The sequence below is a fragment of the Pteropus medius genome, unplaced genomic scaffold (assembly GCF_902729225.1).
Source record: "Pteropus medius unplaced genomic scaffold, Ma_sr-lr_union100, whole genome shotgun sequence".
Classification (NCBI taxonomy): Eukaryota; Metazoa; Chordata; class Mammalia; order Chiroptera; family Pteropodidae; genus Pteropus; species Pteropus medius.
In genome coordinates this window covers 15,043,096-15,107,663 of record NW_024351729.1, presented here as the reverse complement: position 1 = coordinate 15,107,663, position 64,568 = coordinate 15,043,096, and the positions used below count along the sequence as shown (strand labels likewise).

The 64,568-nt window shown below is 38.1% G+C and overlaps 3 protein-coding genes and 1 pseudogene across 6 annotated transcripts; all 4 read left to right on the top strand.

The window, feature by feature from the left end:
- The first annotated feature begins 5,093 nt into the window (after positions 1-5,093).
- IDH1 (isocitrate dehydrogenase (NADP(+)) 1) lies at positions 5,094-22,775 on the top strand. 4 transcript variants are annotated; one of them, XM_039844598.1, is made up of 10 exons: positions 5,094-5,273; positions 6,273-6,335; positions 9,297-9,434; positions 12,721-13,012; positions 14,740-14,845; positions 16,092-16,269; positions 17,200-17,351; positions 19,641-19,781; positions 20,337-20,499; positions 21,826-22,775. In XM_039844598.1, exons 3-10 carry the CDS (start codon positions 9,313-9,315, stop codon positions 21,914-21,916), a joined length of 1,245 nt encoding a protein of 414 aa, XP_039700532.1. In that variant the 5' UTR covers positions 5,094-5,273; positions 6,273-6,335; positions 9,297-9,312; the 3' UTR covers positions 21,917-22,775. The 4 variants fall into 4 exon arrangements, with proteins under 4 accessions (XP_039700532.1, XP_039700533.1, XP_039700534.1 ...); XM_039844599.1 differs by lacking the exon at positions 5,094-5,273 and adding an exon at positions 5,798-5,915 and having other exon boundaries at positions 21,826-22,107; XM_039844600.1 differs by lacking the exon at positions 5,094-5,273 and adding an exon at positions 6,016-6,175 and having other exon boundaries at positions 21,826-22,107.
- Positions 22,776-36,205: 13,430 nt separating this feature from the next.
- On the top strand, positions 36,206-48,702 carry CUNH2orf80 (chromosome unknown C2orf80 homolog). Its single transcript, XM_039844917.1, has 7 exons — positions 36,206-36,246; positions 37,911-37,992; positions 39,677-39,759; positions 41,065-41,152; positions 41,550-41,621; positions 48,167-48,254; positions 48,548-48,702. Exons 1-7 carry the CDS (start codon positions 36,206-36,208, stop codon positions 48,700-48,702), a joined length of 609 nt encoding a protein of 202 aa, XP_039700851.1.
- Positions 48,703-50,499: 1,797 nt separating this feature from the next.
- LOC120587857 (uncharacterized) lies at positions 50,500-50,618 on the top strand (annotated as a pseudogene).
- Positions 50,619-53,422: 2,804 nt separating this feature from the next.
- LOC120587422 (gamma-crystallin A) lies at positions 53,423-55,589 on the top strand. The gene is made up of 3 exons (XM_039844152.1): positions 53,423-53,772; positions 53,876-54,118; positions 55,317-55,589. The coding sequence occupies exons 1-3, from the start codon at positions 53,764-53,766 to the stop codon at positions 55,587-55,589; spliced, it is 525 nt and encodes a 174-aa protein (XP_039700086.1). The 5' UTR covers positions 53,423-53,763.
- The last annotated feature ends 8,979 nt before the right edge of the window (positions 55,590-64,568 follow it).

Here is a 64,568-nt window from a genome sequence, read left to right as displayed (position 1 = left end):
AAAAGCCGAGGTTATTTATTGGGTGTGACCCCTAACAACCTAACCACTACCACCACCACATTTATTTGCATCTACATGTACCCTGGTCTACCTTCTGCCCTCAACTCTGGGAGAAAGGGGTCTTGTCTTCCCCAGCTCAATCCATCCAGCCCCCAATCTGCTTTCTCCTATCTCACCTGGGAGATTGCACCATATCCTCAACCTCTCCTTTTCCAATGACTTTTTCTCTTCAGCCCATAAACATACTCAAGTCTCTGCTCAAAAAAAGAAAAAGAAAAAAAAAGTAAAAAGAGTCCGCCTTTGTAATTAGACTGTCAAATATTAATATTTCATAAACCTACAATGAAGTATAAATTAGATACAGAGATCATATGAACAGGATATAGCCCAGTCAAGCCCCTAATGTATATAGAAATTTCGTATGTGGTGTGGATATAAAAAGATAAACTGAGGCATATTAAAAATTTTAAGAGTTTATTTGATCAAATATCCATTTGAATAGGGTAGCTCCAAACTGAAAGTGGTTAGGAGAACTCCCGGTGAGGAGCTAGGGAAAAGACTTTTATAGAGAAGAGCCAGAAGCAAAGCAAGGAAATTATTTGGCTATATATAATATATTGGCTATAGCTTAAGCAGATGCCTTATTTGGGAAAGCATAGGTGGCTGTTTGTGATGACTTGTTCTTAGGTTTTCCATTCATAACCTTGAAGCATTACAGGCTCAGGTTTTTATTTGCTTAAATAGACTGCTAGAGTATTAGAACCACATCAGTCTAATGGCTTACTGGTTTAACTTAACAATTGTTTAACTTAACAATGGTAAAACAAAACAGGCATTTGATAAACATTTTTTGAGTGACTGATTTGATGAGCAATGTGTTAAGTAGATACCAGGGATAAAACTATGAACAAGACATAGTCCATGTGTAATATCTATATTAGCTTACAGTTTAATTTCTGTATAAAAAAGATGGAAAACTGGCTACCATTTGGGGGGAGAAATCAGTTTAGATTCTCACTTCACGTAAGACATCAAAATCAATTCCTAATAAATTCATTGAATTTTGTGTAAATCTCCTCAAAAACTTTCCTCAGAGCACATATTTATGATTCTTGCTGAGTCAATTATTATTATAATGGTACTATGCTTATATTCCTCTATATGTATTGCAGTTGTGCTGAAAATAAATAAGGATTTTTCCTTCTTTTTTTTATATTAGTGTTGTTAAATTAAAATTAATTTATCTTTTAACGGTATCATTAGAGATGCATAACTTATTTTTACAATATGTTATAGTTAATTCCTGCCACAACTAATTTCGATGGTCAAGTTGTCCCTGATTTACTGAGAGCCCCTTCAAGCTGACCCCTCATCAATTTCACTTGCCTCCATCACTTATTTGAGCACTTTCTTACTTTCTGACCTAATAAAATAGTCCAGGCTCGACTTGAACTACCCTTGCATCAGGCCTAGAATCTCTCAGTTCCCAAAAGGAATCCTGGTTCCCTTTAGTAAGAAAAGCAAAGATGTTTTTAAAAATCAGGGAATTCAGTTTCGGCTAGGAAGTAATGAAACTGGCACTCTCTTACACTTCCTGTGAAAACATAAATAGGCATATCCCTCCTAGAAAATGATTTAATGGATCTAATAATCACTTTAAAAGTGTTTGCAGTCCTTGATCCAACAATTTCAATTCTAGCAATCTAGCCTAAGAAACTGACTTGATTATAAAATAAAGTATATCTAAATATGTTTGTCACAGTTATTTAAAACAATAAAAAATAAATAAATAAAAAGGAAACAAATTTCTAACTGACACAAACCACATGAAAGTAATACAGTCAAATGATGGATGAATTATGCAGTCATCAAAAATTATGTTTATTAAAACTTTATAAAGCATTCTTTACTTCACAGACAACTTTCTTTAAAAAGTTTTCTTATCTCCAAATTTACCCAGCTCCCATTCACACTTCAATTTCCTACAGTATGGCTTCTATCAGAATCATTCTAATTTCTCTGTGGTACTCCCTCCTTTTTGGAAACTTTCTCTTCGTTTGTTCACATCAGGCTTTGCTAATCCTTCTACTATCCCCAGGGAATTCTTCTCATTCTCTTTTGGGGGTTCCTTTTTGTCCACCTGGCTCATAATTTTATTAAGTATTACACAGAGTTCTTGTTGAGATGAACTTTACATCTTACTCTACATAGTAGTACACCCCTTAATGAGGTTATTCACATTTCAAGCAATAATTTAATTTCAACCAAACATCATTTGTTACATTTAATTAATGTTGCTAATGGTAATGTATTATTTTACAGGTTTTTTTTGTAGTCATTTTGTCTATATTTTATTTTATAGTTGTATAAGAGCTATCAGCATAAGGAGCACCTACCTAGTTTTATGGGTATGTACATAGTAATATTATAATACAATTCTAGGGATCTATAAAAATATATTTTCATTGAAAGAGTAATTTCTACATTATTGACTGAGGAAAAACTGTTTTAGATGCTGAGAATCCCATAAATGTTACCTTTCTTCCCACATTGGCTTAGAGCCAAATTGTCAGCCCATCTCCAGCAGTGTTTAAAATCTGATGGAATATTTTGTGATTAACCCATTTCCCACTTCGGAAAAAAAAAACGTGCAGCTCACTGCCAGCGTTAATTTAATTTTACATAAACACGCTCTTTGAGGCTGAAGCGAATCTGACTGGTTTTCAATGTGAAAATAAAACATAAAAACTATTCTTGGAGTTATTTCTAAACAGAACCAATCTCTAATCCTAATGTAACAGAGATTATACATAGATTAGATTCATGAATCTTCAGCTAACCACTGTTCGAAAACAACGTTAACATCACACATAGGAATGCTACATTTTCTAGCATTCGACATATTCAGCGATTGAGAATTACTATATTTTGTAAATGGAAATACCACTACTAAAAACAGAATGCTATAAATAGAATGATGTCATTTGTTTCCAGTGACTCGAGCGATGCTAAAACAATAATAAAAATGAGATATTTCATGTAAAACTTTGGGGATAAGTTTAGGACAGTAATCTGCGAGTTATCTCCGGGTAGACTCTGCAGCTGCAAGTGCTGAGGGCAAGTATTTTTGGGATAAATTCACTTTGGTTCTGCATAATTTCCTATATTTATTCTCTCTTTTCTTCATTTTCCTCATCAGTATTCAATATTTTTATTGTGTTATATTGTATGTATCTGGAAGGCTGCCCTAAATCCTTTCTGGAACAAGAATGAAAGTAAATTCTTTTAGTAGTGGGCAAAAAGTAATAAAAAATATGAATGCAAAATAATATGGAGTAATTGTACAATCTTGGGTGACTTTGAGTCTCAAATTTGACATGAAATACAAATTCATACACCTCTATAATCATTTCTACAGGAATATATGGAGATGACAGGTACTTTCTGTTAATCTACTTCAAAAACCAGCAAGACCAATGCTATCTTTTTCTCTTAGGAAAAATACCAGTGCCCTCTAGTGTCAAAGATGCACCTTGCACAGTGCCCTTCATATCAGTTTATCTTCAAAGAGTAATTGTAATAACACAAAGCTAGGGATAATTTTTAAAAATAAATTTGGGAACATTGAATCCTGGGCAGCAATATATAAGCATGCTATAATCCTACAAATCACTGTCTAAACTAGTCCTCCTCCCCGCCCCATGTTTTCAAGATTAAGGAAAACACAAAAAATAACTCCCTGCAGGGGACAGAACTTTTTTAATCCGTTGTTTTCTCAGGCTTCTCACGTTTAGTCCAGTTTCTCTGGAACCCAGATAATATTCTCCTCATTATTTTTATCTTTTAATGCAATGCCGATTGGGTTTATTCATAGTATGTAAATGTAATTAGAATTGTGGCAGTCCCCGCTTATAAGGGGAAGAGGCCTTTTTCAAGACCCCCCACTGGATGTCTCAAATCATAGATAATACCATAACTGTTTTTCCTTATTCATACCTATTTATGATAAAGTTTAATTAATAAATTAGACACAGTAAGAGATTAATAACAATCAAATATAACAATTATAACAATATACTGTAACAAAAGTTATGTCAATAACTTTGGGGCCATTATTAAGTATTTTACTTAAGTAAAATGACTTATTTGAACACAAGCACCAGGATGCTGCAATATCAGATAATTGATCTGATAACTAAGCTGGCAAGCTCCTAAGTGACTCAGGGGTGGGTAGCTATTAGAATACAGCATGTATATGCTGGAGAAAGAGATGAATCATAAAACAGTTGGGACAGAGCAAGACCTCTGGTAATTTCATCACGCTGTTCAGAATAGTGCACAATTTAAAGCTTATGAACTGTGTTTTTCCGGACTTTTCCTTACAATGTTTTTGGACTACGGTTGACCACAGGTAACTGAAACCACAGAAAGCAAAACTGCTTGTAAGGGGTTACTACTGTATAGGTACAGACTCTAAAGACCTAATCATTGGTGATGGTGGAAATTATTTACTATGGCATGCCTGCTTATGTAACTGTTCAATCCTTTGTATTCCAGCTGGGTGAAGCCCCCAAAAGCGACCCTGAAGCTAGTCTCTTGGAACACTCTTCCTTCTTCAAAAGGTGGTTCCAAACTACTGCACTATCCCTGAAGCTAGTCTCTTGGAACACTCTTCCTTCTTCAAAAGGTGGTTCCAAACTATCTGGGAGCGTCTAGGAGACCGGTTCAGGCGCTTTGTTTCCCCATTTGCCTTTACTGTGGACCTGGAAACTCACTCCACTTGGCCCTAGCTTGTTACAAAGCCCGGGGTGCCTTTGGGTCTCGAAATACGAGCCCCAGCGCGCCGTGCTCCCCAGCCTGCAGGTGGCATCCGCGTCCTTCCACCACGGAAAGCCGTAGCCGAGTTGAGGGGGCGCTGCCGCCCCTTTCCCAGCCCAGAGCGCAGGAAAAGCTGGACGGTGCATTTCCCGGATAGGTTCTGAAACACGCTGGTTGACCCTTTTCCCCGCCCACCTCAGAAGGGTCGGCGCGCGGTGATTGGCCGCGTCGTGGGGGCGGGGCTCCAGGAGGTGGGCTGAGGGGGCCGGGCCGGGAGCGGACAAAAGCCGGGAAAAGGAAAACCCTGCCCTGCGAGTGTGGGTCAATGCGTTTTTGCGGAGGAGGTGTTGGACTGCTAGGGCTCCGCTGAGATTGTCAGTTTGCGCGCTTTTGAGTTTAAGCGTGTGTGGCTGTGGCGAACCCCCAGCGCGTCGCCAGCGTACCTTCCTCTGCAGGTAACCGCAGGCTGTGAGGGCGGCCCCGGCCCTTGACTTCGGAGGAGGTTCTGAGTCTACCAGTGGCCGGAATAAGAAAAAGGAAGAAAGCTCATATTTTGAGTGTGGAGGGAGGAACTTACAGGGGAGTTCTGGTCGCAAGGAAGGGGGAAAACCAGATTTTGCACGTGAGATAGGGAAATGGGGAGGAAGAGAGTGCTAATGCCTGGGTGTGTAGAAAGCTTGCTCTTGGTTACGGGAGGGTGAAAGTGGGCGGTAGAAAGTTGCATACAGTGACAAATGGAAACCCAGGTCTGCACACAGAAAGAAAAATCGAGCGGTGGGAAGTTGCAAGAGCGCTTGGAAGACTTAAGTCTTGGGTTTAGAGGCAAGAAAACGTGCGGCCATGGGGAGCTGACTGCAAAGAAAAGTGGAAGCCGGAGACTTGGGCGTGTGCTGCGAACTCAGGCTGCAGAGTGGATGCGTCAGCCTAGGGGGCGAGAAGGGGGTGGGGCTCCAGCTCCGTCTGAGGGGTGTTTGGTAGACCACCCGGTTGCAGTCAGGACCGAGTTGGGAGGTGCAGGAGACAACGCTGCCGCCGCCTGGCTCTCGAATAATGGGGGAGGCGTTCCCTAGCCGACTCCTGGTCCCTGGGGTTTAAAGGTACGGCGCCGGAGAGGGAAGGGGAAGGCGTGGAGACCAGCAAGAAGGAACCGAGCCAGCTGCAGTTGCAGCCACAAGGACGTATACAGGCCAAGAGCCTGCTGGTCACAGCGTCACCTAAGGACGTGCAAATCCCAAGACCAGCTAACGGATGACGAACCCAGCTCGCGCCCACCGACGCACCTCCAGTGCGTTACCGGTGCCCTGTAACCTTTAGTCAGAAGATGCCTGTGGACCTAAAACTGCCCTTCGCCCTTTGGGTGCACTCTGCACTATATTTTAAACCAGATAAACGGGCTGTCTCAATCCTGAGGGAGAGGTTTGTTGTCTTTCTAATCCTTGTTGTTGTTCTTTTAGGAGATAAACTGCACTCAGCTGAGTGCAAGATTAAGAGGAATTGATTAGAAGTTGACTCTAAAGGTAAGAATTGGCAGTTTCTCCCTTTCTGTATTTTCTTTGATTTGACAGTACTGCGTTTAATTGGTCTAGGAAATCTTAGAGTTCGGCGGAAGCACTGCAAAGGAGTGAGTCAGAAATATTTCCAACAATAAATTGCAACTACTTCCTTGTTTCTCTCAGTTCAGTGTCTTCTCTGCAAGAGGCAGTTTTTGCCCAGAAATTATCATAGTTCATGAAAGTAGCTGTTAAAAAATGGCTAAAAATTTGGAGTTGATGAAAATAATATTAAACAGGATGAGCAGCTCTTTTTTCTTAAACTACTTTGTATTAGTCCAGGTTTATTTTCTAGAAATGCACAAGTGTGTCAGGAATTCATCTGCTTTCAGACTAAATGAAGTGGCCTGTTGGAAAAGTCCTTCCTTCTGAAGTTGGGGTTTAGGTGGAGATAGAAAATCGGGAGGGAGGGGTCGGGGAGAGCAAGCGTAAAGAAGTGAATCCAATGGGACCTAAAGCCCATCCCATGAAATTCAAATCTAAAAGAAATAAAATAATGTCCTTCATTGTAGTAAGCCAGAATCTACAATAAAGCTTTCATTGTTTAAAGAGTGGTAAATTTCTAGCTAAGTAATGTGAGGGAAAACTGAAATGTTTCAGTTATGCATTATGAGATATAAAAAAGATTACTACACAAAACATTTACTTCAACTGAGAAGGAAATAGTTAACTAAAAAATACTCTCTCAATATTGAAATTTCAAGTATGATATATGACCTTCTATTAATTGTGTTTGCCATCAGGGAAAAATAACCAAGCCATAACTCTTACGTAATACTATATAGGAAATGGAAATGTAGTATTAAGACCAAGATAAATGTGCTGCCTTTTTAAAATTTTGTTTTGTTTTAAGTACAAGGACAGATGTGACAATGGGATCAGCATGACTGATTATATGCTTTAAACTGTATCATAAATTATACTTGAAATTACAAACAGGAAGTAATTGACTCATCCACACCAGTTCCTTTCTTTTATTCTAGCTGAGTTCTAGATGGTTCCTCAGTAATGACCTTGAGAACCTCCTAAATAAACAAGATTATAGAATTGCAAATTTGGGAAGTGAAAATGAGCCTGGGGTAAGAAATATATCCTGACTTCACAAAGAACTGAGGCTTACAGTCTACTGCTCTGTTACATTTTTTATTTGAAGGCCAAATTACTTTAACTAGGTCAGTTCTGATTTTTCCTGTCCTCCGCTTTAACTTAAGGGGATAAAAGCAATTTGCAGTTGTGTTGCTGGGGGGAAAATTTGTGTTTCCATTAGAGCATCATGAAAGAAAGCCTTGGCTTCCTCTGCCTATCAGGGGACAAGCATAGGACATGAACTTTCTTTAAGCCTCCTAGTTTTGCTTCTTCCAAAGGGTGCACCCCCACCCTTGCTGGTAATCAGATGGATTTGTATTTGCTACCCTCACACTGCCTTCCTCAAAATGACATCTCTTCTTGAACAGTTCTGCGTCCCTACGCTACGCACTAGCAGCTTATCTTTTTGCCATTGAACAGCCAGAACAGCGCAGGAGCTGGGATACCAAGGAAGAGGACTGGGACTTGCTTGGATCCTGAGCAGTGGCCCTTCTATATACAGATTTCTCTCATTAAGAAATCACTTTTGTATTTAGCTCAGCATCCCCTCTATCCATTATTGTCTCTGGAAATCATAGTTCCACCAGGAATTCATCTTTCACTTTTCGACTTTAAGTTCTTTAAACATGGGTTATAAGAACTTGCAGAATATCCTCAAGGGTAGTTATTGTAACCAAAACGGCCTCTTAAAAGAGGGGAGATATTAGCACTCATCATTCTGCTCATCTTGAGGGCCCAGTAAACTGAGGAGTTGGGTAGAAGTGTTCAAATATGCATGATATTGTGGAAATAATCTTATTTTATAAGACAAACTAACAGGCAAAACTAATGATTACATTATTAAGGGCATGTTACAGGGTCAGGCTCCCCACACTCTAGCCAGGTGGCCTTGGGTGTTGCAGGAAGTGACACCCAACGGAGGAATTCAGACACTCAGACAACTTTGTTAAAGGAAGGAGAATTTATTAGGCCGGCAGAGCGCGTGGGGTAACAACTCCATGCAAGAGCTCACTCTAGTTAGATTTATTACCGTTTATATACTTCTGCAGTGTCCATGCAAGGGGTACGTGGTTCCTTTGTCTGAGGTTTCACATGTGCCTCCTTACACAGGTTGGGGAGGGGGAGCTTCAGGTGGGGGGCTGAATTTCCAGACCACTGGTCTTACAGGTCGTTTGTTTGTAGAACCCGTGACCTTGGCATTATCAGCACCATTATAGGATTCTTGAACAGAGAGAGATGGGACACCTAGGCTATAAGCAGGGAGCAGCACTTATTGATGCTGGCACCTGCTCAGCGGATTCCTATCCAAAGGCTGAGCTCCAATTGTAATATAACAAGCAGTTTTACACAGTCATGTTATTCCTACATAGCTACAGAGATAAGGAAGAACATTATTTGGTTGGCAAGCTATGAATCAACGGATGTCAGCTGGGGAGTCTTTGAGGAGAGGGGAGGTAGCTATGGGGAAACATTTTAGCTGGAGAGCACTGGGCAGAATGGGGGAGAGAGCAGTTTTGACTGGCTGAGTCGGTCATTTCTGCAGGCCCTTTTCTTTGTATTTTTTCAGATTCCTCCTTTCCTCTCTCATAGGAAGTGAAATAGGAAAATAATTTTCATTTTTCAGGGTTGTTATGAGAGAGGGCTGACTAAAACCACACATGAAGCATGTAACACAATGCTTTTTAGAGAGAATATGTTCATTTCTAATGATAAATATCATTGTTAGCTTTTTATGCAGTCATGCTATTATGAATTGCTCTTTTAGTAGTCACCAAATCGTATTTTGTTTTTATACTAATGAAGTCAATGATAGATATCTTATCTCTTTTTTTATTTCTAAAGGTTTATTGCAGTCAAAATGTCTCAAAAAATCCGTGGTGGTTCTGTGGTAGAGATGCAAGGAGATGAAATGACACGAATCATTTGGGAGTTGATTAAAGAAAAACTCATTTTTCCATATGTGGAATTGGACCTGCACAGGTAAATGAATTATAGTCATGTGCAGCTTAACAACAGGGATACATTCTGAGAAGTGTGTAATTAAGTGATTTTTGCCATTGTGCAAACATCACAGAGTGTACCTACACAATCCTGAATGGTATAGCTTACTATATACCTAGACTATGGTATATAGCCTCTTGCTCTATAGAGGAAGAAAAATAATTTTTCCCCTACCCTTCTGGGTTCTTGGCTGAGACGTCCCTGTAATAAAAGAAGGACTAACAGGAGAAAAAAAAAAAAAGTTTAAGAATAAATATATCTCCTGTATACATTAGAGTGACCCAGGAAAACTGAGTAACTCCCCAAAATGGCTGAAGCCATTACCTTAAATATTTTGTTGAAGACAAAGGATGTTGGGAGTGGGAGAGGTCAGCGATGGCAGTTACCAGGAAAAGCATTAATCAAAGTAACCAAATGTAAGGTGGTGATGCAGATTTAAATCATGGTTTTCTGCATGTTAGAATTTCTAGAGATAAGGTTATTCCCCTCTTTCTGGTGGGGGGTCGGGGAGAAACCCTTACAAATTGAGGTTTTCCTCACAAATGTCTTTTACAATAGGTAAATGTCTTTTACAATAGGTAACTGCTACTTGGTTTACAGAGCTTTTCCGCATCTGCCATTTCTTAAAATTAACCAGCCTAAAATAATCCTTATGCCAAAGAGACATATTTTGGGTGACAAATTCTGTTCCCCTACAGCTCCTAGGCTACAAACCTGTACTGAATATCACAGGCAGTTATAACACAATGGTAGTATTTGTATAATGGGTAGCACTACAACAGCTTAGCAGTCATTAGGTGATAGGAGTTTTTCAGCTCCATTATAATCTTATAGGACCCCTGTTGTATATGTGGCACACAACTACACCTCATAACAAACTCAGAAAGTGTAATCCAAGTGATTTCAGGATATGACTAGCTTTTTTATACATAGATACAGCTATACCTTGTGAATAAAACTCTTGGGATAGAGTGCCTAAATACATGCAAATGCATCTTCTAATTTAATTTTAACAAGGCTAGAAAAGCTGGACTTATTGTTCAGAAGGCAAGAAGTATGATGGAAGCAAAATGGTTCTCAGGTATCGCCAAACCTGTTTCCTGTGAAAGTTTTATTAGTAAGAAGTTAGTGGCCAAGATTAGCACAAGGTATTATCTGTGGAAGGGAAAATAATAGAGGTACATCCTCTATTAAACAGCAAAGTAAATGTAGTTGACACAATTTTGTCCTTTCAAGCCCTATTTTTTATCCCTCTACTTAAATGGACCTTTCCTCCTTTTTATTGCTTGCCTTTTGCCTTTTTCATACAATTTTAGCATAGAAAGAACCTTTGGAGTTATTTTATACAACCCTCATCTTTCAGAAGAAGTTCATTTGTGCCCTGTATTTAAATGTATAGAGACAAATATGGAAATCTCTGTGGAATTCTCTCATTTTTTTCCCTGTGTTTTTCGTAAACTTGCTCATGGTTTTTGAACATTTGAACTAGGTAGAGACAGAATTTTTACAAGGGTGAAGTGGCTGAAGGCTGACATGGTAAAGTTTTGAATATATTCTAGCCAAACTACTGGCAACTCTAAGTGTTTATCTTGACCCAGAATTCTTCATCAGACTCTGTCCTGAGGACCTGTTATATTTGCTTGGGTATAGACATTTAATTTACGTGGTGTCATTAGATACTCTTTTAAGTTATTCTAAGCCTAAGCTGTTGATAATGTCTATATTGCAACCATGAGAAGGAACTAGGAAATGAAGCATAGGAAACATCAAGTGGGTTAAAGAAGCATTTTATAAGGACTCTCCTGTTTCAACTTTACATGGCAACAGGTACATTTACAGAATTCTTGCCAGTAGAATTGCTGCAAAGATGCTTTGAGCCTCTTTAGCCTAGAACATGAGGAGTTTTAAAGGACAGTCCTTAGGCCTAGAAGGAAAAGAGTTAATGGCTACAGACCAAAGAATTTTTGGAAACTCAAACAAGTTTTAAATTGTTCTAAAATCATTACATGACTGGTTCCTTTTGAGGCGAGTGGAGCAATTTGTTTGTTTAGTTTTCTGCAGGCTGGACCAAGGTCCAGGCTATTTATTCATTCTTTTCTCTTAGAAATGTGAAGAAGAGAAGCAAAAAATTCGCTAATTTGCTAATAGATTCTTCTGATGAAAAATAGTTCCTGTGACTCTGAAAACTGCTGACCACATTCCTTTTTTAAGAAAGGAGTAGACTTTATAGATTTTCAGCATTTCTTATAGTCAGGTAAATTACCTAAGGTGAAGGCAGTCTGGAATTCTTTTCATTTGGAAATACATCAAGATTGCTACCTTTACCTTTGCATCATGAGTTGGTATATGTAAGGAAAGTTCTAAAATGAGAAATCCAGAGGGTTCATGGTCCAGCAAGTTTTGAAAGTTGAAAAAGCTGAAAAACTTTTTTAAAAATTTAGAAAACAAAATAAATTGTCACATTTCTGTTTTGTTTTTCCAATTTTCAACAAACTATTTTGTACTTCAGATAAAGCTTTATAATCATTGTCTGTGCTCCGTGAATAACCAACATTCTTTTCAGCTCTGAATAACTTGCAGTCTGAGTGTTGGTGTGTATTAAGCTATAACTCTGGAGCATGTAAAACTGTTGCTTGATTCCATAATTTATTCAGTAAACTGCAGGTTTGTTTCCAGAACAGAGAACTTACTCACAAATTTGGGAAAGGTTCATCATATGAGTAACAGGCATTAATGAAGGTGTCATTAGCATTTTTGCCACTGACTGTCACATTGATAACTTCTACTACTTTAATTCAAAAATACAAAAATAATTTTTTAAATCCTCTGAGCCCTTTATTTTTAGATCCCAGTATTTACTAAGGAAAAAAATACGGTTGTGCTTAGGCTTGCATTTTTATGCTAATCGTATGGAAGGAAGTCTGAAAAAGGATTGGTTGCTCTAGTGCTATTATCACCTCTATATGATGAAAGCGGGCAAAGTTGCAGAATGCATTGGTATCCATTCAGTTTCCTTCTAGACAGCTTCCTGCTGCAGCACAAGGAGCTATGGCCCAGAGGTCCAGCCTCTCAGTGCTTATTTTAGTTGGCAGCCATCTTCCGGGGTGCACTAATGTTGAAACTTGTCAGATTTAGGTGTATTTAGAGCCTTCACTCCCTGCAGGGCCAGCTCTGCATGCCAGCACCATACAGAGATAGAACAGAAGCACCCTCAATCACCTATCAGTTTGCATGGAAAGTCCCACTTATGAGTTTTCCCTCTCAGCTATGATTTAGGCATAGAGAATCGTGATGCCACCAATGACCAGGTCACCAAGGATGCTGCAGAAGCTATAAAGAAGTACAATGTTGGTGTCAAGTGTGCTACCATCACCCCCGATGAGAAGAGGGTTGAGGAGTTCAAGCTGAAACAAATGTGGAAGTCACCAAATGGCACCATTCGAAATATTCTGGGTGGCACTGTCTTCAGGGAAGCTATTATCTGCAAAAATATCCCCCGGCTTGTGAGTGGATGGGTAAAACCCATCATCATAGGTCGTCATGCTTATGGGGATCAAGTAAGTCACGTTAGCATAATTTGATTTTCCATTCTTCTTTCATGGCCTTTGGATACCCAAAAGTTCTGATTTATATGTGTTTTATTCTTTTAGCGTCTACTCCCGTTAAACAAAGCACAAAACTGAGAAGGGTATATATGTATGTCTGTATGTTTACACATGTTTAGGTAGAAATACATAAAGAAAAACTTAGAGGTAGGCACCCATCTCAACACGAATGATTTTTTTCAGACATGTTTTTTCTGCCTTTATCTTTTAATTAGGTGTTAAACCATGTGATATGGACATTTTTGTATAGATAATTTCCTGTGATTCAACCAGAGCAGTTCTCAACCCTGGCTCTGGCTATGAAAGGATCCTTTTGAAGGTTTTTTTGGTGTTTGTTTTATTTCGCTTTTTAAAATAATTTCTGTTGTTTTGTATTAATTCCAATGCTTAAGACCCACCCTACACCAGTGAATCTGAATTCCATGGGATTCAAGCATTCAAAGCTGCCCAGGTGATTCTAATACGTAGACAGGGTTGAAAAACACCAAAGATTATATTAAACGTCATTTCATACATAAAAGGAAAAACTGACTCAGTTGTTGAAAGCAGTCTTTTAACATTTCTTTCCTGCTTAGAAAAGAAAGTATAGTTTCTGTACTTATGTACAAGTAGGCCAGTTGCCAAATTAAACAGAAAAGCTGACAACTAAACAAAATTAAAATTCCATGTTGAGACTGAGGTTTCAGACTTTCATACAAGGCATCGTATGTCTTAAAAGAGCCTTAAAAACAAGGATCCCTAATTCTGAAATCCAGAGGCTTTGATGTGGCTGTCCTTAAAAACACTCTTGCCAGGGCAGACCACCCTGTGTTCCAAGGACAAGGTTGCTGAGTCAGTCCTTGAGGGACAGTCTCCCTTTGTTCTATCCTGTAGCTCGTACTGTCCCTTCTTCCTGGCCTTCACAGATGCCTCCCAGAAGCCCAGAAGAAGAGATGTAGGTGGGAGTGCTACAGACTCGCTAATCCTAGGAACACCACTCTGAGTTCTTATGAGTTCAGTGATATCATTTTTGTCCTTTTTCCTTTTTTATTGGTATCAGTCACTTGGAAGAATGGTCATTCTATTTATTAAAGTCCAGACTGAAAATTCCAAACCTCAGGTTGAGTCCTGATTATTTAAATGTGCATAGGCCTGTACAAAGCATTAATGGTACTTTGGTGTTTTGGTTTCTCCATGTTGAGAAATGGGAATAAATTACCACCCATAGTAAAGGATTTTATATGTCAGAAGTATTCTGCATAGAATAGATATTGAATCTCTACTCTCTGACAGCTCTTTACGAGCTGTCATTAGTATTCTACGCAAACTAACAAATAGGTATAGCTGGCACCTTCTGGTTCCTTGACTCTGAAAGCATGTCTTTGTTAGGTCGGAAGCTTCATAAGGGAAAATACTTTGTTAATTCTCTCTCTTCTCCATATCACTGCTCAGAAAACTGCCCTGTGCTTGGTAGGCACCCAATAAAAACTGATATTTAATGTGCATTATCAGTAACTAGCTTCGGGGACTCTCTGGACCTTTTCGTCCCCATCTTCAAAATAAAAGAAGGTTGAGCTATACTGCCCGGTTTGTCTAGGTGTCTTCCAACTCTATATTCTATGATTTATTTTCTTTCCTTATAATTTGTGTTAGAACAATTTTTTTTTTCCTTTATACCTTCCTCTCCCTTCTCCACATAGTACAGAGCAACTGATTTTGTTGTTCCTGGTCCTGGAAAAGTAGAGATAACCTACACACCAAGCGATGGATCCCAAAAAAAGACGTACCTGGTTCATAACTTTGAAGGTATGTAATTAAAGTTTATCACGATCATTTATTTACAGATCATTTAGACAACATTATTTCTGGTTGTTTAAAGTTAGTTGTGTGGCTGCCCAAGAGTACAACCTGAATTTACAATATTTCTACAGAACCCAAAATGTAACATAAAAAAGAATTGGCTTCCATGTGGCACGGATAAAGGCAAAAAATGGATTAGCCTTTTAATTGGAAATGCATACAAGCAAAAACAAGTAGACAATTAGGCATTTCTCTTAAAACACGAAAGGAATGTTGGCAGGAATCTGTTGTGCATGAATTATATATAAATTGAACATTAAAAGTTTCAAAATCTCCTATCATGTAATCTACCTTTGCTCTGATAGAGTTTGTACTTGAAAATGGTTGTGTTATATATTTACTGAAATTTTCTTCTTGCCTGTCTCTTTATTCTGTGGAAGTGGAACATTTTTTTTTTTTCCTTGCCCACGGTCTTGCTGCTTCAAAGGTCCGTTATGGAAAATTCCACCCAAAAGTTGTTGACAAAATAGAGGACCCTCTTTCTTCACTATCAAAGTTTTTGAAAGCACTCACACAAACAAAAACTCAAAAGTTACCTAGCTTGTGTTTTCCTTGCCTCCTCTAAATAATATGATTTTAATGGACCCTAATACCGCTTGTTTCGGCACCTTTCACATTCTGAGCTCAAGTTGACCCTGGACACTGGCATGGATTTAAATTCTATCTTTCAATATTAAGGGAGTTCAACTAATAAGAGTAGTGAAACACCAATGATTACATGTAGCATCATGATTTCTACCAATGACAGTATGAACTTTCAGTATCCTCTGGGGACTTACGAGAATTTTCATCCTCTAGCTGAGGATTGAGTGCACACTTAAAATTTTAAAATACATGTTTGAAATTTTAAAAGTATGAAAAGACAGTTTCAAAATTATTCACCCTTTCTTGAGCATATTTCTGGTTCATATCAGTAGTTTTTGGGATTTCAGTATTTTCATGTTTTTCTCATTCTATTGCCCTTTCAGAACAAGTTAGAATGTCCTCATTTAGAACTGACTCTGCCTCAGGAACTCATGGAATATTCAACTTGGAAGCCTGGCTGAGACTTTTTGAAGCACAGGGCTCAGACAGGGGAGCTGGGAATTGAGTGTTTTGATATCGGATGTCTTTAGACTTGTTACAACTATTCTCCATTTACTTTTCTCCTTTTTTCTCTCATCTGTGTGGTCCCACCCGTCCCCAACCACAGAGGGTGGTGGTGTTGCCATGGGGATGTACAATCAAGATAAGTCAATCGAAGAATTTGCACACAGTTCTTTCCAGATGGCTCTGTCTAAGAGTTGGCCTTTATATCTGAGCACCAAGAATACTATTCTGAAGAAATATGATGGACGTTTTAAAGACATCTTTCAGAAGATATATGACAAGTAACTACAATTCCTTTTTTCCTTTTTCTTTTTTCTCTAGTAAGTTGGCATTCATAGTTAGAATTTTTATCTTTATCCCTTTGATTCTAGGACAAATTGAATGAAAGCCATCATTTTCCCTTAAAGACAAGGGCAAAACTTAGATTTAACAGAAGTGAAACAATCACTCTAAATTGCTTTTCAAAGGTAAATGTGTTCTCAAATAAGAGTACCACATTTATTTTTTTCAGAGACAGATTGTCTAATGTTTGAATAAAGGTACCCTGTTAGTGATAGAAAGTTCTAATTTTTCAAGTGTTTGAGTTTCTTAGTTGGGCCTATTTCTATTCTTTCTGAAGCCTGTTGTTATCATTTAAAAGTCTGCTTTGGTGTAGTCACTTGAACTGAAGTCTATATTTATAACAACTTTAGATTCAGCGATATGTGAGCATGTGTTAAATTTTAAGATGGCATAACTCCCTTTTGAGGTGCAAGTGTTCTGTCCAGGACACACATTTTGGATATCTTTCATGAGGTGTTTTAATTCCTCTTCCCACTGCCCATCTATACCAAGCCCAGAAGCTATCCTAGTTTCCTAACTGATATTAAGCAGTAGAACAGTCTTTTTTCCCCCATAATACATGCTTAAAGTAAGGTGAATCTCAGGAATCTGATCATTAGCATATTGAAAATTATAAAAGTATTACTCAGGATACTACTATCTTACTTAATTCTCACATCTTTCCAGAGTGGGTGAAATCACCCTTTAGATGGGGAAATTGGGGCTTCACAGCTAGAAAATGATTGGGCAAGGTTTTGAGGCCATGTCTGTCAGATTCTCAAGTTTGTGCTGCTTCTGCTAAAAAGTGCTGCATCCAGCCTCACTCCTCCAGCCCCCGTTAGAAAACCAATGTCTTCCTTTTTATCATTCTTTTCTCTCTCGGTTCTTAGACAGTACAAATCCCAATTTGAAGCCCAGAAGATCTGGTATGAGCATAGGCTCATCGATGACATGGTGGCCCAAGCTATGAAATCAGAGGGAGGTTTTATTTGGGCCTGCAAAAACTATGATGGTGATGTGCAGTCAGACTCCGTGGCCCAAGGTAAGCGCTGGAGGACCTAGTAGAGGTGGAGCCTGGCCTGTGGCGGGTTGGTCATGCCACAGTAGTTCTCTGGTTTAGAGAGGGGGATTCTGTAGCCTTTTGTTTGTAGAATCATGAAATGTTAATGCTGCAAGGCATTCTGGTCCATCTTCTTAGCTGACAGATGAGGAGATTAAGCTCAGACTGGGAAAGTGACTATACTCAAGTCAGCAGGTTGAGACTCTTGGCTCCAGCCTTAGCTATGTTAACATAGCTTATCTCTCAACCTTTTTTCCCACTTGAAGTTTCAGTACCTCCAGCAGTAGCCCAACTGCCTGATCTGAAAATCATTCCCTTTCCCTGCCTTTATTTTCCCTGTGCTGAGAATGTGAAAATGAGGTCACTCGGGCAAGGAAGGGGTAAAGTGAGGGGCCAACAGGGTTCTCTGTTAGAGCTCATTCATCTGGCAACACAGTCTACTCATGCCTTTCTGCCATCACTGAAGGCTGTTCTGGGCTATGTAAAACACATATGTTCATGGCTTACCTTTAAGCACAAGGGAATTGAACATAAAAGCCCAGGGCCGTTCACAGAATCAAAAACCAGGGGCTTTGTGTCTGGAGTAATCAACAGAACTCTTCTTTCTCTGATTTCCTCAGCACCGAATTGTCCTTCAATTCCAGTTACCCATGGCAGCTATGTCAACTTGAAATTCCCGTAATGAATGTTTGTGTTAACTTTAATTATGTTTGCTTTCCCCCAGAAAGTCCTTTTTCTTTCTTTTACGGAAAGTTAAGCATCTCCTATCAGCTTCAAAATCAGTAGATTAACCCTTCCATGTCATAAATAAGTTACACAACTGTTTTAACCTTCTTCCTGTGTCTATAAATCCTCACAGTGAATGCAGTAGAGGAAGGAGTGTTGCTTTGTGATGGCTCCATGGTGGATTAGGGAAAGTCCTTGTAATCAGAGTCCTTGGAAATGGACCCAAATCATTCCATTGTTTCTAAATGTCCTCTTGGCAACAAGAAGAGAGTATTTGATGAGTTATTTCTAATGTAAATGTCGAGTTATGGTGGTAACTTCAAGATAGGAGTTCTGTAGTGTAGGATCCAATAAGACACTGATAAGATACCTGGAACCAAGGTTGTCTGGACAGTGCCAGTTGACAAATATGACCTTAAGGCAGCTTAAACAGATTAAAAGGCAGCAGAGCTGTCCTTAGATTTTTCCTTTGTAGCAGCATGAACACCAAACATTTCATTTATGTCTTCTATTTTGACAGTGGTACCACCTGGTGTCTCCTAACATTAACAGATAGACAAAGTCACTATGGAGACAGTCCACACTCCTCTAGTCAGTAACTATCTCTAGAGTTTGCTAAAGCCTCAGACCGACACAATACTGTGAAAGGAGCTAATAACCCCACACAGAAATTTCTAACTGTACTCAAAGATGAGTTTAAAATGTTTATTTATTTACTCTCAGACCAAAAAAGTAGTAGCCTGTTATAAATTTGCATGAACTCCACAGGTACTATTGGGAGGTAGCAAAAATGAAGAAAAGGGTTCTTTGATTTCAGTTGTAAAAGAGTGAATAAAAGAAAAGTCAATTGTATGGACTTAAAAGTTGTATTAGGGTTCTCTGAATAGGAAACCAAAGAAAAGAATTGGTTTGGTGGGGACGTTACAGAGAGGAAGGGCAAGTGAGGCGTTCTTGGATCCATCCCATCCTGTCTCCAACCTGCCTTTTCTTAGAGTCCTAGAGAGCAGCTTGATGGCAAGAGACAACTCATTCATTTTTATTTTTCCAAAACAGTAAAGCATCTGTACATAAGAGCAACAGTAATATATTGAACTTTGTTCTGTGGCAAATACTATTCAAAGAAATATGAATATACTTCACATATTTATTCATGAATATATATGTATTGATCTAATACAACAACCCAATTAAGTAGATGTTTTTATTAGTCCCATTTTATAGGTGAGAAAACTGAGTCACAGTAGCTAGGAAGTCACAGAACTAGGGTGGATGCAGGCAGTCGCACCCTGAACCCTCCGGCATGGAGAGAGTGACTCTCACATCTATCTATGAATGAGGGGAAAATGCGGCCTTTCCAGACTCTCTGGCTCTGAATATGGATTAAGGCCTGCTTTCTGAATGGCAGGAGGATTATCGATAACTGCATGTGCTCATGGTTATTTTGTTTACCAAGACCTGTGAAGATTAAGTCATTTGCTCTCATCTCTGAGAGACCCAGTGCTCTTCATGCAATTGAAGCCAATACTCATGTTCTGCCACTTATAGGTTATGGCTCTCTTGGCATGATGACCAGCGTGCTGATTTGTCCAGATGGCAAGACAGTAGAAGCAGAGGCTGCCCATGGGACTGTAACACGCCACTACCGCATGTACCAGAAGGGACAAGAGACATCCACCAATCCTATTGGTAAGATAATGTTTACCGTTGCTTTGATTTTCATCCAAAGAGCGATCTCCAAAGGAACTCAGATATGTTCCTTTGGCCACCTGATTCTTTGAGTGTAAAATCATCACCAAATAGCTGCTTTGTTTTACTCTTAAGAACTGTTTTAACATGTTTCTTAAAATATTCATAATATATGCTTTTCCATTTGGCAAGAGAATACATATTACAGAGGAGAATGTTTTCAACAAGCATTTTCCTTTTCCTCTGGTATAGTGAAATGTCACATATGGCTGAGAATCTAAAGGCACACGGATAGATCCTTCTAACCAGATTTCAAGGACAGCACATTAAAAAGAGATTGCAGCCTGTAAGGAGGAGGAAAAACTAATATAGACAAGGGGAAAAGTTTTTATTTGGTAAAATATTTCCAACTCTCCTAAAATTTAGAGTGCATGTGGATAGCATCTAATGAAGTCAGTCACCTAAATAAAAAAAGCTATTCTAGTTTTGGGAACTGTGAAACATTTGGGAATATCTCTAGTCAGTATGACTGAAGTGTGTTTTTTTCTCTTTCAGCCTCCATTTTTGCATGGACCAGAGGGTTAGCCCATAGAGCTAAGCTTGATAATAATAAGGAGCTTGGCTTTTTTGCAAAGGCTTTGGAGGAAGTCTGTATTGAGACCATCGAGGCTGGCTTCATGACCAAGGATTTGGCTGCTTGTATTAAAGGTTTACCCAAGTAAGTATAAGATACCGTGAACTCTGAGGTCAAATTATCACTTGTCCTCACTGGGCTCTAAACATCAGTGCTTTTTGGAATTACCTGAAGTATTATTTTTCATGTAGTTCAGAGCTCAGCAGACATGATCTATAAATTGTCAGGTAATAAACATTTCAGGCTTTGAAACTAGGCAACTATTGAACTTTGCCCCTGTGGCATGAAAGCAATCATAGATGATCCAGAAGCTAATGGGTATGGCAGCATTTCAATCAAACTATGTGCAGAACTAGGCTGCAGCCTGGGTTGGGTCCACGGGCAACGCTGCCCTGTGCTGACCCCTGATCTAGCTGACAGTCATTGGGTGACAAAGTTCCATTTAATTTAACAAGAAATTTATGTATAAATAGAAACAAAGGGATCCCTGAGGGTATTTTATTTCCACTCCCCCATTTTCTTCAATTTACAGATAAGAAAAACAGCAGAAGTATTAGAAACCCAGTTGGTCATAGTCCCTTCCTTAAGTATCTGTAACCGGAAGTCAGATATTCGAGAGCCCATGAATTTGCCCAGGATTTTTCTGAAAACATGATACCCTGTATCCCAGCTGAATTAGCTGCTAATTAGAGACTCTGCCCTCATGATCAGAGTTGGTTACTCTGACTCGTCTCCAAAAACACCACTAAAGTTTAACACCAATCCCATGTCCTAATTGTGTGTCGTCAGAAATCTCAGTTAGGGTCTGTATACTCCAACAGTGGGGATATACTCAATCACCACATCTTCCTTATCTTAAATTTCCAGCAAGAATTACAGCATTTGAAATGTTTTTATCAGTATGGTACATTGCACCCTATTTGAATTCTGTTATCAGTAGGATTATGTTAGCCAGGCCCTTGTCCTTTGTTTGTTTGTTTATTTGTTGTTAAGAAAGACACTGATAGAAATAAGATCATTAAAACTTTTTTAAAGGACATGTGACAATTTGGGGGGATATGGATTAAAGCATGGCCGAACCCTGAGTAGGTTTTGTTATTTTTTTAAGAAGTGGGATGCTTTTAGTCTCTAGGCATTAGTCTAAACTGAAGCTTTATGATAGTTTCATCCTCAAGGCTGATGACAACCTGAATGTGAGTGTGGTTGAGCTTCCACTGCAGGTCACCTGGGTCAGGCCCTTGAACCTTGAACATAGTCTGCAGCCATAAATTTGTAGCTTGTTACCATAATCAGTTTTCTACTAGAAATAAATAGAATGCCACTTTAACTAGCATTTCTAAGACTTCCTCTGCCTGCTACCAGATCAGAGACAAACTAAATTGCCTCCTTTTCTTTTTCTTCCTCTGTCAGTGTGAAACGTTCAGACTACTTGAATACATTTGAGTTCATGGACAAACTCGGAGAAAACTTGAAGATAAAACTAGCTCAGGCTAAACTTTAAGGTCATTCCTTGACTTGGGAGGACACGTGTTTTTTGGTAATTAGGTCCACTGGTTTACATTTTTCTGTATAACACTCAAGAGTATGGGCAAAATCAATTTTGTAATTTGTTTAGAAGTCAGAGTTTATCTTTTCTATAAGATTACAGCCTTTTTCTTATACATACAATTATGCCACCTTCATGAATGTGGCTGGGAACTTTTTAAAATTTTATTTTCTATTAGTAGCTTAGGAATTACTTTAGTGCTGATTTGTACTCACTGTCACTTTTTCTCATGTTCCAGTATAAATGACCAAACTGAAGAGTGCTCGAAAGGGTAAACTATAGCCATGGTATTAGTCCCTAAAATTGTATAAAGTAGAAATTCGCTGCCTTCCCCACTTTTCCATGGCCTGGAGCTCTGGGTGGTTTTCCATGGCCTGGAGCTCTGGGCTGTAACAGGTGTCCCATCCTGTGAGGTAGAGCTGTACCTTAAAAGTTGCCCATGAGTTGGAATGAAGAGCATGGTTATAACTAAGACACAGCAGTCATTTATGTAAAGAGCTCTGATTGAACGTTTCGAAAAGGCTAAAGATTTTTGAAGCCACTAAGAGTGTTTGGAATCTAGAATAAATACTACTCGGGGGTTTGTCCTCTGCGTTTGTCTCCTCCTCCTGGCCCTGTGTGGCTTAAGTATTATACTGCCCTGAACAGCATATTTCATCTAAGTGCAATAATACAAGCTGCACCTTTTTTGTACTTCTGCTGGCCTGTTGGGTTTTTTTTTATATAAATGTGACTTTTCAGAAATTTGTTTTAAACACTATACTAGTCTGTTCTTCATCTAAACTATTAATTAAAGTTAAGTGCTAATGACTAATCTGAGTTTTTATTTATCAAGTGTACTTTAGTTGCCATAGGAATTTGATTTTGAAAAGTCTCTGCCCTCAAGGAGTTTACTGTGGGAAAAATGGATAAGTAAACAGAAAGATGTGGATTCTACAGTGAAAAGGAAAGAAGGTTACAGAACAATAGGGGTAACTATAGAATATTAGGGAATCAAATCTATGCACATGCTAAGGAGTTTAGATATTATCATCTAAGTTAATGGGGGGAGAATGAAGGCTTAAGAAGGGAGGGACGTGATTATATTTTCATTAAAAAAATAGTACTCCGGTCAGTTTTTATGAAGAATGAATAGTAGTGGAGGGAGGGAGGGAAGGAGGTGGGAGTTTGGGGCACAACAGAAGAAGGAAGACCAGTTATGAGGCTATTGTAGTATTTCAGGTGGGAAATGATGAAGATCTGAACTGAACTCACAATGGCACTGAGAATGGAGAGAATGGGGTAGATCCTGAGAGCAGACAGTTAAATGGATGTGGGGGGTGGGGGGACGTTTGGTGGGTCCCAGGAGATGTGGGGACCGAGAAAAAGAACAAGTCAGAGGTTTACCAAGTGTCCAACTGCACACCTAGAGAAAGGCTCGTCCATGTCATAGCATTGTCAGTGTATTATGGGGAAGAAGTTGAGGCACTGGGAGGAGCTCCGACCACGCTTACACAATACATCAGTGGCCATTGTGGCCTAGAGCCAGGGCTGAGCTAGGCTTCTTCCTACTATACCTGTACATCTTCAGGTTTGGATGAAAGAAGAAAGCATGGAACAAAACAATGGCATTGGATTGGATGATCTTCAGTGTTCCCTTTAGCACTCACAAATATCCTGGAATTGATCAGATGAGTTTTTGTGGCAGCAAAGCCCTACCCTAATATCAGGTTCAGCATTTGGCCAAGAATCAGTTAATGTTCTAAAATAATCATAAATGAACAGATGTTGACCAATGGGTCCAGAGACTAATGGTTTATTTTTTAACAGCACCAGGATCGGAATTGTTGACCCAGAAAATGACTGCTGCTTAAAGACAATAGGATCCAGGGGCAGAGAAGCCAAGAGGTCTAGACTTTGAAATTCTCTAAATTGCGAATACTTTTTCTTAAGTGGAATTTTTAACCAAAAATATTTAAAATTTAATCTTAGCAATTAGAATCACAGCTCTCCTGTTTTCTTGCCTGATACAAAAAAATAACAGTCCTAAAATGTTCCTGACAAGTGATTTCTCATCCTCCATTTGAGTATTTATTTAACAAAAATTTCCCCCAAATTAAGGGTCTCATCTCTTCCTATTAAGGAGATTAGAAACTAATATAAAAATATTAAGGAAGACTGAATATTTATATAAATACCACAAAAAATTTGTGTTTGTATCACCTCTACTATTAGAGGTTCTATTTCATAGTCCCTAATTTTAATATTAGAGAGAATGTAGCATCCAAATTGTTAATTCTTCTGGAACAAGAAATTTGAACAATTCTGAATTTGGATGTTATCTCAGACTGAAAGAAGTAAATTTCGCTAATATTGTAGCATTGTTTGTAACTTTTCATTTTAATATTTTTAACTTTTGCACCATTTGTTACAGCATTTTCTCTCTGCCTTTCTCCATAGACACACACAGGCTTTTCCCCCCCACCCCCGAATTTCAGAGTAATTTAAAGACATTGTACCTGAAAATTATATAATCGTATTAACCAATGTTACCCCAATAAACTTAATAAAAAATAAAAAAATAAAAATAAAAAATAAATAAAGACATTGTGTCCCTTGACCCCTAAATAATCCAGTGTACATTTCCTAAGAACAATCACATTCTCTTACATAAACAATACGATTATCGAAATGAGGAAATTTAACTGATATGATACAATATAGTCCCTATTCAAATTATAACTGCCTCAATCATCATTACAGCTCCAAGATCCAATCTAGGATCATACATTGCATTTAGTTGTCATATCTCTTAAGTCTCCTTTTGTCTGAAACAGTTCATAAGCTTTTCTATGTCTTTCTTGACCTTGACATTTTTGAAGCATTACAGGCTAGTTATTTTGTAGAAAGTTCAATTTGAGTTTGTCTGATGTTTCCTGGCTATTAGATTGAAGTTTTGCATTTTTTGCTTTTTAGCAGAGATACTACTGAAGTGATACAGCCTCCTCAGTGTCTAATAGTTGGGGAAAGTAGAAAGGACGTGAGATGATAGGTTGTCCCAATATTGGTGAAGTTAACTTTGCTAATGTGGTTAAGGTGGTAGTTGCCTTGCTACTCCACTGTGAATTTACTATTTTCTCCTTTGTAAACATAAGTAACATGTAGGGGGAGATGCTGTGTAAGTATACTGCTCATCATCAAAACCACCCATAGTTTTAGCACCCATTGTTGATTTTATACCTTTCATACCTTCTATAGTTACTTACATTATAAATATATTACATAATTAAATTCTGTAAAGAACAACTTTCCCATCTCCCTGTTTATTGATTCATATCAGTATGGATTCATGGATTTTTGCTATACTCAATGGGTTGTACTCTAACACTATCATGTATTTCGATGTTCAATCTGCCTCATATTTAGTCAGTGGGATTCCATTAAGCTGGGTCCTGTCATCGTTCTAGCATGAGGTTTTTGCAAGCAGTTAATTGGGTAAAGAAAGATAATGTCTTGTATATTAGGCTACCAAGTATCAAGTCTTACTTTCCTTAACCAAGGCTTCCTCTGAGGAGGGCCTTTACATTCAGTTTTGTTTTTTCCTACCAATAGAATGTGTCGGTCCTTGCCTTCCTTTCCTGATCAGACCCCGCAGTGGCTCAGCAGAAAGTATTAGAAGAGCGCCATTTTTGAGATGGATCTCCAGAGACTGGAGACTTATTTAACAATTTAGTGCCGGCATTAAAGGACAGATGAAAGTTAGAAGCAAATGAAGGTACTAGGGTGCTAGGGTCACTAGTTACTGATCCTGTGGAGAGACGAGTATATTTACTTTTAGTTTTGTGGGGTTTACTGGATCCATTTTATTTTACAATAAAAGGTTAAAAATATTTTTAAAAAACCCGTGTCAAATTCCTTGGACCACATTCTTTTGGATCAAATCCAAAGACTTTCCGATGCTGGCTCACCTTCTTTTTTGGTTTGCCTTGATAGAGTGACACAACTCCAGTCACATTGTCTTTAACATTTTCAAATATAAGCTAGAAAGTGAGTCTCTAAAGTGTCCTGCCCTGTAATTTCACCTGGATTGTACATTAAGAATTATAAGTAGATATGCTCGAGGATCTTTAGTTGGCTTTCAGACCTTCCTTCTCTCACTTGCTGAATCCATGACACTTTCTTATTAGGAGTATTTGGGTTTAAAGCTTTCATTTGATTTCTGCATGGGAATTATCCTCTTCCTGATTTTCTTTGCTTTATTCTGCCTTGTGCATTATATGTTCAGAGACTAAGTTTCAACACATTTTCTAACTAAATCACATTTTCCCATTTTCAAGTTACTAATTTAACTGATTTTTTTTTCTAGTTGAAGAGCTTTTTAGGCATTTCTTGAAAGATTTTGGTACTGCAAATTTCCCAAGTCAGTTCTGAAATGTTTAAACTACATGATAGAAACCGAAAGCTGAACTTTGACTCTGAGTTTTTATTCTAATATTCTAGAACTATTCTCACTTATTTAAAATTTCCATATTTTCTGGTTATAGTTAATCCACTTGCTAGAATTACTCAATGAGTTTATTTTTCGTTCAATCATGTTTCTATTTTTTTATAGTTTGAGATTACCTGCATGTTGGTTCCTGCAAATTAATTACCACACCTTGTACCATTCCATGAAGACTTATAACTAAGATCTTAGCCAAAGTTTTTTAATCTGGTTTTCCCATCTGGATCAAATTCTTTATACGAGAGGTTCTTTATATCTTTGAACACAATTTACAAATAGATCTGAGTATGTCTTCTAATCCTGACACTTTGGGGATATCAGTGTCCTATAAGACCCACAACTTTATATGGCGGTACTTCTCTTACAAGTCACGCTACACCAGGTACTCAAATTGTACCAGTGCTAAAAGCCAGATGGCTTGAGTTTTGAATCATTGGGTTTGTAACAGTGTTTAAGTAAAATTCTTTACTATTATAATGGGAATGCCTTTCAGAATTTATTTGAAGTTGACTTGGGTCTCATTTTCCGTGAATACAATCTTCAAATGTCCTACAGCTATGGCAAGATAAGCAACATCTTTATTTATACAATGAGTGCCTTAATCCTTGTCCTTTTGCACAGTTGGGACTAACTCACCTGATTCAGTGATACACATTCCATTTCCTCAAACAATTACTGGAAAAGTATCAGGCCCAATGTGACTGCTTCTCAAACTCCCAGCTAAGCACAGGAAGAGATTTAGGATGCATCAAAGGATGAAATTTTTCTACTTACATATTTATTCCTAGTTCAATTCTCCATTTTGGGAAGTGATTTGAGCATACACCTTTCTTTTTCTCCAGCAATGGACTCCCTAGAGATTTTGTATACAGAAGTGGTATTCACATTTCATCATTTATATTGTACAGGAAGCATTAACCCATTTGGATTCTCAGCTATGTTTGAAGTGCTTTCAAAGTTTCCCCTAAGAAACAAAGATGTGTGTTATACCTTCTCAGAGTCAAGAAGGCATAAGCTTTACACTTGAAATAGTTTGCAGATGGTTATTTTAATTATATAAAGTGTCAGTCACCTTTGAGGTATAACCATTATTTTGCCTATAATTAATGTAGTGGGAATTAAGTCAATGGGTTTATCTTTTTGGTAGCTAATACTATACCATGTGTCTTCTTTCATATAAACTTCATTGAGTTCAAAGCCACAGATTAAAAACTATAAAGCCACTGCTAGAGCTGTGAGGTAATCTGATCTTACAGTGGTTGTTACCATACCCCACTAAGAAGAATCTGTCAAAAGCCAATAATGAGAAAATCTTGAAAGCAGCAAGAAAGAAGCTACTTATCATGTACAAGGAATTCTCAATAAAATTAGCTGCTGATTTCTCATCAGAAACCATGGAGTCAATAAAGCAAAGGGATGATCTATTCAAACTGGTGGGGAGAGAAATAGCCAGACACACTGAAGAATAGTTGAATTCACATGTAAGAATGGCCTATGACTGGAACAATGTTTGAGGGTAGTGAGACCACCTTTGACTTCCCGTTCTTACTACTAGGATCTGTTCAACCTAAAAACATGTCAATAGATGTGTCCTAAGAAAACATCCAGCATCTTATTGGTATCACTCAAACATTTTTCCCTAATTACTACATAAAAAGTTTAGATTTCTACCAACCTCTAAAAAGCTTAACAACTATTAATTTTTATTTATTGCATATATATTTATATCATACTTTAGGTCTATAATAAACATTAGTATGCATGATATATAGCTTGGTGCTCTATTATCTATTTTGTTTAATCTTATCAACTTGGTTTTTAGGGTTAACATACAATATTCAGTAAATCTTCTATATTGGTAGAAGCTATTTTACATGTCTTTGACTTTACAGTATTAATGAGAATAAAATGACTTGCCCAGGGTCAACTAATAAGTAATAATTGGAAACCCCCAATTGGATATTCAAATGCAGATTCCTGGGTACCACCTGTGTATCAGATTCTGAAGGCTGAGCTCCAGGAATCTCCAGGTAATTCTTATGAATATTAACGTTTGTGAACTATGGAAGGGGGTTAGGAAAAAGCCACCAGACGTAGTAAATTTACACATAGTTTTGATTGGCTAATAACAACCATTTTAAAAAGAGGATGATGGTTAATTGCAAATATTCACTAATGGGTTCAATTTAAGGTGTATTATTTACTTCACACTTCTTGCTGGCACCAGCAATTTTCACTCGTAGGAGGCTTTCTCTGAGGTCCACTATTTAACTTGTATTTTTTAACTTCCTTCCACTTATGAACAGATAGATTCTCTCAAACAGTTAAACTGGGCTTGTTGTTGCTGTCATTCCTTTAAGAACTCCCGGGAGTGGGGTCAGGAAAGTTGCAGAGTCAGCTGCGGCCCTTTGCAAACCAGGGTCATTTGTAAGGCAAGAGTTCTTGATTCTCTAACTGCTAGGATATTTGTCCTAGTTTTCAGGCAGCTCTATGATATCTTCCCCAGAATCTCCTGGATAAAATGCATATTTGCATATTTGCATTCAAAACCACTTTGGATGTGAAAACCTTAATGATTAAGGCCATTAATCACAGATGCGTCAGGAAATAGGCTATCATAATATTGTCACAGCTGCAGCAGGAAGACAGTGAGCTCGGGTTAATATTTAATGTTGTTTTGTGATAATTCAGATAAACAGAGTTCAAACTGCTTATGTAGAAATTGTTCCATCGTGTGTGTGTGTGTGTGTGTGTGTGTGTGCACACGCGTTTCTCTAGACCTCTGCTTTCCCCGGCATTCCTACCCCTACCCCCATCCCACACATCAGTTTTCTCTGTTTCTTTCTGTCTAGGGTTGACTGGGCTGAGTGGCCTTAGTGAATCCAGATTCCAAAGCAACCTCCAAAAAGACATGCAGATCAAGGCAAGGACTGGAACTTAAAGATTAATGATTTGTAATTTTTCAAAGTCTGAAGTTCTAAGTATTTTTCCAATGCTGCCTGGGGGCTTCTATTGCAGCAGCCAGGCAGCTGCGGACAGCATCTTTGGGTGAAACGGCCCCTCCTTGGTTTCTGACCAGCACTAACTAGTCCTTAAGGAAAAATGAGACTCCTCGGAGATGGTCTCCTTATCCTAGGCTCCTCCTAATTAATTCTCCTCCCCTTCTGCTGATTCTTCCTTCCAAAAGCAGTTTGCTGGCCCGACCCATAGGGACACTGACAGTAACTAGGAGTCAGGTAGGAAGTAAAGGATAATTTTTAAAAATAAATATATGGTGACAGAAGGAGGTTTGACTTTGGGTGGTCAATACAATGCAATATACAGATGACATATTGTTGAATCGCACTCCTGAAACCTATATAATTTTATTGCCAATGTTACCCCCAAATTTATTTTTTTAAAAAAAAAATGCCTATTTAACCCTCCCTCAAAAATAAAATAGTGTAGTGAACAAGAGACTCGAACAATGATTTGATTTAGCACACTCTGTGCTCAAACAAAAAATAAAGAGAAGTAAGGCCTTTTATAATGCTGTATATTACGCAACAGACTTTAAAAATAACTCAAGTGTTGTTCAAGCAACAGATATTTTCCATTAAAGGATGTTCTTTGACTGCAAGGAGCAGATTAGCACTCACAAATACTTTTCATTCAGGCTTTTATCCATATAAAAGAAGTTACTCCCCGTAGGGTTGTGGGGGAGGGGACAACTTAATAAAACCATCAATTATATTTAGAATGTACATTTATTCCACAGACAAACCAGAGGACACAGGTCATCTAAGGAAGTGCTCAAGATAGAAGCCACACTATTGCCAAGTTCTAGTGCTCACACTGTCTCTGAAGCTAAGAAGGAGAGAGTCATTTAGTGTCATTTTGGAATTGACCCAGAGCTAAATGGGCTATTCCATATTTTGTTTTTTCCTTTGGTTATAGTTTAGATACACAATAATAATAACATAGCTAACATTTATTAACCTCATACAAGCACTTCCCTAGATTCTTTACTTGATTGCTTGTTTCATGCTTGCAATAACCTTGTGGTGCTGGTGCTTTTTTTTTTTCCCCATAAATAAATAAAGTGGAGCACAGGTACTCAGACCACAATGATGGTGTTCTGGTTATCTGTTGTTGCATAATGCATTATTTTAACATTTAATGGCTTCAAACAACAATTATTTATTTTTTCCTCTCATAGTTCAAGACATTTACTGGGCTTAGCTAGGCAGTTCTGACAGTGATTCTTACTTGGGGTCTCCCATTCAGTTGTAGTCAGATGATGGCTGTGGCTAGAGTCTTTGTGAATATTTCCTCACTCATGTGTCTCTGTTGTCTGGGACCCCAGGTGGCACTGTCACCCTGAACACCACACTTGACCTTTTCATGGGGCCTGAACTTCTCCATTGCATCACAGCTGGGCTCCAAAAGCAAGCATCCCAAGAGGGCAGGTAAAAGCTGTATCACCTTTAAAAAGTTTTTAAAATTATAGACTAACAGGAAATTGCTAATATAGTACTAGAGTCCCATGAATCTGTCACTCAGTTTCTCCCAATGGTGAGAACTTCTATAACCATCTCCAATTTCATACCAGAAATTGACATTTGCACGTCTTATCAGATTTTACAGGCACTCCTTTGTGTGTATGCATATTCTGTGCATATAATCACCATCACAATCATCATACAAAAACTGTTTCATGAAGGGACACCCGTGTGCTGTCTCTTTATAGTTGAAGTCACCCTCCCCACCCTATGCCCGTCCCCATGGCAACAACTCACCTGTTCTCCTCCATCATTTTATCATTTCAAGAATGCTATATAAATGGAATCATACAATTTGTAACCTTTTGAGATTGTTTTTCCCGCCACCCCCCCCACTATGCCTAATGCCCTTTAGATCCATCCAGCTATGCAAGTATCGTTCCCTTTACTGCTGAGCAATAGTCCATGTATACCTTTTAAGATCTAGTCTTGGGAATCACACGGTTTCACTTCTACAATAATTACAAGACTGTCCAGATTTAAGGGGAAAAACACCCAACCTCCCTACCTTAATGAGAGTAGTGTCAGTATCCCTTTATAAGAAAAGTGTAAGGGACAGGAAAATTGTTGTGGCCACCTGGGTAAATATACCTGCCAAAGATGGCAAGTAGCAAAGGTGGGCTGCAAATCCAGGTAGTTTGAGACTAGAGCCCATACTTTTAGAGTGACAACTTGTGTATTCTGGACAACACAATGAGAATTAAATCATTACAAACTTAATCAAGGAACAGGTCTGCAAATATATTTTAAAGATGCAACATTAATTTTATTTAAAGAATTTAGAGACAAATAGGAAAGGCTTGACAAAGTTAGAATTCTGCATGCTCATTGGGAAAAAATGACTGTAAGAAATGTTTAGGTAAGCAGCCTGGAAGTAAAAACGTTTAGGTAAGCAGCTGGAGTGGAGGGGTAGGGATGGGGAAGCAGGAGTGATAGGGAGGCAGGGGCAAATAAATCTAGCAAGGTCAAGGCTAAAGTTCTTCAGGGATTGCCCTTGGGCAAGGAGCATCTCTTGAGCAGGAAACTGTGGAAAACATGATAGACAAGGCATCACCAACATGGTGCCAGTAAAGTAAAAAACAACCTTTAGTTTATTCTAATATTTTATTTATAATTAAAAATAAATTATAAACGGCCTCACTAGAGAAAAGACCAAATTGTCTTTCCAATCTCTCTAATAGAAAATATTGTAAAGCTTTGTCTCATTAAGAAGTAATCAAAGAATATGTAAGAAAAAAAGAATATAGGGTATGTCAGTTAATAATAAAAATAATATTGCGATTTTTTCCCTATATTTTTAATATTTGTGATATTTCTTAGCTCTCTAAAATTTATAACTTGTGGTGATTAATGGTTCTAAAAAAACATTAAATTTTGTATTCACAATTTTGCATTCTTTTTCTTAAATTGTATGAAATTCAAATTGTATCAACTTCAGGCTCACAAAACTTGGAAACTTCTGGGTACAATATAAATTCAATGTGGAATGAACAACTCATCTATAAAAATCCAAATTAGAGCTTTACTGTCCCTCATAGAACCCCTGAGATACCAGGTAACCAAGAGACTTGGTTGGTGGGGAGGAGTGGAAATGAAGATTAAGTGGTATTGATAACAGACACCCAGGCCTAGATGCACGGGAATAACATACCTCTGTCCAGGAGCATGGGGGAGACTCACTCACAGGCCATGGTTAGGAGTCTAGATCTCGTTCTAAGAGCAACCGGAAAACAACAGCAAGCTTTAAGCAAGAGAGCACGTGTTTACAATGAGGAGGCAAGTTGTGAGAGGGCTGGTGAAGGCTTGCACCAAGGTGATGGCTCTTCAGCATTTCCACTGCCCCATGTCTATAGCCATCAAATAGAATCGCTCTATGTGCTTGGGGGCCCCCTAAGTGTGTAAGGAGCCAGAGGTTCACCGGCTTCCTCAGAAATCCTTGCTCAGCCAGTTGACTCCTGGGTCTGCAACCAAGCACTATAAAAAAAAAAACAAAAAACCCTGTGGGAGGTGGACTTCTCACAGCCTCTCAGCTTTCTGATTAATCATTTAGATGGGAAACAAAGCCTACTCAGATGAAAAATAAATAAATAAAAAATAAATAAATAAATAAATAAATAAATAAATAAATAAGTGAACTCCAAGTAAGGATCACAATTCTGTCCCAAATATTTGACTTTCTTTATCTCTGGTTATGGGGGTGTATTTAAAAAACATAAATCCTTTTCATTCAGTCACTGTTCCCTAGCAACCACAAAAAAGCATCTGTTTTCCTGGTGTCTGTGAGCACCAGCCTAAGCGGATGCTCAAGCACGCATCCAGAAGCGTGGAGAGAACAAAAGCACTGGAATCGGTCTCCGGTTGGTGAGAGATTCTAAAAGGGGAATTTGTTAAGAGCTGGGCACCTAATAGAACATAGTATGAGAGACCCGTATCGTCAATGTAGGGGTGCGGAGGGGGGACCTGCAGGAAGGGTGCAGATATTATTTATGGCATGGTATTCCTATAGAATATGGGGGCTGTCCCTTTTGGGGTGGGAGAGTTGGCTTCTATGAAACAGCTAATGCCTGAGATACCTGACATCTTTCCAGTAGCTCTTTTGTGGGTATTTCCAGCCTGAGTCTTGTTTTCATTAAAGCTCTATGGACAGAAAAGAAGGGTGACTGGCTGACCTTAAACCTAAACTGAATAGAGTCTCTGCAAATGGCCCTCTTTCAACCAGGCATAGCTACTCAATGCATGTCAGTCACTGAACTCTACAGAAGAAAGGACCTCTCCAACCATTTAGTGTTTGTTTTACAAAGGAGTACGAAAACACAGAGAGGCAAATTCACTTGTCCAAGGTGACACAGTTAGTTGGTAGCTTCCCAGGGTCTCTGAACCTCCAGTCTAGTGGTTTTGGGATGGGAGGTGCTCATGTTTTAAAGATTTAAACCTTTGCATATTATGTCACATTGAATGGCAGTGGGGAGGGAAGGTGGGTCTAAGAGGAGGCTGTCGCAGCAACCAAGAGATGCAAATCTTATAATTTCTAAATCCGAAATTCAAAGGGCTGCCTCAGAACTACAAAACAAGAATGGCTTAAAACAAATGCTAAGTTTTTTGCTTTTTAAAAAGGTATCAAAGCTAAACAAGCAACCCCCACCCCCACCCCAAATACACACAATTGAGGTAGGACAAATGTTCTACCAACAAATGTTTTTCCAACTTATTGAATTAGAAGAATGATCTACATGCTAGCCTTTGTGGAGTTGTAGAATGTTAGGGTGAAATGCGCTCTCGATCACGTTAATCAGGCTCATCATTTTTTAGATGATATCTGAGACTGGCATGCAGAATGGCCAAGAGGTTGGCTGGCAGCACCAGTTAGTGGTGTAGTGAACACCATATCCTGGGATCTGGCCTCCTTGGGTCTAGTGCTGTTCCTTCTCTAAGCCAGTGGTTCCCAACTGGTCTGTTCCTGTTGGAAAACGGGCCGCACAGCAGAAGGTGAGCAGCGGGCTAGCAAGCAAAGCTTCATCTGTATTTGCAGCCACTTCCCAGCGCTCAGATCATCAGGCATTACATTCTCATAGGAGTACCCGTCCCTGGCGTCAGGAGGCTACCTCTCTGGCATGTAGTTTCCACTGCAATTTGCTCTCCTGTAGAGAGCACATTACTGTATTTACAGTTAATCCATTTCCAGTGGAATGCTCCCACTTTCTTCTCTCTTTTCACCTTTTCCACATCCCATCCAAAGCAGATATAGCCACAGCAAGAATCATCCAAAATAATTAAGTCGGTCTGGTGAGGAATTCGTTTAAATCATTGGCATCCTGTCTCTTGTCTGTTTGTTGTTAGAGAGCTGAATCAAATGAAGCTTAATGTTTATATGCTATCATTTTCAAAAAAAAAAAAGTTTCTCAAGTTTTCTCCAATCACTTTTAAAGAAGTGATTTAAAAACATATGTATAATTTCAAACGTACAGAATGTAATATAATAAACATCTATGACTCTATAATCCCAGAGTCAAAAAATATTAACATTTTTCTTATATTTGTGTATGAGTCAGGGTTCTCCAGAGAAACAGAACCAATAGGATGTGTATATACACATATAGAGAGATTTAGTTGAAGGAACTGGCTCACATGATTGTGGGAGCTTGGGTAGTCCAAAATCTGATGAAGTAGGCTGGCAGGCTGGTGAGTCAGGGAAGAGTTGCAATCCCAAGTCAGTTTGCTGGTGGAATTCCTTCTTGCTTGAGAGAGTTCAGTCTTTGTTCTTTTAAGGTCTTCAACTGATCGGATGAGGTGTACCCACATAATGGAGAGTAATCTGCTTTACTCAAGTCACTGATTTAAATGTTAATATCCATAAAACACTTTCACAAAAACATACAGAATAATGTTTGACCAAACATCTGGAGACAGTGGCCTAGCCAAGTCGATACATAAAATTAACCATCACACTTTGCTTTAAATCTTTTTTAAGAAATAAAACATTGTAGATATAGTTCATATCTCATTTATGCCTCTCCCTGGGCACCCCATTCAATTGTGATTTTTTTTTTTTTTTTTGGTACTTCAAAGAAAAGTCACTTTTTTGTGACTTCAGAACTATTTTGATGCTGTCGCCTGAATTCCAATTTCTGGATCAATGCCGGGGTGAGAATTGAAGTCATGGCCTCACATTTGCCATCATCACATGTTCTTTCAAAGATTTCCTGGCCATAGAAATTTGTACATAGTTTCTATAGAAAACTTCATTACAAAGCCATTGCACCAGGGTAGATTCACTGGGAGTCACTATGTTGAATGTACACAGACTTAAACATATTCAGATCCCAGGCCATCCATGTTTGGGTGGTTCTGCCCAAATATTCCTATCCACTATTATATAAGCCATGTCTGTTTTACTTGCTAGTTTATCGCAAGAATAAATAAATGGTGAAAAACCTTGGAAGAAATAAGAAGTATCAGATAAACTCAAGGTACAGTATGCTGGCCTCCAAGCAGCTTTCTGACCTGGAATCTGCTGGATAAGAGACCTGAGCCCTGTACATGCTCAGATCCCTTCCAGGGCCTAGGACTCCATGACTGGTATTTGGAGTGATAGCATCCCTTACTCAAATTCTCTCTGATTTGCTGCTGTAGCTTACAGGCTCAGAGAGGCTGGGTCTTCACATAGGATATCAGGTACAGCGTAAGCTGCAGATACCTGCTCAGCTGGATAAACCTTTAATCATGGAAAGAAGGCTCCTAAAGAAGGAAATGAAAAAGCTCCTGTAAGTACGAATGAGAATAACTTTCATTTCTTTCACTCAGTATTTTGTGGATTTCATGTGTGATAGATGGTTTGGATATTGACAGGAAGTTGAAAATCTAAGGACGATTCTATTCCTCCTTTTTTGTTATAAAAAAACAAAACAAAACAAGATGATCTGACCTCTGTCTCCAGCCACAGAAGTCTCACATGTGGTGCAAAGCCAAATGCTGAATCTCTTGGGAGGGTGTTTCTACCAGCAGCATGCACGTCTGAAGCATGCCCATTCTAGAGCCTAAGATCTGGGCCCATTGCCTGTCAGACTGTGCTGGGCAGGATGTGCCTTTGAAAGGGCCCTGCTAATAGAGGATATAGGAGAGATTTCTGAAAAATATACCTAAGGATCCAGGATTTAAATTGCAGCCTCTGCCTCTTTTATTGTCAGTCTTATCGTCTCAATAATTCATCTTCTTTTTCTTGCCATCTGAATTTTTTTTAAAAAAATAAAGTAAATATTAAGTTTTCCCTTGGAAAAATTTTATTCTCTTGTGCTAGATTTTCTTCTACTTGATACTTTGTTAAGAGGTTGGTGAAAATTAGAGACCGTATAAAAAGAAAGAAAAAAAGGTTATATTCTATTTCATATGTATTACAGTCACAACAATAATACCTTTGTCATCAAAGACCTTAGCATAGTCCCCATCAAATGTCCTTTCTCAGCCTACTAGGTTAATTACCCTTTAACAAGTCCTTAAGAGATGCTGGAATAAACTGTGTATGAAGTCATACATGTTTACATGTACGTGTTTGGAGGCCGACATAATAAAGAACAAACCATAATCAAGTATGTCAATTCCTCCACATAGAGCTGCAGTTTCAAAACTGATATAATTATATAGCCAAAGAATACATTTAGGTTACTTTAAATAAAAGACCTTGGAATTACAAAGAAAAAAACTTGAGAATTTTGTCCATTAAAGCTTAATGACTCAGAAGAGCTTTTAGGAGCCAGAAACAAAATTATCCCCCACACTTGCCCAAAGTGTGCGTATCCTGCATCCATCCAGTCCCTCTTCTTGACTTTCCCAGAATAGCGACCTTTCTATTCTCCTCCCAGGGCCTTTATTTTACCCTCGCCTTATTAAAAATCATTGTTCTGAAAGGATCTGACGGAGATACACTAAAGTGGAATTACTAACATATTTTTAGGCATAACTCCTCCTAAGGATATTTGCATTCTAATGGGTAAAAGCCTTCAGGCAAAAGAATATGTCTGTATGGAATAGCATCTATCCAGAATTTATCAACTTTGGACATTTTGCCTTAATTTAACACGGGCAACAAGGAGATCTTTATTTTAAACAGTGGGTCTCAGTCCTGTCAGTTTTATAAAACCTTTTCTGCATGTGGGGATTTATCATACTCCCTGTTTTCCTATACATTCTGCACTGACCATGTGAGTTTAATTTTTAGATACATGTGATTTAAGTTAATCATGGTTAGATATTTGAAGCCTGCAGCACTGTAGAATTCCCATTTAAATCAAAATGAAATATGATCTCAGCTGCCAGAACCACCCGTGACTGCTCTTGTATTTGGTAGAGGAGGGAGGGGCTGGGCAGGACCCCTCTTCTGCAGACTCCGATATCGTTCCCAATGGTTCAATCCTGCTCTCTTGCTTTCAAGGGGAGATTATATTGGCATCAGACTTCGGGAAAATGAATTTGACCCGAAAGGAAGAAGGCAACTCACCTTTCTAGATGATATGGTAAAGAAAGGCATGCGGGCGTGAGTCACATTTGAGTTATATGTGTACGAAGGGGACAGAACAAGGATCTAATGTATATAATAAACGAGGCTAATCTTGATCCCCCAGAATGTCATCTCTGTCATCTTCTCATCCGAGCATTTTCCATATGGTCTTTCCAACTCATTAAACAGAAAGCAAAATGAGTGCAAGGGTAAATATTACATAGAAGATGTTAAAAAAATTCTGGTCAGAATTAGCTATCATGTAGTTCTCAAATATAATACTTTTTTTCCTTTTTTAATAATTTTCATTAATGGACAAAGCCAAAGAACTGAATAATCCTAAAATTCTTTGTATTTTAAGATTCAGTATTGCTCATACTGAAACTGAGGTTCATGTTATATAATAAAAGTTAACTTTGCATAAATTAAGGAAGAAAGTGTGTAAAGATCTAACTCAAAAGAAATTAGTAAACCTTCAGCTTTTTTATGATACCTGTTTACTATTCTTGCACTAATAAGGAAAAAAAGATCTCTCCCTCTCCCTCCCCCTCTCCCTGTCTGATTTCCCTGGAGCTGAATAAGCAGATAAGCCTTGGTGTTCTAAAGTGCTTCTCCATGCTTGTATTAAATGAAGAAATTAAGCTGATTAGATAAGTGCTTCTCAGACTTTAATGAGGTCTTATTACAAGGCCGTTGTGATTCAGAAGGTCTGGGGTAGGGCTTGGAATTTGCATTTTTAATGAGCAAACAGACGATGCCAGCTCTGCTGGCCTATGCATCAATCAATCTTTGGATTAAGTTTCAACAATTGATCATAGTCCTTTTTTTTTTTCTTTTTTTCCTTTTTCTTTTTCTCTTTCTTTTTTGATTCATTTTTCAATTTGATTCAGTCCCTGGAAGAAATAGAAATAAGTACATTGTTTAGAGAATGTTGGAATTATTTAGAACCTTAGAACTCATCTAAAAATACAAAAACCAAACTGACCTTCCCTTTTCTAGGATAGGTATGGACATTCAAATTGGTCTTCAGCTTCTTAACTGTACATGAGACTCTTAGCAGATCACTTGATCAGGTTTACTTCAGTCCCTGCTTTTGGCCCTTCCACCTGGAAGGTCCCCCTCTACCTACAGCAATTCTCCTCACCCTTCAAGCCCCAGCTCCACTGAGGCCTCTTCTCTGAAGCCTCCTGGGATTCCCCAGGTGGACACACCACTTCCCCCGTGTCCCTGGAGGTACGTTTCTGTCATTCTACTCACAGAATTAAAAATCGTTCCTCTGGGTCCCTCTTCCTCCATCTTTGCCTTTTTCTATTTTAAAATTTAAGAAAACCAAGGCCCAGAGAACATCAACTGTTGGTAGAGGAGGGAGGGGCTGGGCAGGACCCCTCTTCTGCAGGAAGACATATGGTGAATTGTTTGCAATACCTAGATTTGAGCCCAGATTCTCTGATTCCCAGTTTGTATTCTTTCCAAGAATCTATCCTTTCTTTTTTGGTCCACACATTTACCTCCCAACGCCCAAAGACCCCTAATGATCTCTGTCTGAGCATCAGATTACTGGACAGAGCTGATGATCCTCAACATTGTGGACATGACGAAATAGTAGAATAGGCTTAGCAGTGCCATTGTCATTGGGCCCAGGGAGCACTTTAGCCCATGTCTAAGCTGGTTCCTTTGCTCTCTGTGCTTCCTGCTTCCAGGCACACTATGACTTGGCCATCAGTGTTGCTTTGCAATGGCTGGATCACCCAGAAGACTTAACTTGGCTGGAGTGGGAGAAAGTGTAAGTTGAAATAGTTTTGTTTGTTTTAATCTGTGAATATGAGTAATGACAGAAGAAGTTCTACCTGGGGTTTTCCACCGGAAGGCACTCTGATTTGAAAACACAACAGGGAGCTATCCCTCTCCAACTATCAGTTATCAACTTGTGGGAGTCACGTATGTATCTACATATGTTGCGTCTCTACTAATTGGTTTCTATCAGAAGAAATCCTTTCTTGCATAAAATGCTCTGCCTTAGAAATGTGACTGTGCTTTATTACATACATGCTATGATTTTTAAGATGGTCAATCCTGTGGGTAAAGACTGCAATCTTTTCATAAAGACTTTCAAACACAACTTCTTAAACATTTAACGAGATATGTATCTGAGTTGAGTTATTTGAAAGGAAAGAATAATTTCCTTTCCAGGATTATTGGCATTTTCTCCATGTGGGCCAGGCAGACTCACTCAATTTATAAGAACATGAAACCAGTGAGGCCAGAATTAAATAGTTTATTCCAGAAGCCAGTTGTTTTTTTTGTTCCATGGCCTTAGAACACACACCTGGTCCTGGATGGTTGTATCAGTTAGAGTTTAGTAGCAATAAGCAGAAAATCTGGTTTGAAAAGACAAGCACCAAAAAAAAAGAAGGAGAAGAGAGATTTATTGCCTCTGTGTCTGAGAAGTCCATGAGTAGGTCTGCCTTAGACAGGGCTTAATTCAAATCTCAATCTGTGTCATCAGGATCTGTCTCTTGACTATTTTGTCTGGATGGACACTATCTTTAGTTTCAGCCCACTTTATTGCGACATTCAGTCCAGAGGAGAATGGATTTTTTTTTAATCACAGAATTGTGTCTCAATGGCTCTGTTTGCCCTGACTTTTCTAGGAGTAAGGGTTGGGGATGGAATACACTGACTAGCTTAATCCACAGCGTGTTTCCCATCTTTGGAATCCAGGGGTGTTGTCAACTTCCCTAGAAGCACATAGGCTTACGGTGGAGGAAGACAGTTCCTCCAAGCAAATTGCCATAAGAAGGAAAAGGATCCTGGTTGGCAAAACCGTAACTGTCACCATAGCGACTAGTCTGACATTGTTTGATATCTGCAAAAACCTGGATAGATGAGGGCAAATTCATCATCGTTGCTGGAAGATTCAAAATTCAAAGTGTGTACTTTGCTGGTGGCAAATTAATCATATCGATTTCGTAAACAAGTGCATAGCGCACAGCCATTGGAGATTATTTATGGATTATTATCACAACCTCAGCAAGTATCACAAACAGGAATAAAACCTCCATTCTTATTTATTCATATTCCCCCTTAGGAAAAGGCCATTTCGTGGCAGACTCACATATCCAAACCATAGAGAAAGAGAAGCAATGATTTTATCATCTTATGCTGGAATCTTAATGGTAAGGAAAAAAATTGTATTTGCATACATAGAGATTTTATATTTACTATGCACAATGTAATATTAATGCATATTACTTTTCTTTTTCAACCACTCTTTATAAATCTTTAGGATTATTAATATTAAATGTTTCATTTTTTAAGTTAGAATAAAAAGATTTTGGCTTCTATATTGTAATATGGAAATATTTATTTAAGGGGCATAAAAACCAGAATGAAACATTTTAATAATTGAAATCTGGATATTCTGATTTATCCATTTATTCAGAAGTTATTTATTTAGTAGTCATGCCACCCAGGTACAGTGCAAGTCATACTGGAGCTGTAACAGTTTTATTTTGTAATAAAAGAAAAACCATGATATGATAACACATTTTTGTTGTTGTCGTTGTTTAACAGAACAGCATCCCAATTGAGGAAGTCTTTAAAATTTATGGGGCTGATTCTTCTGCCAATTCTTGTACTACCAAGGTAGGGGTGACCTGAGACTATCAATATATATATTAGGAACTTCTAGAGAGAATTTCTTTATTTGATACATTTGTAATGTTGTCTTTTCAGGCACGAAATAACAATTTTAAATCAAAAAGTACAAAACCAGATGTAGTCTTCTCTTACTTGGGTAATAAATGCATATACAATGCTTTCCTCAGGTAGAGGACTTATTTATAATAACAAAAGTATTTTTTGTGAGGCTGAGTAGAGGCTGCAAATAGAGCACCAGGCTTGGGGTCTAGACTCTGCCTCTGTTTCTGATTAACAGAATTTCTCACTTACACTTTTTGTAATGAAGACCTGGGAAGTCCAAGTGTACCTCTTGTCCAATGTACCATAACATCTAGGACAGGGACAAGATCTGCAAGTTTCATTCTCATGGTAAATGATGTACTTTACTGTTGCCACATTTCTGCTTCCCGTGACTCCTTTGAAATTGCTGCAGTAGAAGCAGTAATGATGGGGAGTTCAGACACCTGGGTCTGCGTTCCGACTCTAACACTGTGGAGCCCTAGGTTCCTTCCCTCTTTAGGCTTCCATATACTAACCTTTTTTAAAAAATGGAGTATTCCGAATGATCTTTATGGCCACTTCAGTTTTCCCTATTTATGAATGTATGAATATTTAGTAAACATTTAAGTATGGGCTTCTATTTGGAGGTGAACTACTGATTTGCTTACCTTTAGATACCTCTAGGAGAGGGAACAGGAAAGGGAAAATGGATGTGGAACAGGAGGGAGTCAGGGAAGGAAGAAGGCAGGATGCGCCCTTCACACCCAGGCCTTCTGCTGACCCAGGCCTTCTGTTGCTTTCGATGCCCTCACTGGATTTGGAAGGGAGGCCAGGGCAGGTACAGGGCTAAGGCTATCGGAACACCTGCCTCCCTTGTTCTTTTACCTGTAGACCATTCTGCAAACAGTGAGATTGTGTAAAGTCAAGAGCCCTCCAAGTTCAGCTTAAGAGTCAAGTGTTTATTAAGTGTTGTAACTTTGAAACAAACTGTCCTTTCACCTGAATTCACATGTAACTTGGCTATAGTCCTAAGACTCAAGTCCTCCTGATTACTCTAATTTCAACTTCATTCATTCATTCATTCATTCATTCAAAATAGTTGTAGGTGTAGGGAATATAATGGTGAGCATGTCAGACAAGATTGCTTTCTCATGGTTCTTATATCTCATATTAGGGCTGACATTCTACCTTGGCCACCCCAGGCCTGATACTGTTCAGAGACCAAACTGTTCTTGGCTTCTAAAGAAAGCCCAGCTCTCTGAGTTTCTTAGAAATCCAAGCAAACCATACTGCTACATTCCTGCTTGTTTTTCCTGCAGCTTTCTCCCTTTCAGGCTATCCCTCTTCTCATCCTCCTCACCCTCCCCTCCCCAATGCATAAACATAAATAGCTCATCTCCAAGCCCCTCTGCTTCTGGTGACTGTGTTTTCTTAGCCTCATCTTCTGGTGCCTTGGGGAGGTCTAGATAAGACATCAGGCATATCTGATCTGTTGGTCTCCTCTCACATGGCCAGAGGGCAAATAGGGACAATCATATCCTGAAGGAGATGGCACTGAGAACCCATCCAGTCTTGGCTGTTATCAATCCAAAACGATTGCAAACATGGGTGTCTCTGGATAGCTCAGATGAGCCAGATTCATTTAAAAGAGCCAGAGGGGGAAGCCATGATGTTTAGAGGTGGGCCAGCCAATCTCTATCTATCCATTAAAGAGCCTTTATTCAGTACCTTCTCTGTTCAGTTATACACAATCTCTGTCTTCACAATCAGTGACCAATAATACAAAGCCCAAATGTGCACATACACTGCACAATGACCAGCACTAAAGGGAAGTAGATAATATACAAGGGAGTTTCCTTCAAAGGTCTGTGTTTGTTTATTGATACAGGAGATGAGTATCAACTCACTTATTGATTTGTATGTGGGAGGCAGTTTGTAACATAGTTAAGCACAAAGATTCTAAAGCCAGGCTGCTGAAGTTTGAACCCCAGCTCCACCGGCTACAAGCAGAATAATCCTGGGCAAGTCTTCTCAGATATGTCAGTCTCAATTTCATTTGTTAAAAGAAGGTCAAGAAGATAGGTTGTTGTGGGCAATGAAGTGTTAGTACCAGTAAAGCCCTTAATGCTTGGCACCTGGTAACCTTAAAATACTAGGTATAGTTAAGTTATTATTATAGTTATTATTCAGGGGTTGGGTATCTGATTTCCTTTATGTCCCACTAAGTCAGGGTTTCTCTACATTTTAGACCAGATAATTTTTTGTTGTGTGTAGGGGGTGGAGTCAGGGGCTGTTCTGTGCCTTGTGGGATGTTTAGCAGCATCCCTGGGTAATCCTTTACCCACTAGATGCTAGTAGATTCCCCCACCGTCATGACAACCAAAAGTGTTTCTACTTTGTTAAATGTACCCTAAGAGGCAAAATCACTGCTGGTAGAGAACCACTGTTCTAAATATTCATAACTTCAATAGCTCATCAAGCATCTATGTGTATTATTAACATAATATAAACTTTGCCTATTTTAGACAATGAAATATCACAAAGGGTATGATATAATTTGAGCTACAGATATAAGAATCTGAGGATCATCTACCCCTGTAAGCCTCCCAAGTTCCTCCCTGCTCAGGCCTTTCTTTTGTGGCTACACATCTGTTCCACTCAGGGACCTCCTCTACATCTTAAATAAGGAAGTAGCAGAGCCTCTCAATGGAAATGTGACATTTCAAAGATCTTAAATTGTAAGAGCTATTTTAAAACAGTCCTTGGAGCTTAACAATTTCAAACTTTTTAACTAGAGATGGGTTGCTCAAAAAAATAGTTATTGCCAAAAGTTCTTCTCAAATTGCTGCATATATCTGAATGACTTTTAATTTTTTTCAGATAAAATGTCTCCCAAGCAACAGCTAAAATCCTTCTCAAGCAAGAGCTTGAGTCCCTGTCGAATACTAATCAGATTACATAGAATATCCGGCCACCAGAATCGGCCACATGATACAATATGGGTACTGTGCACAGGCTCGATGGCTTTCTTCAGGACTGTTTGCTGCCACCTGGTGACAGAAAGCCAACATGGATGCAGTATTGTTCAATTCTATTTGCTTCAGGTTTTACTCTTGATAAGGAGCTGTCTTTGCTAATGGGGAGCCATTTTTCTGCTGAAGACTTTGGACCCATAGAAGAAATCAATTCGGGGCCTCTCACAAGTGAGGGTTATTTAGAGTTAGCTTCAGATAAATGTAAACTGTCCTACTCAATTTTAAACTGAACAAAAAAGAGCATAAATCTTCCTTCAACAAATAAAGCAAGCAATACAAATATTTTTCAACTCCATTTGATGGAGAAAGAGGGAATAAGGAAAGACAGGACTTTACACATCCTCATCTTCTTCTCCTCCCTCTCCTCCTTTCAGTTGGAAGGAGTTTTTGTTGAATGTGTTTTGGACGTAAGTTGACGCTCCATAAATACTTGAATAGAAAAATAACAATCATAACAATACTTTTACATTGACACAATGAAGATATTAGTAAATGGCATTAAAGTAAAAAAGGCGGATGTGATTAAGTCTAAATTTAGGATTTAAATTTCATCTTTTAAATAACTTTTCATACAAACCACACTGAAAGCTACATTAACTGCTTGAATGAGCCACCAGATTATCAGGACTCACAGAATATTTCAGCTGGAAATGGCCTTTAAAATCACTGGGTTCAATTCCCCCCTGTAAATAGGGAAACTGGCACATGGAAAGCATCAGTCTTGCATCAAGAACACCATAGGACTAGACTTATCAAGTTATATAAATGACTAACTACTGAAGAAAAAAAAATGTATGAGCCAGTTCTCCGTTTCTTTTTCTTTTTTTAAATGTTAGTTTATTTTTTCATATTATATATACTTTTTTAACATTTTATATTTTTCTCTTTTTCTTGTACCTGTATACATCATCCTGAAAAGCTATTGTCATAGCTGTAATTACCCCATATTTATATAAAGCCTCCTTTCAATTACTTTCTGTGCTTTAGGGTTATCATTCTGAATAGATTATATGCCTCCTGAGGTTAGAGGCCATAGTTTATGCTTATGTTTAAGTCTTTACAATGCTGGATATGAAGTAAACTCTCAAAAAATATTTTTTCCACTTGAATAAAAGATCGAAGTCAAATTTGGTAGTGGTCCTGCTGAGGTGGCTCTAAACTGTTCTGTCAATAAAGAGCACACTGAAAGCTCATTTATAGTTTAATATATGTTTTCTGTGTGGTAAAATCGAAAACCCATAGTAATAGTGAAAAACAGAAGTTTACTTCTCATATGAAAGGATTCTGGAGGTAGACAGACCAGGGCTGGTACCGCAGTGTCACAAAGTTGTCAGGAACACAGGCTTCTTCCAGGTCTCTACTCAGTCATTTCTGTTGAAAATTACAAAATAATATATAAATATAGGCCCTTTCTTCAAGAAAAAGACCCTCCTAAATAACTACAAACCACACAATTATCTTAGAGATCAGATTCTTGTGGAAATACAAATTTTGACCTACTTTGAAGGGATACCAATTTTGTGGGAACTCGATCATTAAGTTTGGGATAGTAAAAATAGAGTAAAAAATATCTACTGAGCTGGTAATCTAAAAATAAGTATTTGTTTGTCATCCTTGTCTTTTGGTGTTTGCTTCGGTTATGCATCATTTAAGGGTATCCTATTGGCGGAATGGAATATTTGTTGAAATGACACATAAAGAGTAATCAACCTTTACTCCTTAGAAATAAAAGTTCTGTAAGTATAAAACCTGAATCTCTGTCAGTGAGAAAGCAAAAAATTGTTGATCTTGCAGTGGAATGTTAATTATTTCAGACCTCATGGCTCTAATTAGTTATTTGTCAACCATTCACTCAACCTTTCTCTGGCAGACGAGGCAGGATCCTGTACAGAAAATGGTGGCCAAGTTACTGCCACAAATAATTCTGTACAACAGAGAGAAATGAGTCAGGGAGAAAGACAATGATGATAGATATCAATAATAACTATTACTATCATTAATTCTAAAGCTATTATATTGTACTATGTGCTGAACACTAGTCTAAGTACTTTACATATGCTAACTCTTTAATCCCTGCCACAACTCTATAAGGTAGGTACCAGTATTATTATTGTCACATGAAGAAACAGGCAGAGAAGTTAAATGATATGCCCAAGGTCACTCATCTTATTAATGGTACAGCCTATATTCAAATACAGCCAGTTAGACACCAAAGTCATGCTGTTAACTACCATTGCCTTGACTAGAATCATAGTTATTCAACTAGTCAATAATATTTAAGTGCCTACTATGGGCTAGGCACTCTCTAAGGCACTGGAGATAAAAGGTTAAATTAGCTAACTAGCCTCCCTCCTTCCATACTCCAATCCATTCTCCACATAGCAGCCAGAGTGATCTTTTTAAAAACCTAAATCAGACCTTGTAACATGACTGCTTAAAAATACTTTTCTGGCTTCCATTGCACCTGGAATCGATTTTAATGTATAGCTCCATACCACGATCGGGGTCCTTCGTCCCTCTTCCATCTCATCTATAATTTTCCCCTTTATCACTATGTTCTAACCACCGGCTTCCTTTCTGTGTCTGGAAGGCACAAGATTATTCCAAGAAGGGCTTCTCATTCCCTTTGCCTGGGATACTTCTCTCCAGGCCCTCCCATGGCTGGCTGCTGCTCATCCTGTAAGACTCAGCTGAAATATTGCTTCCAGGATTTCTCTGTCCATTCTGTCTGAAATGGTGGCTGCCCAGTAAATCCCTTGTTTAGTTTATTTATTAAACTTATCACAATGTATAGTTACTCTGTTGTCTAATAGTTTATTGTTTGTCTCTCCTCACTCGGCCCTAAAAAGGCAGGAACCTTATCTATTTTACTAAACACAGCTCCTAAAACAGAGCCTGGTCCATAGTGGATGCTCACTGAAAACTTGAATGAAGGACTAATGAATGAATGAATGAAGGGGCAGTCCAAGCCTCAAAGAAGTTTACAGTGTAGTGCAGTAGACAGAGGGTTATAACTAACTATAACGCATTGGGTTTGTTCTATGTAACAAACATGCTTTGAGTTCACAGATGAGTGAGCAATAATTCTGCCTTGGAGTGGGGTGGAGGGAGCGGGACCAGCATGCGAGATTTGAGGTAGGGAGACACTGGGGCAAGTTTCTCACAAAAGGTGACATTTGAGCTCCATCTCAAAGGAAAAGTAAGAGCTCTAGGGAAAAGGAAGGAAATAGCTGTTTTAGGTAAAAGGAACTATTTGATGAGCATGAAAAAAAGCATTCTAGGCAAGGAGAACCAAGCAGGAGAGTAGAAGGCAGTGTGTGAATGTGCATGACAAATGAAATGTGAGCCACAGCAGTGGGCTGCTGGTGATGTCTAGGACCATGGGTTGGGTAAGTAGGCCCAGGGCAGCAACTGGCAGGTATTAACAGCACGAAGTGTGTGCAGCTTTTAACAGTGAGATTGTTTTCCTTTCAGGGTCCCCGAGCTCCACCTTTCCACCTCTCCTTGCACCCTTTTGCCATGTTAACAGCACCCAAAGCAGCAGAATATGCCCACAAACAGAGTAAGCCTTTTATTTCCATCGGCTTAGAGAAATTTAAGTAAACCTAGGAGGGGAATTCACAAAGATCAAAGTTGTTATGGTAATCAAATCTCTCTGTCCGGTTGAATTAAAAAGAACCAGGGGCATGTATGACTTGATTTCTCTCCATTATCAAAATCAGGGAAGTCTTATTTCTCAGACCCTTTGGTGATGGGAGCAAAGCACATTGGAAGGGAAGGATCTAAAATGGTGGGTGGATTCATTTTTTAAAAAGTGTTTTTTTGTACAGATATGGTTACTACATGTGTCTCTAGGTGTCAAGTTAAGAAGGGGAGCAACAAATAAAAATGCCACCAGCAGCTCTACAAGGGAAGCAAATGCCATGGAACAGAAACCATCGAAAAATTTATCTTTGGACACACAGTCAAAGAACAAAGTAGGTCTAAGAACACAAATTGGACCAAACTGATAACCATATGTTTTGGGAGTATTTTACTTATACGGTAGTTAAGAGTCTAGCCTTTAGGGGTAGATGCTCTGTGTTTGAATCTAAAGCCCACTTCTGTGTGACTTCGGGCAACTTACTTAACCTCTCTGTTCCTTAGTTTCCTCTTCTGCAAAATGCAAAGAATAATGGTACCTCCCTCTAGGTTGTTGGATTGATTAACTGAAATTATGCATGTTAAGAGGTTAGACTAGTACTTGCACAGAGTAAACCCTAAATAAATATTAACCATTATTATCTTTTAGCATTTGAGAAATGCTATTCACAAGTTAATCATCTGTTATTCTATGTATTCAGATAACTGTGTACATGCTTACAGCAAAAATTTCAAACAACACAAAAATTATAAGTGAAAAGTAAAAGAAGCCCCTTTTTCCCCATACACCTTTTCTATTCCTCAGAAATAACTGCTGTTAATATTTCTTGTAATATTCAAATGTTGCTATACATGTATACAGAAATATGCGTACATGTATGTCTTACTGATTTGTTAGAAATAACCAAATAATTAAAGAAATAAATATTTTTATTAAGAAGTAAATATTTTATTAAAGGTATGAAAAATATGCTTTAAAGTTTATTGTTTGAAGTTTTTCATTCTATATACTTGAGCTTCTTAGTCTTTTCCTTTCTGGCTTATAGATATTATGTCATGACTTTTAGCTGATACACAATTATTTAATCTCAGGATGAAACAATTCCTTATCCAGAATTTTCTGTTTATTTCCAGCCACTGGATTTCTTCTTAAAGTAAGGAAAAGAAGAAATTACTTTTTAAAAATCCAGGTATCCTAGCAAACAGTTTTAAATATTTCTTTTATACTGTATTGGTATTAGTAGCTCATTTATTAGTCCAAATGGATATGAGCACTACCATATCCTAAGAAAGTATTGATATTGGAAAGATGACAAGCAAATTAATATGGAATGAACAGGACCGTACCAAAGACCTAAAAAAACAGCCTACTATAGTGATTAAGAGTGTGAACTCTGGATTCAGATGGCTGGATTTGAAAACTGGTTCCCCATTTAATAATAACTTGGGTAAATTATTAAGTCAATCTCTCTGTACTTTATCTATAAAAAGAGGATTATAACAGTACTTACCTCATAGGGTTATTACAAGGACTAAGTGAGTTAATATATGTGGAAGGGCTTAGAAAAGTGCCAGGACTATAGCAAGCAATAATATAAGTGTCCCCATTATTGTCACTCCTGAGAAACTTATAATATCATGGAAGGGAACAAGACGTGGAGAGAGGGCAGTTTGAGGGGTCTAGTTTCTGTTTCCACACATAAGGAGCTTGTATATCGTTACTCTATCCCAACAAGTAAAAAGCTGAACAGACTGAAAAATCAACACTTCTTAAAAATGTAAGTGAGGGGAGGACACAGCTGTCCTTAAGAATAAGATGGATTGGTGATGGCTAGAGGGATGGAGAGACGCACCAACGTATGTTAAAGCAAATACAACAAACTGTTAACTACAGAATTGGCAGATAAGGAGCATATGTGTCTTCATTGCACAATTCTTTCAACTTTTCTGCATGGAAAATTTCATAATGAAATTATGAAGAAGGAAAAAAAAGGACAGAGATTGTCAGAGTAGATCACAAACAGAACCCAATTACGTGTTGTCTGCCAAGAAACCCACTTGAAATATAATGACATATAGATTAAAAGTAAATGGATGGAGAAAAATATGCCATGTTGACACTAATCAAAAGAAAAGAAAAGTAACTATATTAATTTCACAGATAAGTCTATGGCCATGCCATCCTGAACGTGCCCAATCTTGTCTGATTTCGGAAGTTAAGCAGGGGCAGGCCTGGTTAGTACCTGGATCGGAGACCACCTTGGAATACCAGGTGCTGTAGGCACTTAAAAAAAAAATTCATAGATAGCCGACTTCAGGACAAAGAAAGTTATCAGAGATAAACAAGGAAATTACATGATGACAAAGGTTAATTCTCCAAGAAGACATAACATCCTTAACATATATGCATCGAACAATAGATCATCAAACTACTTGAAGTAAAAACTCATAGAACTGCAAGGAGAAACAGATGACTTCACTACCCTAGTTGGAGACTTCGACACCTCTCTACCAGAAATGAAGAGAGAGTAATTTAAGTTTAAATTCAAAGCAATACACAAGAAATTCAAAGTAATATGCCGCAAGGATAACACACAACTAAGGGGCAAAGAAATTATTTAGTTTGGGTATGATTATCAAAGGAGGAATTACTTTTATTATTTTCTTTCTTTTTTTTTTGAAATAATTTCAAACTTAGAGAAAAGTTGCAAGAATAGTACAAAGAACCCTCATATACCTTTTACTCAGATTTACCAGTGGTTAACATTTTGCTCTATTAACTACATCATTTTTCTCTCTGCCTCTCTCTCCTTCTGTCCCTATTTCTCTCTCATTCTCTCTCTGTATATAGATATAGATATATAATTTTTTTCCCAAGCCATCAGAAGTTATATCGCCATATCATTTTACTCCCGTATACTTCAGCGTGCATTTTCTAAGAATAGTCATTCTCTTAAATAACCACAGTATAGTTATCAACTTTAGAACATCTAACATTGATACTTTTATCTAATCTACTATCTGTATACAAATTTTGTCAATTGACCCCCCCAAAATTTTTTCCTTCTGTATAGGATCTAGTGTGGAATCATATATTGTATTTATAAATAGGAAAAATATAACTCAATTTCCAAATGTCTCAGAATAGTTTTATGGAAATTCTTTTGTACCTATATTCATTTTAAGCCATCTTTGTCAGTAACTCAATATCTGATATTTGACCTTAACTCTCTACAGATTGAAAGTTAATGTCTGTGTCCATGTTAGGTTGATGTGCTTCATACCAAAATCCATCTTTTTATTCTTCAGATCACTTAGAAACTTGGAACTGCACCATGGGGCTTCATAATAAAGTCTCTGGGAGAGCAAAAGAAACATCATCTGAAAACTGCAACTCTTGTCAGCACATTTTCTTTACAGTTAGCTTTTGATGCAAACTGCATTGAAGCATTATTATTGGATATTGATCTTTCTTCTCTTAGAAACATATTGTATTATTACATTCGGGTTTAAAAATGTGTGTATCTTATGCGAAGTCATTGTGAGTGGAGGACTGTTAGTCGGAGAATTCCAAGACTATATAGTGTTTCTATGTCATTGCTGGCTGACTTTGTAGCACATTTTCCAAATGTTTAGCACTGAATATTGCAGTGGTGGAATAGGAGACAGTTTACCAGTTTCAATCCAAAATAAAATTAATGTCATTGATTGCCTTTATTATGTTCTCATATGGAAACATTTAAAATCATTTAAATAAAGCATTAAAAGAAAAATGGGTGTAAGCTTTCATTTAACAGAATATTATGTCTAGGAGGAAAATAAAATGTTCTAGTCATTCTGTACCTTTCCAAAATGCTAATTAGGCATATGGCTTAGCTTGTAAATATGTGAGTAAAAATTTGACCAATAGAATGTGAGTACAGATTATACTTTTCTTAAGGTTTTGATGTGCCATTTTTTTTTTTTTACAGAAGTTTTTTTTTTAACATGTGCAAAAACAGTGGTATGGTTTGTTGGCTTCTGCTGAAATGGTGGTGTATTCCGATGTGGGGTTGTGGCTGGAGATACCAATGCAGCCTTTCTCATACTAGTTCAATTACGGCTGTACTGAGATTTACCAGTAGACCTGCAGCATTAGGCAGGAGACAGAAAAGTATATCAGTAGCCTGTGGTCCCTGGGTACACTGCCAGGTGTCTAATTTCATAAGACTTCGCCCAGTTTTCTTTTGTATAGCACTGCTAGTTGCGAGGGTACAGTTTTTCTTTGTGGCTATTGGTCTCTCCTTTTTACATCTGCACATTTGCTTTTCATGCTGCCTGAGGACTTTCACAAATGACGTTGTGGACATACTGCTAGCTGCAGTTGGATATCCTTTTAGAGCCTCTTTATGTGTCACGTGAAGAACAAAGGTGTTTGATTTCATCTTTCTACATACACGTGGGATGACAAAAGATGACCTGGGGGTTAGAGTCATCCTCTACGCCTGCATATCTGAGGTGTGCTTCTAAATTAATAGGTTGGCAGCAATGGAGAAAGCTCTTCAGGCAGTCATCAAGGTTCTATGAAGCAGTGACACTTTAAGGAGGGAAAACTCAGGCAAATCATGCTGCTAATTTTGGTTGATCTCTATTTTAGCTCAAGGAGAAGTGTTTAATCACAAATTAAATTATGCCTGTTTTCCAAAGTTTCTGCTTTTCACCATCAACTCAAAGTTATATATTTACAAATTGATTTTACTTTTTCAACTCACGGAAGTAATATATATTTATATTAAAAAATTAAGGCAATCAAAAACAATAAAAAGGAGAAATAAAAACATAAAACTAAGACCTATAATTTTGCCATTCATTCATAACCATGACTGACACTTCAGTGTATATATAACTGTTCTAATCTTTTTTCCTCACATAAACATATGCTAAATATCGTTATCAAAATCATATCATACTGATGAGGTAATTTAGGAAATGTAATTGTTTTTCAATTATAGAATTTTTTGTTGCCTTTAGCTCTTCAAGTCCTTCTGGAACTCATAGGATTGTCACGAGTCACCCCAGATGGAACCACCAACCTCATCTCAGCAGTTTCCATAGGCAAACATTACAAAATGCTGGGCATGTAATGTATTTCTAGAGAGCTGCATAGGATGAGAAGTGCGCCCTTTGTCTCCAAGGTCATAATGGCTCTGCTGACTTCAATTCCTTTCACTGGAGCTAGTGAGGACAAGTCGAAAATGCCAGAGAGAATGAGAGCCCCCTGACCCATGATCCCAAATGAAAAAAAAGAGAGAACATAGAAATCCCCTCACGCACTACCCCCAGGCTCCTTTTGTGTTGTTCTTGCCAACACAGCAGCCGTCCTGCTATATATACCAGCTGCCACTCTTATCCCCATCACACTGGACACTGATCATTCACTGTCAACAACCATGGGAAAGGTGAGCCAACGCAGGTGCCATACCATGTCTGTTGAATGTCTACTGTGTCTGGGGGATGTACTTCCCAGTTGATTGCCTACTGTCACCTTCTTTTCCACTACAGATCACCTTCTACGAGGACCGGGGCTTCCAGGGCCGCTGCTATGAGTGCAGCAGCGACTGCCCCAACCTGCAGGCCTACTTCAGCCGCTGCAACTCCATCCGGGTGGACAGCGGCTGCTGGATGCTGTACGAGCGCCCCAACTACCAGGGCCACCAGTACTTCCTGCGGCGCGGCGACTACCCCGACTATCAACAGTGGATGGGCTTCAGCGACTCCATCCGCTCCTGCCGCGCAATTCCTTACGTGAGTCTTGCTCCAACCAACTGATGAGAAAGCGTCATTGATCAGGGGCCATAAATTCCTGTTTATTAAAGTCAGTTTGTTCCAACTCAGGACTAATGTTCACAGTAAGGAGAGCAATGCCCGACTCTTAAGCGTTTTTTAAAAAAAAAGTGAGCAAGATCATGAATAACTGTAATCTCTATTTTTTTCTTACTTAAGGATGACAAATTGTTTTGGGGGCACAAGAAATCACAACAACTTAGCCTCTAAAATTAAATTTCATAGCATCGGGCTAATCCCTAATTTCTAAACAAAAATCACCCTCTTCAGTAAGGGAAAAAATCTATCTAGATAATTCTTTTTTAATAATAAAAAAAATCACTAACACTGTGGGAGAACAGTATAGGTATAATATATTTTAACCATATTGGTGATTATTTTTAATACATTCTCTATATTGTTTATCAGTATGTCCTCATACTGATCTAGAAACTAACAACTTGTTTCAGCTTGTAAGTGGCTTCTTGTTTTCTAGGAGTCATTATCAACTAGTTTATAACAAGGATTAGGATTTTATGAGACATGATCCTCACCAAAATGTTTTTTAATCACATGGAGTCTGTGTTTTTTAATCACATGGAGTCTGTGTTTCTGCTTTCTGGTGACACCAAATTAATGTGGGAAGCAAATTTAAGAATTGAAACCAAAATTAGGCTAGAGAAATTTGCAAATGCAAAGAGAGATACAAATAAAATAGGAATTTCTTTAAGGCAAGAAACTCAAATGGTACAAGTGACTTGGCATAGTGTCAGACACATGGATTCAGAGTAAACAGGAATTGCTGCCCATTACGAATGCAGAAGCCACTTGGAAACAAGTTCGATAGGAGTCAGTTCAGTGCAGTCATAACAGAAGAGGCAGTTAAAATCCTCTTTGCAGACTCACCAAATATGGTTGTTACAGAGGAATCCCTTTCATTCTGTTTATTTCCAAGTTTGTTTCTTCCACAAAATAGTTCAGTAGTTAGGTAAGTTTTATTTTAAGACTCTTCTTAATTTATGAGACCAACAATATAAGGAGAAGGAGTAGGGAGGAAACATATATATCAGGATCGTTGAAAACCATGCTTTATAAAGATGCAGGCTAATTGAGTCGCTTTTACTGACATTGAGGTTGCACACAATTTATTTATTTCTTCATTTGTTTATTATCACAACAGACCGGCTCTCACAGGATAAGACTGTATGAGAGAGACGATTACCGAGGCCTTGTGTCCGAGCTCACTGAGGACTGCTCCTGCATCCACGATCGCTTCCGGCTCAATGAGCTGTACTCCCTCCACGTGCTGGAGGGCTGCTGGGTCCTCTACGAGTTGCCCAACTACCGGGGGCGGCAGTACCTGTTGAGGCCAGGGGACTACAGGCGCTACCACGACTGGGGGGCCATGGATGCCAGAGTAGGCTCTCTGCGACGGGTCATCGATTTGTACTAAGCTGTGTTTTTCTTGTTATGATCTCCATAGAAATGCAATAAATAAACAAGTTGTGTTCCTGGCACTATGTGACTCTTGCGTATCTTTAAAATAATAACTGAATTCTAAAAATGATGACTCCTGGGCACTCATCTGACCCCAAAGATAGGTGTTTTCAATGTCTACTTATTTTCAACAGTATTTATGGAGTCTCCACTTATGTGGGAGGAGAGAGAAGCACTGTTTCTGCCTCTATTACCCACTCTCTCCTGAGGGAGAGAGGAAAGACAAACATAATGAAAAATTATTGGAACCCATATAAAGGAGAAAAATTAGAACCAGGTGTGGCCGCAACACCAAAGGAGAGGCTAGCACAGCTGAAGTCTCAGGTATTAGTCAAGGAAGGCTAAATGAAGAGGGGTTTTAAGCAGAATTCCCAAAGCAGAGAAGGTCAAACTTGCTTGATGAGGTCATCTGGTGGAAATTAAGAGTTAAAAGACCTGAGTTGTTATCTTGCCTCTATAACTTACTGGTAGAGTGACCAACTCACACCAGTTTTCTAGAGATTCTCCCAGTTTTAGTCCTACCTCCTAGAAAGCCCCCCAGTCTCAGGTAAACGGGATGGTTGGTTGCCCTACTTACTAGCTTATCTCTTTGAGCAAGCCACTTATTATCCTCTCTATGCCTAAACTGCCTTATTGAAAACTACAGGTAATAATAAATTCCTGCCTCACTAAATCCTAGGATAGTTATGATGAAAAGATGAAGAAAGATTGTGAACACACTTTGTTATCTTTTAATTATTACATAAATGTAAATGTAAGAAATGAATGTATCCTTAGTGTTCCTTCAAATTCAACACTACAATATGGTCAACTTTATTTTGGACTCCAATATGAATTTTATCAAGACTCAATTATCAAAGACTTAATTATGCAGAGAAAAGCATTAATATTTGCTATTCTGCATACCTCCGGGATTTCTTTCCAAATTTATATAAGCAAAAATAGTGCTCTAAAAAACAGTTAACTTTTTTTGTAGAAATTGATTTTAAAATTTCTGGAATTACAAAGGACCCAGAAGAGCCAAAGCAATCTTGAGAAAGAAGAAAAAAGTAGGAGTACTCACAGTTCTCAATATAAAAATTTACCACAAAACAACAATAATAAAGACAGTGAGGTACTATCATAGGGTAGACATAAAAATAAATGTAATAGGCTTGAAAGTCCAGAAATAAACCCATGTGTCTATGTTGAACTGATTTTTGACCAGGGTGCTAAAACAATTCAATAGGAGAAAAAATAGCTTTTCAACAGTTCTGCTGCAACTACTGGATACCCACATGAAAAAGAATGAAATTGGACCCCTATCTAATACATATATGAAAACTAACTTAAAATAGATCAAATACCTAAATGTAAAAACTTGAACTATAAAACTCTTAGAAGAAAATATAGGCATACATTTTTATGACCTTTTATTAGGCAATATTTCTTAAATATGACACCAAAAGCATAAGCAACAGAAAAATAAATTGGATTTCATCAAAATTTAAACCTTTTATGCATCAAAATACACTATCAATAAAGTAAAAATACAGCCCACAGAATAAAAGAAAATACTTAGAAAGCATATATCTGATAAAGGTCTAGTACCCAGAATACATAAAGAACTCTTACAATTCAACAACACTAATAATGCAATTAAAAAATGATCAAAGGACTTGAATATATATCTTTCCAAAAATATACAATTGGCCAACAAGCAAATGAAAAGATGTTCAATATCATTAGTCATTAGAGAAATCCAAGTCAAAACCACAATAAAATACCACTTAATTCTCACTAGGATGTTTATAATAATTCTAAAGGAGCGGGGGACAGAAAATAACAAGTATTGTTAAGGATATGAAGAAATTGAAACTCTTACAAATTGCTGGTGAGAATGTAAAATGGTGCAGCCATGTGGAAAACAGTTTAGTAATTTCTCAAATAGTTAAATATAGAGTTATCACAGGACTCAGTAAGTCTACTCCTAGGTATATACTGAAAAGAAATGAAGAAATGTTCAAACAAAAACTTACACATGAATGTTTATAGCAGCATCGTTAACAATAATTAAAGGGTGAAAACAAACCACATGTCTATCAATAGATGATTGGATAAATGAAATGTGATATTATCAATAAAAGGAAATATTATTTGGCCATTAAAAGGAATAAATGCTATACAACAATGATGAACCTTGAAAACATTATGCTAAGTGAAAGAAGATAGTCATCTAAGTCCTCATATTATGTGATTCCATTTATATAAAATACTCAGAACAGGCAAATCCATAGAGACAGTAAGTAGGTTAGTGGTTATTTAGTGCTATAGAGAAAGATAGCTAAAGGGCATAGGGTTTCTCATTATGATGGTAAAATGTTCTAAAATTGACTGGTTGCATATATCTGAATATACTAAAGCTACTGAATTGTACACTTAAAATGGGTGAACTATATGGTATGTGAATTATATCTCAATAAAGCTGTTTAAAAAAATGCCCTGCACAGAACTTTAAATAATGAAAATTCTTTAAATTAAGATCCCTTCTTGTTGGACTCTTATGGGATTAAATTAAAATTATGAAGATACACATACAGTGTATCCTTATTCATGATTTCACTTTTCAAGGTTTCAGTTACCAGTGATCGACAGTGGTCCAAAAATATTAAATGGAAAATTCCAGAAATAAACAACTCATAAGTTTTAAATTGCATGCCGTTCTGTAAAGCGTGATGAAATCTCATGCCATCTCTCTTTGTCCAGCCAGGTACACGAATCACCCTGTATCTACGCTTCCTAAACTACCTGCCCGTTAGTCACTTAGTAGCTGTGTAGGCTATCACTTATCAGTGAGAATGAGAGAGGGACCACATTCATATAACTTTTATTACAGTACATTGTTATATGTACTGTAATTAGTTATTATTGTTAATCTGCTGTCTAATTTCTAAGTTAAACTTTACCATAAGTATGTATAGGAAAAAACATAGCATATATGTTTGGTACTATCTGAGGTTTCAGGCATCCACTGTGGGACTGGAACATGTGGATAAGGGGGGACTACTGTATTATCAAAATGTTGTGACTCTTTCCAATATTAAATATGCAGAATATTTGGAGTTTTGCTGCTGGCTTAGCTAAATCATTGTGTGTTGTCCTCTAGTTGGGTGACTAATAAAATATCAGCTCTGTTTTAACAAAAAAGGAAAAATTAGATAACATGTCTCACTGAAAATAATTTTGTTAACTTAAAGTTTTTCTTTATTTTAACCTAGTGAACTGAAAGACTTAGAAAACAGCATTTTATCTGACAAAGCTCAGTATGCCACAAGCTTCCTTCCCTAGAAAGTTGAGCTCCATGAGTCCTTCACTTTAAAATTCTATTAGGTTTCAAGGTGGTTTATCTCAGTAGTTACCAACATAGGTTTACATGTCTGTGGACTTCATTTCCACCTAATGGCTGTGTGACCTTGAGCAAGTTACTTCTCCTCCCTAAGCCTCAGTTTTTCCTCTTGCATATTCTCATGATAAATAAATGAGATAGATACCTCTTGTAAAGGAGCTAGCACATAGCAGAGGCTCAATAAATAGCAGTCATTAATTCAATAGTTTTATGTAGTTATGCTATATAAATGGATTTTATAAGAAAAAGGGGCTAGAATAAATTTGATATTTACTAGAAAATTCTTCTAACTTGAGGAAACATGAACACCCTCAGTGTTCTTTTGATAGTCACCCATTACTCTTATCTTAGAAGTTTACACCCAAATAAGTAAATCAGGGATTAAAGAGCCCTTTATAGTTAGTTAATGCCAAGATCTTAGAGCCAGGCTGAAAAAAATCAGTCAATTGTGTGATCCACTGGAATTTAGAGCTCCTGTCAGAGCCAAAGATGATTCTCAGGTTTCAAAAAAAAAAAAAAAAAAAAAAGTGTAACATTGAACCTACTATGAGAAGTATATAATTTAGGGAAGACAGAGATGTGCACGTCTAGAAAGATAATATCTAAAACAAGCAATTAGTATATGCAGAGGCAATTAGCTCAGGCATTAGAGGCTGACAGACTTGAGTTCAATTCCCAGTTCCTCCACTTACTAGCTATATGTATCTTTTCATATGTTTCCTCATAGTGATGAGTACTGTGATTAGACTTAGTTAGGGTTCTTGGCCTGAACTAGGTGCTTCAGAGAACCTCCTTCAAACTTCTCTAGTTGCAGTGTTTCCCACAAGACAGTAATTTATGGGGAAACGCAGACATGCCCAAAATTCTCCTAGACAGTACTTCCTATACTTGAAGCTCCAGAATTTCCTCCATTTAGACCCTTGATTTCAAGACCTAAGAGAGTCTTCACCAGGTCTATCCTCCCAAGGACACTGGTAGTTTAAGGGCAGGTGTTTGTGGGAAGTGAAGTGAAGGGGAGAGGAACGTGTGGATGGAGCTTAGACGCATGAGTGAGTGAGAAGAGAGGAGCATAGTCAATGGAGTAGTGAACGGGGACTCTGTTTGTGTTCTTGCCCCAAGTCTCAAATATTTGGAACAGTCCTGGTAATAATTGTGCTGTGTTGGCTACATAACTTACTTTTTATAAGATTCCTGGCACGATGTTTGGAAGAGAGTAGACACTCTTTATGCAGTAGGCTATTATTATTAACTATTATTATTTTCATCATTGTGAATCAAATGAGTACTACTATAAAGTTTGCTGCAGTTTCAATCTTTCCTACATAAATGAAAGTGAGTTTGGCTTCCTTCAGCAGGGCCATGTCAGCGATGTGATGATGAACTCAGGAGGATTCAGCTGGGAAACATGTAGGTGGCTACCACAGAGCAGGGAAAGAAGTCTGCAAATGCTTCAGAAAACCCAGATTATAAACTAAAACATCTATGTCAGGGGAGGAGCCTAGAGCGTGATGAACTATTTCTGCCGAAGCTTCCAACAGGTCTCAGCTAACTTTAATGGCTCCTAAATGAAAGATTTTGTTTAGGGAAGAAGCAAGTTAATTAGATTCTTTTACATATTATGATAGATGTGCTTATATATTTTGTTATACAAGCTTATTTAACCGTGAGTTCCTAGGCTTTATTTTTTTTTCTGATTTAAATAAGATGTGTGTGTGTGTGTGTGTGTGTGTGTAAGTTTTGCACTTATTTTTAAGGAAAAAAAAAGCTTGTATTTAACTTTAGGGTTAAACTCAGTATTCAAATATTTGTGATAAAAGGCTCTTTGGCTTCAGTCCCTTAATCTTCAGCATATTCTAGACTGAGATGTTGGCTGATACTACAAAGAAACCTAACAAAGCATGTCTTGCAGCATCCGAGACCAAATGTCTCATTCCATTGATCCATCCATCTTCTAAAATTTAAGGAAATGACTAGGAATCTCTTTTATTATTTTCCTTCGCAAAAATGTTGTTTATGACCTTTTCTTTCATTTTCATTTCCTTTCTCAGGCCACCTCTCCTGTCTTTCTTCTTTCACTGTAAGAGCTAAGCTGAGACCTCCGCGGGATCTCCCTGGTGGTGCTCTAGCGCCTCCCTCGGGAAGGTCTCCCTGCTGTCGCCTACGCCAGCCTGCAAGGTTTCTGGGCCATTATGACCTCCCTTCAAATCTTCTCAGATCACCAGGACAGGGCAAAACAGGAGCGGTGGTAGAAGAGTGAGTGGGAGAAAGTGGCTTCTGTGTCTCTGAACATTCACATGGGCAATTCACGTGGGAAAGCTATTGTTTTCCAAAATAGGATTGGAATCATTATTGGTTTAGTTGCTTTTCATGTTTCCAGGGCTCTATAATTAACAATTAATTACGGGGGATAGAGAAGTGTGACCTGGTCCTTATCCTTGAGCTTATAATTTTGTTAAAGACACTAAACCAGGAAAGAAGAAACAATTAGAGAAAGATAATGCTTAACTGCAAAGTCAGGTGATGCTGAAGTGGATATAAACATTCAGAGAAGGGAGAGATGAGTAAAAGCTGCTTCTGAGAGGAAAGATCCTAGGAAGAGGGACTAGACTGCCTTGAATACTGGGTAGGATTTGATAAGCTTCCAGAAAGGGAAGGTATTGCATGTTAGGGAACAGCTCCCTTCCATAAACCCAGATCATCATAGACATCTTGAAATTCGAAGGCAAAAAAGGGAAAAAATTCTCCCCAATTAGCCCTCTCGGCCGCCAAGATTTAAAACAAATGTGCCCATTGTTTTCAGTGTGAATTGTGTCTACTCTTACTGTTTCTCTACTTAAATTATTTTATTGACTCTCATAAAGAAAGTCAATAAAATAATGAGAGCAAGGATAGTTCTTCTAACTTGTTCTTTATATATCAGCTTTCCTATTCCACACTGCTTCAAAGATCTCCAATGCACTTTAATAGAAAAAATGCATAGTTATAAAGTAATGAAGAATAAAATTGATATGGAAATGAGAAAAAGGGAGAAATTCTGCTGCTAGCCAAATCAGTCCTAAAACACCTGATAGATCCGATATGTACATATACACACACAAGCATGCACACTCTCGAGCCTCTGTTATGGCTGGTGAAGCTCCTGGATTCTGCATGCATAGTCTGCCATACACAGTGAGATGGGTGTAGAATAAAGGTCCGTAAATGAACTCGCGGTGTTCTTGGGAGGATTTCCCTTACTGTTGGCATGTTCCATTGCAGATAACCTCCTATGCTGCAGCAGTAACCACTTCCTGCTTTATACAGGGCAACTTAGTGCTTACAGGTGGACAGTGAGAGCTGAATGTTCTGGGCTGGGACAGAATGTTCTGGTCTGGTAGTATATCCATTACCAGCAGTGGACAGGCTTCAACAACTCCATCCTTTCTGACTACACAGTCCTTGCATACGTTATTCCTCCTCTTGGCATCTTCCTCAAGGTCACACACAAACAGTAGTCATTATTTGATTGTGATACCAAAATTCTCAAACAGAAGATCTTTGCTAAATTAGAACAAAGTGTTCCAATATGTGAAATTATCCACTAATCACATTTAGTCTCCATACCATAAGCAAAAGCATAGACATTGAAGCCCAAAACCACAAGCATATTTATTTTTGATTGATGTACCAAAGAATTCTATTAATATTTTCATCTTTAGCATTTATTAACACATAAATAATATATTTTTTCACCACTAATAGTACTTTACAATTTACAATAATGTGCTTTCAAGTTCATTATTTCATTTGATTTTTATTGTCATTCCTATTTTACAAATAGGGAAAACTGGAGCTTGAGGAAGTCGAGTGACTTTCCAAAGATTACACAAGCAGTAATGGAAACTGCAGAAGTGTGTGTGGATGTATGTAGCCATTGCTCCCTGAATGTATCCTTCACAGATAGTGCCTATTCAACAATTTCATGGTACTTGTTAGTACTGTGAAGAAAAATAACTTTAGAGGAAGCAGCATGAAAGCAAGGCCATGGTACAGGCAGGGTAATTACTTTGCAAGCCCTTGCTCTTCCACCAAGCAATGATGCAGGCCCCCAAAGCACCAATGGCCCCGTTACTTGACCCAGCTCACGTTCCTGATTCTCTAACATTAGAAGCTGACTATACAACTGTGAGGGCTTGAGTGTAGGCCCAGACTTTCCTATGTCTTTGAAATCAACAGATAAGGCTAGCTCTTACCAACCTCTTGACCCAATATTTTATTTCTAGGTATTTTATTTGATCCTGAATATGGCTCGGCATAACTCTTTGCCTCAGGGATCCTTTAGTGCTGCTACTAGTTTTATAAGAGGATGGGATGAATTTCATAATGTTATATGGCATTGGCCAAGAAGTAGAATGGATTCAACCTATAACCACCCTATTCTCTTTATCATCCCATAGAGAGTCACGCCAGGGCCTAGGTATTTGCTGGATACTGTGTTGGTTCTAGTCAAACAGAGGGGCCCCTTGTGGGTTTCCCTTTTTTTTAGGGAGATCCTTAGACAGCAAACTTATTACATGTTAACATAAATAACATATTTATGAATAATAGCTGTATTTTCTAAAACAAAAACAATTAATGGAAAGACTGGCACTGTTTTACACTTTTAAAAGTTAATGTCAATAGTCTTTGGAAAAACTCCACTATATACTTGCAAAAGAATAAGAGTGAAAAAGGCAAATAACATCTTGGTATTGTTTTGAAAGCTGTTTTGACCTTTTGAACCCCTTAAAAGTGTCTCAGGAACCCAGAAGGGGAGGAGGGGAGTCCCCCATACCACTGTAAATTCTATAATGTCAAGAGGTTCTGTTGGCCTTTCTGGGTGCTGTCCAGCATCTCAAACATCTGAGAAGTAGATGGGTGTGGTAGTCTAAGGGCTTCTACATTACACTAACTCGAAGCACCTTTATCAAGGGAGCAAGAGTTTAAAATAATGAAGAGGAAAGAAAGATCTTAGAACATTTGAAAGAAGGATTTAGGCTCCCAGGATGATGTGAGAAAGGGAGAAAGGCCACACTATCTGCTTTCTTTCAGGTCAAAGCCAAGTATTGAGGGCCTACTATGTGCCAAACCTCTGCTCTAGGGCCCAGGGGCAGAAAGGAACAAGAAAGAATTCACAGCCCCCAGGAGCATACAAATTTCCAGTCAAGTATCAGTTTTACTCAAGATAAGTCCCAAAATAACAATGATAATCACAGAATCTCAAATTTAAACTAAGCTTTATGCTTTTCAAAGCACTTTCACAGTTTGCTTCACCTGATTTCCTCTTCCTTAAGATTCATAATTATTTAAATTCTGGTTTTTACGAAGTCTTTTTTTTTTTTCTTTAAAAAAAAGAAACCACCAGTCCCTAAGCAGAATACATTGCTTAGTTTAATTATCTTTGAGGAGCCAATTAAGCCGACTAGGCTATAAAATAAAAGCATGAGGATGGAATTTCGCTCATCCTTTTGCTCAACTAAAAGAGTAAAGACTCTTTTCATTTTGGTGGCAACAACAGCGTTAGCGAATTAG

Excerpts from the sequence above, each read along its gene's own strand:
- LOC120587422 (XM_039844152.1), top strand. Across the intron at positions 54,119-55,316 it reads CCTGCCGCGCAATTCCTTAC|ACCGGCTCTCACAGGATAAG; the intron begins GTGAGTCTTGCT and ends TTATCACAACAG.
- IDH1 (XM_039844598.1), top strand. The coding sequence starts at position 9,313 with ATGTCTCAAAAAATCCGTGGTGGTTCTGTGGTAGAGATGCAAGGAGAT. Across the intron at positions 13,013-14,739 it reads GTCATGCTTATGGGGATCAA|TACAGAGCAACTGATTTTGT; the intron begins GTAAGTCACGTT and ends TTCTCCACATAG. Across the intron at positions 19,782-20,336 it reads GACATCCACCAATCCTATTG|CCTCCATTTTTGCATGGACC; the intron begins GTAAGATAATGT and ends TTTCTCTTTCAG.
- CUNH2orf80 (XM_039844917.1), top strand. The coding sequence starts at position 36,206 with ATGGAAAGAAGGCTCCTAAAGAAGGAAATGAAAAAGCTCCT. Across the intron at positions 41,622-48,166 it reads CCAATTCTTGTACTACCAAG|GGTCCCCGAGCTCCACCTTT; the intron begins GTAGGGGTGACC and ends TTTTCCTTTCAG. Across the intron at positions 48,255-48,547 it reads AGAATATGCCCACAAACAGA|GTGTCAAGTTAAGAAGGGGA; the intron begins GTAAGCCTTTTA and ends ATGTGTCTCTAG.